We start from the raw sequence: 72,089 nt of genomic DNA, 5'->3' as shown, positions 1-72,089 counted from the left end.
AAGCAGGACTTTTAAATTGGCCTTGGTGTTTTTGTGCCAACCTGTCCTTTGGGTAACTGGAAAGATTTATTTGCTTTGCTGTGGGTCCAGTGGTGGTGTGTTGTCTGGTCCACTAAAAAGAAGCAGGACCTTTAAATTGGCCTTGGTGTTTTTGTGTGAGCGTTTCCCTTGGGTACTTAGAAAGTTTTATTTGCTTTGCTGTGCGCGACTGTCTCCTACGACTGGCTGCAGCTGTCAGCTCTGACGTAGAAATGTGACTGTAACGTGATGCGATGCCTTGGACCAACAGTGCGGGGCAGACGGTGTTCAACTGGGCGCAAGCATGTCATTTGTCCCATACTTCAGTTAAAAATCTAGCTTCAATATCTACATTTATATTCTTTTCAGAAACACAACCGAAAGCACATGCATCAAGATATAGTCTGGATTCTTTTAACTTGTCGCCCATATACATCTCTCTTAAAAAAGTATTTACTATCAAAATTGCCTTTTATTATAGAAACGTATCACCACAAACTCTACACATTGGCATGTTGGGACTTCCATGCTATTGTATCTAAAATACAGTCAGGATATTTTTTCTTGTTCATGGTGGTTAAAACTCCATAAGCTTTATTTCCACACAAACATTGCCCTTGGATGACGTCATAGTTCATCAACACAAACCAATGGTATGCTGGACTGTGGGGGTGGAAATTATTTTCTGTTACAGGTGCACCAACGTGAGGCTAATGTGACATGATCGCCCAAAATTTTGATTTTTAAAACAAATTCTGAGTGCGACGTCTTAACGAGGCTCGTTCATAAACTAAATCACGCGCGTTGAAATAAAAGCTATTCATTGAGTATGTAGCCTGTACGAGCACGAGGGGCGTCCTGCCTTTATTCGAATTCAACACCAAGAGGAAAGGCCAATTTTGCCTCATTAACATTCAATTGGAAGGGCCCAAAGCATATGAGCAGCGCTCGGGAAGTTCCAAATGATACCAACTTTCGATCAGTCGACGAACTCGGATAATTTCGAATATCGATACACATTGAGACATGCATAGTACAGCAGCTTAAATAGCATTGAGAAAAGGGTTGCGAATAATCTTCTCATAAAACTAATAGTCAGAAACCTGGTCTATTCGAAGTTTTAACACCCCCGTCCACAACGACAACAACATTTGCACCCACCTATCAAGCAGTATTTCTGCGGCATCTTCACGCTTCGTGAGACCCTTTTCTTTCTTCAGTGTACTCAACCGTTCAAACTGATCACCAATTACAACTCTAGACTTGCTTGTCAACCAGTAAAGCTCTTTTTTACGCCTCTTTTTGGTCGTAAGTCCTTCTTTTACGCGTGTATTCAGCTCTGTTTGTTTATATATGAAGCTTACTGAGCGCTGTGCGCAATGCTCCATTTCCTCTGATTTGACAGCGCCCCATTTAAATATTCTGGCAGAATTTTCAGTTTTCATTTTTTGTTATTTTTAAACATTCACTTAACGTACAGTGCTGGGGGTGGGATTAACGAAAACCTTGTCTCTTTCACTTCTTGAGAAAAAATACGCGATACTTACATCATTCGGTAGTAACGCAAAATAACCTAATATGTGGACCACCATGTCACATTAAAAGAAACTAACTATAATGTCGTTCATCAAATAAAACACTACAAAGGGTATATAGTTGTTATATAAACGGAAAGAAAAAAGAAAACCGGATGTTAAGGTCTTCCACCAGACGTCGCATAAATCACATCCGTTAACGTTAGGCGTTACACTTGACTCGTGACCCTGCCAAAACCAATCAACCTGACAAGGGCCATTAAAGGAAAAGCGAAATGTCCTCTGGCAGGCAGAATAAATTTGACCAGCGACAGTCAGAGAGAGCAGACTGTGACTAAAATAATTCCTTCATTTAAAACACATAAACTGTACTTTGGTCTTGAAAAGAAATATTCTTGCAAATTATTGAAAGCACCACTGCAACTGACTTTGGCCAAACATAGCGAAATTAACACCACGTGGATAATGTTTCTTTTGTGTACGCTCTGATACTTGTCTACATTTACATACCGTATATCTGTTCCTTGTTATATATTTTATCATTTATAGTTCCTATAAATAAGTGTATTTTAGTTTGCCAATAAATATTGACAAAAATTGCTATATATATGGCTGTCTTATTTCACGTTTTCTCACAAGTGTAAAATGTTCAGTAAAATGAGTGCGATAGTTATCATTACAGTAAATTGTGAATTATGAATTGTCGCAACACTGTTAAGTGTGATATCTCCAAATGCATTTTAAAAACATAACTTTTAACATACTGGGAGTCTGATATTCGGGACGGTAAAATTTATCAAGTAACATGCCCCTGTATTGTATTTTCAAACGCTAAACTTCATAAATTACAGCATATATATCTAAAGGTGATGTTTCAATTCCCACCACAGTAAAATACATGTATACCGGTATACTCTTGAAATATTACAGCATTGAGAGTAAAACGAGAGCAGCAACGATAAAGTGATAGCTGACACGTGGTCATGTATTGATATACATGTCGTTGCCTTCTATGTCGTTGCATAGAGAGTAAAATCAGAACAGCGACGACAGTGTGATGGTAAAGGGTCACAATTTAACCTTAAAATACGGCCTTTGTCAATTTACCTCGGCTAGGAATGTCATGTGGTTTCATAACATGTCTTCTTGTTAGTAAATAAATTAATTTAAATGCCTGGCAGAATGGAAAGGAATCAAACAGAGTATCATCAGCTTTTATTATCTTCGTTAGTGTTTACCAAGTCAGGTCAACTGATTTTATTTTGTTTTGTTTTGTTCCTATATGTATCTATCATGATGGATTTTAATAGCCTGTATAGACATTGATTTTGTTTGTTTTTCTTGTTTCTATGATCGCATGTACACAGTGCACTACAACTACGTCATGATTTTACTGATAAATATGTATTTAGATATGTTAAACCTGCACTTCCTAACCCCTTATATATATGTCGTTGCTGCCCATTTTATATTACTCCTGATGATGCTGAAATATTGAGTCAAATGAAGCTTTCGTTTTTCGGAGTTACACTACTTGTCTGTTATCAGTTTGGTAGCTATTATGAGACGTCCAATTATGAATTCGCAGGGAGATGACAGTTGTTCAACAGCGCCATGAAATCAAGTCTTACACTTACGACCTGGACAACGTTTGCCATACCAGTACTTGGAGAGGTACAGGTGCTGATATTTTGGCGGTAATGAACCAGGCCTGCTAATGAATCTTTGTCAGGTCCTGTCGTTTAATATTTATCAGTCGATTTCCGACACGTGTGAATAATGCAGAAAGCACATAAAATGCCTGGAGAACACTATAGAGGAAATTAGCGGGAAATGTGGGAATTGACTAAAAATTAGTTCACCGAAGCCTGGGGCGTCAGCTTACAGATTTTAAGCCTCCCTAACGTTTATGTTCAGTTAACAAATGTAGCCGATTTCATTGTTTAGTATCAACGTGTGTAACAAGATATGTTACGTTAACAGCTAGACCCATATATTCGCTAATATCTGCCTTTCTCCACGCGGACATTCAAAATACGTAGAATTTGACACTTTGGTGGATCATTCCAATTACAGCAACAACAGCGGCATGTCATTCGACATTGTAAGCCATTGGATTTGGGCCTCTAGGAGTTAATTACACCCGAGTCACCATCGGCCAAAGCGTCGGCGCTGTGGGAGGTTTGGTGATGAATTGCTACAGCAGCTATATCAATTGCCTTAATTTCTCGCTAATTCCATCTCTCAATCTCCGATGCCAAAGGCCGCCATTTTTCTTCCAGCTGCGATACTTCCGTTTCGGCGCAAGACAATTACCGCTCGCTATACATGTGGCTTTTCTAACTTTCCGCGACAGCGGAACAATCCTTGTAAATTAGAGACCACAGAAAACATGCTACGGTTTTTCTCTCTTGAAACAGCGTTGTCTGCTGGGGTTATCTTTAAGATAATCAGACAGAAAACAGAAGTTGCTGAGGGCTTTTGAAATGTACACCAGTCGTTGGTGTACAAGAGTCTGCTTTCCATCGCGTAATTTGCCAGTGCCGTAGGTGGGCTGACGACGTGTTGACAAGCCCGTCTACAACGTCGCAGAAAAATATAAATTTTCGCTATATTGGCGCCATTCGGTCTTTTCTACAAAGTTGCTATTTTTTTGTTCTGTGTGATATTCTCTTACGCTGCAATTTTACTAATAATAATTTCAAAACTTGAAATAGAAATGGATAGATATTATCAGTCTATATGTATGGTAAAATTATACTATTGATAGAAAAATCATCATTGAGAATGGATTATCTTTGTTGGAGAGTTTAAGGCTGCTTCATATAGCAGAAGTGTATAATATACATATAATTAAACATTGTTGCTCACCGATTTTATTTCTAACAAGAGTTAAAACAGTTTCAATGTAAATGTTGCCATGCAAGAGTTTCATAGAAAAAAGTACACGGATTTAAAGTTACGGTGAATGTATTTTTTTTTCTAAATTAATTCTATAATTTTTTTTTACAAAATGTAGCTAAACAAACCAACACTTCCCAAACAGTAAAACGCTACTGGTCGGGAAACGAGAAGTTTAACCTAATTTAGAAATATGAAGAATCATGTTTGTTTCAGAATAACGTGGAATTGTCATTGAAAGCGCAAATATCTTTGTGTGGGTGAGATGAAAGTGGGGAGTGGGATGAAAGTGGGGGAGGGGGTGGGGGTGGTGCAGGGGTGTGTTGAGATGTGCTCCCTGGCCGAGTAATTAACATGCAGAATAGGGGGTCAGAAACCTCTCACCAATGCAGCTCATGCTGGCTTCCTAGTAGGTCGCACCAAGGAAGATATGGAAGCATCCTGCTGATGGTCGTGGGTTTTGCTAGGCTCTGCTCGATTTCTTCCACCCACAATGTTGATCTTCATCGTATAAGTGAAGATAAATAGATAAATAAATAAATACATTTGTATTTAGAATATCATTTACTCGGTTTCAAGTACGTCATAAACCTTATGCCGTCTTAAGACTTGGAGGTTAACAAGACAATAACCTCATCAACACAAGTCATGTTATGTGAGACCGTTATGATGACAGAATACAAAGACCGTTTAGTTGTACTTTCTTAGAGGGAACAAAATTACTAATATCCAGTCTTACAGGCAATTTTTTTTCAGAGGGAGTATGGTACTCCCGACTTTGAAAGAGAGGGAGTGCGGTACTTCCCACTATTCAAGTAGGCCTTCCTTCCCACTGCAGAACATATTTTTTCAAACGCTCAACACTGCACTCTATTGGGTCACAAGTAATTGATACGTGTACCTGTAAAGTGTGAAAGTGATCGAGTGAAGGGGACTTTAGAAAAGACATGACCTGCGTATACGTGTATACATGTACATAGACTGACATGTACAGAGATAATTCTTCCTTTGTAGTTATCCAGGACTATACAAGTAGATGTAGGACTATACAAGTAGATGTAGGACTATACAAGTAGGTGTAGGACTATACAAGTAGGTGTAAGACTATACAAGTAGATGTAGGACTATACAAGTAGATGTAGGCCTACATGTAAATTGCCCAAAATTTATGTCATAGCAATCTAGAATAAAGTAAGTATATTAGCTATTCCGCAAGACGAATGGATTTGAATGAAGTTAATACATTTATTTATTTCGGATCAGCCTGTGTGAGGTTTATTTCAACAACTCACTCATTGACAATTTTATTCTGTACTTTTCATTCCTTGTGTTTGTTAGCAGGGGCTGCAGTATTATTTTTTCCATGGTAACCTGTCTGATGCTACAGCTAAATTTTGATTTACCTGTCTAAACATTTCTTGGTCCGTACAACTTGTTAACAACTGCCGTCTTTGGGCCGAAGCATGATAAACGGTTGGGGATATAAGCTGAATTCAAATGTACATTAGAAGACAACAATTTATTATTTTGTACTTTAATTATTGGCAGTATATAGTACAAATTTGAAGTGTTTTTGTGAATATATTGTCGCTGTTCTCATGGTATTTTTTATTTCACTGCATAACCTTCTCTCTTTACGCAATGTTACATGTATATGTCAAAAGCTGGACCCTCGGTGATACTTTAACATTACAGACTTTACTGACGTGGGGAATTGAAATCAGGCATTTGGGAGCGATATTAGGTTAATTTTGTGCAGTACAGTAACCCAAAAGACCATTTTTAACCCTTTTCTACATCTTATTCATGGCAAACACTCGAGAATGTCACAAAGACAAACATCGCGGTAATAATTCTCTACGGCTGTGGATGGTGACACAGGGGCGTTTGTTGTAGCATTCGGTATCTGAAAACTAACATATGGTGGAGCACATCGAGATTTACTTTTGATTTTGACTGGACTGTCTGCTTTAAATCTCGCATGTGCGTCAGCTTTCGGGAACTCAGGAGTACACATAAATCTTCGGGCGTATATCGTACGCCCCTTATCTGCAGCACGGATTATCATATTTTTTATCATAAAAATCAGTCTAACCTCGTCAAAGTCTACTCTGTCATGCAGATTACTTACATGGATTGACAAAAAAATTAACATAAGAATCTGGCTTCTTGTTTTTTTAATTGGCTTTCGTCGATGGGGCTCAGTTTCACAAAGATGTCGTAGGCCTACATGTACGACAATCGCTCATATGGTACGGAAATTGTACGGTGATAGGCCTACTGACATACAAAATATCGTACGAGAAATGAAAATGTAAGAGAAATGCTGTACGCCACTTTGTGAAACTGGGGGAAACAGGTGTAAACCGGCTCTCTCTGCTAGGTGTATACCTCCCTCTGCCAGGTGCAAACCAGCCCCTTCCGCTAGGTGTAAACCAGTCTCTTCTGTCAGGTATAAACCAGCTCTCTCTGCTAGGTGTTTTACCTCATTTTGCCACGTGTTAACCAGCTCCTTCTGCTAGGTGTACATCTCCCGATGCCAGGCGTAAATCACCTCCCTCCGCCAGGTGTAAACCAGCTCCCTCTGCCAAGTGCAAACCACTTCCCACTACCAGGTGTGAGCCTCGTCCCTCTACCAGGTGTAAACTACCTCACTCTGCTAAGTGTTAACCAGCTCCCTCTGCCAGGTGTGAGCCACCTCACTCAGCCAGGTGTAAACTACCTCCCTTTGTCAGGTTCAAAGCAGGTGCCTCTGTCAGTTGTAAACTTTCTCCCAACTCCCCCTGGCAGGTGCAAACTATCCCACCCCCCCCGCTTCTGCCAGGTGTAAACTATCTCTCTCTGCCAGGTATAAACCATTCCACTACTAGGTGTAAACCAGCCTCATCTGCCAGGTGCAAACCAGCCCTGTCTGCCAGGTGTAGCCACCTCCCTCTGCCAGGTATAAACCATTCCACTACTAGGTGTAAACCAGCCTCATCTGCCAGGTGTAAACCATCTCCCTCTGCCAGGTGCAAACAAGCCCGTTCTGCCAGGTGTATCCACCTCCCTCTGCCAGGTGCATACCACCTCCCTCTGCCAGGTGCATACCACCTCCCTCTGCCAGGTGCATACCACCTCCCTCTGCCAGGTATAAACCACCTCCGCTTGCCAGGTGCAAACCATCTCGCTCTGCCAGGTGCAAACCAGTCTCATCTGCCAGGTGTAAATCACCTTCCTCAGCCAGGTGCAAACCACTGTGCTCTGCTAGATGCAATCCAGCCTCAATTGCCAGTTGCGTCCAGCTCATGCTGGCTTCCTCTCCGGCCGTATGTGGGAAGGTCTGTCAGCAACGTGCGGATAGTCGTGGTTTTCCCCCGGGCTGTGCCCGGTTTCCACTCACCATAATGCTGGCCACCGTCGTATAAGTGAAATATTCTGGAGTACGGCGTAAATCAAATAAATAAATAATAAATAAATAAATAATATCTGCCAGTTACAAACCACCTCTTTCTGCCAGGTCTAAATCACCTCCCTCTGCCAGGTGCATACCACCTCCCTCTGCCAGGTATAAACCACCTCCGCTTGCCAGGTGCAAACCATCTCGCTCTGCCAGGTGCAAACCAGTCTCATCTGCCAGGTGTAAATCACCTTCCTCAGCCAGGTGCAAACCACTGTGCTCTGCTAGATGCAATCCAGCCTCAATTGCCAGTTGCGTCCAGCTCATGCTGGCTTCCTCTCCGGCCGTATGTGGGAAGGTCTGTCAGCAACGTGCGGATAGTCGTGGTTTTCCCCCGGGCTGTGCCCGGTTTCCACTCACCATAATGCTGGCCACCGTCGTATAAGTGAAATATTCTGGAGTACGGCGTAAATCAAATAAATAAATAATAAATAAATAAATAATATCTGCCAGTTACAAACCACCTCTTTCTGCCAGGTCTAAATCACCTCCCTCAGCCAGGTGCAAACCATCGTGCTCTGCTAGATGCAAACCAGCCACATCTGCCAGGTGTAAATCCCTTCCCTCAGCCAGGTGCAAACCATCGTGCTCTGCTAGATGCAAACCAGCCTCATCTGCCAGGTGCAAACCACCTCTGTCTGCCAGGTGCAAACCACCTTCCTCTGCCAAGTGTGAACCACCTCCCTCATCCAGGTGTAAACCACTTCTCTCCGCCAAGTGCTTGAGAAATACCTCCTAACCAAAAGCAGCAGGAGATTTAACTGGAAGAAGAAAACGGATCACCCCAGTGAATTGCTCCTTAACCAGTCCATCTATCGCGTCGATCTCTTGTTTTCTTAAAACAAATTCTTCCTATACTTTTCCTGTATTCAAAGAAGTCTTGAAATGTTTTTGTATATCAGTTAGGCCCCGTTTCTTAAAGAAATAAAACTTTGCCATTACTTATAGTATGGTATTTGTTGCCATTATTCTAGTGAGAAGCCGCTACAGTCATTGGTACGGTTTGATGACCCAACCTGTGATAATACGACCAGCAAACCTCAAATAACGGCAACAATTACAGTTCGTACAGTGTAATATCACTTTTGCTATTACATCCTGTTATTACACTAATGCTCTTATGATATATTTTTTATTAGACCTCTCCCGAGCTAAATAAAAAATATACTCCTGGTTATACGGCCAAAACACGTGAGAAGGGGAACAACTCTGGTTGCCTATACAAAGATTTCCTTCATTACGAAACGAGATTATTTATTTATTTGACTGGTGTTTAGGCCGTACTCAAGAATATTTCACTTAATGCGGCCAGCATTACGGTAGGTGGAAACCGGGCAGAGCCCGGGGAAAACCCACGTCCATCCGCTGGCTGCTGACAGACCTTCCCACGTACGGCCGGCGCAGGGTTGAAGTTATTTTACTCAATCTTAGAACAGCATTGTTGTATATGGCGGTACATAATACATATAAAATCGGTGGCATAACGAGATAACCATACAAAGATAAACGGTTGTCATCGTTAATTGACAAAGGACAATGAATAATTGGTTAAATGAGATCGGGCCCTGAGGTCAAGACGATGTCCATTGATCAAGTGAGACACAGTCTAACCGGGTTCAAATTCGTTAAAACAACTTTCATGTCAAAGTTAAAAATCAAAATTTAAATTCAAATGTAAAGCTAAGGATACATGCACAAGTGAACATTAAGCCTGAGCTCAGTGAAAGACATGTTCATGCCTTCGGAGGTAGTTTTACACGAGTGGTCGTAAGGCACACAATTAAGTGGACATGAACTTCGGAGGTAGTTTTACACGATGGTCGTAAGACACACAATTAAGTGGACATGAACTTCGGAGGTAGTTTTACACGAGTGGTCGTAAGACACACAATTAAGTGGACATGATGATCGGAGGTAGTTTTACACGAGTCGTCGTAAGGCACACAATTAAGTGGACATGATGTTCGGAGGCAGTTTTACACGAGTGGTCGTAAGACACACAATTAAGTGGACATGAACTTCGGAGGTAGTTTTGCACGATGGTCGTAAGACACACAATTAAGTGGAAATGAACTTCGGAGGCAGTTTTACACGAGTGGTCGTAAGACACACAATTAAGTGGACATGATGTTCGGAGGCAGTTTTACCCGAGTGGTCGTAAGACACACAATTAAATGGACATGAAATTCGGAGGCAGTTTTACACGAGTGGTCGTAAGACACACAATTAAGTGGACATGATGTTCGGAGGCAGTTTTACACGAGTGGTCGTAAGACACACAATTAAGTGGACATGATGTTCGGAGGTAGTTTTACCCGAGTGGTCGTAAGACACACAATTAAGTGGACCTGAATTTCGGAGGCAGTTTTACACGAGTGGTCGTAAGACACACAATTAAGTGGACATGATGTTCGGAGGCAGTTTTACACGAGTGGTCGTAAGACACACAATTAAGTGGACATGATGTTCGGAGGCAGTTTTACACGAGTGGTCGTAAGACATACAATTAAGTGGACATGAAGTTGGGGGCTTAAGGTATATACAAAACAAGTGCAAAAGTCAAAATGTACCTTACTTGCGCTTTATTGAATTTAAATGAATAATACAACCATTCAATTTGTCGATGAAGAGAAAAATGTCACTCAGCGCACATATTCCATTTGATCATAAGGATAAAAACAGTCACATAATTTTCATTTGATAATATGAATTAAGTCAATCAACGCGAATGTTTCATATGATGTTAAGAATAGTCAGTCAATATACATGTACATTTTGAGATCACAATATTTTTTGAAAGAATTCATCTCTCTGTCAGTTCAGCTAGTAAGAAAAATATCAGCTTTCTAGCCTGTAAACCTATGTTTCTGCCTGTGACCCAGTGTTCTAGCCTGTAAACCTATGTTTCTGCCTGTGACCCAGTGTTCTAGCCAGTGAACCTATGTTTTTGCCTGACCCAGTTTCCTAACCTTTGAACCTATGTTTCTGCCTGTGGCCCAGTGTTCTAACCTGTGAACCTACGTTTATGCCTGTGGCCAACTGTTCTAGCCAGTGAACCTATGTTTCAGTGTGGCTCTGTGGCTCTGTTTTTCAGAGAGTGGCCTCGTGTTCAGCCAATCGCATGGTTTAGCCTGCAACCACATATTTCCACCTATGTCTCTCTCTCTTTCAGTCTAGGACCCTATGTTTCAACTTTTAATCGTATGTTTCAGCCTGTAACCGTCTGCATCGTTAGGTTTTATAACCTAGACGAGCCGAGATCCATCGGAGTGCTGCATTGCTTAGATACTCTCTGGATTGCCACAAACGCCGCAGCTTTAAACACATGTCTGGATGATTATATTTACGAACTACAAATTTTGTGAAAGGTTTGATGTCATAATATGTGCGACATAAGTCACTGTGGAACAAATGCTTTATATTTTGCGGATAAGCACGGATCGACTCTCTGCTGTGTATGCTTTATCTCCTTGGCAGTGTCAGGGTATCCAATATTTAAACGCGAACAGCTTTATTTGGAGGGTGTGCGAATGGGCGACATAGTACAATAAGACACCATATAATATAATAAAAGACTTACAGACCAGAGAGATAAACCAGAGCAGCGGCAACAGTGGGACAACTGGCATCTGAACACATGTAACCGGTGAAATACAGCCTCGTCAGTTGACCTGAGTTTGGGTTTTATTGTAACTGTTCAAGTAAATGTTTAAATAATGGCAAACGGGACACCCTTTAGCACTATGGCTTAAACAGAATGATGTAAAAAATGCAGCAATGTTAACTGCAATTTATTAGACGTCTCTGGCCTATAAATACGCAAAATGCTGTGTTGTCATCACATTTAACATACAATAACATTAAAACAAGGCAAAGGCACCAGGCCTCAGGGATGTTTAGTCCATTAGCAGAATCCTGGTTTGTGCAGGAATACAATATAATTACGGACAGCATAGAGAGTAAAAACCAGAGCAGAGACGACAGTGTGGTAAGAAATACCTTTTTAAGGTTTATTACTTTTTGCATCGAAGTTTACATGAAAATAAGTCATTTGAAGGATATAATGAAGAATAGGATTCCAGACATCAAAATGTTTAGTTGTCAAAAGTCAATTTCGTGTTGCTAACTAAACGGGAAGACTTTTCAAACTGTCTTTTATTTTCAAAGAAGGGGAATAACTCCAGTTTTTGGGCGTCCTCTGGTCAGAAGAACAAAAAATTCCATGGTTTGGTTTGGTAAAGTGAAAATCACTTCCAAAGTAACCTGTGTATGGAAACCCCATAGACATGGAAGTATCTTTAATTCCAAGACGACCGTGCCCTGTGAACGGAGCCAGAAAGTGTTGCCATGCCAACGCGTTGTAAGCATTATAAGACCCGGATGTTGTTGACATGCGTGACCACAGAGGCCATGTGATTGATGGCCGGAAGGCAGCTTCCGAGCTGGTCCCCTGTCTAGCCAACGGACTCAGACCACGATTAGAAGTTAATGTCCCGTTCCTGCTTGACAAAGGTGTGTGAAGAGTAAACGTGTTTGATCCCAGAGGCCATAGAGGAGATGCATCGAGTTGCAGCCCTCCCGGTGCACAGCAATGTTGACTGGAAGACGGCCTTCTGGGAAGAAAATGGCCTGGGTGGAGATCTCCCTCCGCTCTTTCCTTTTTGCGCCATTTCGCTCGTCGGTTTTGAAACCAAACCTGAAAAAGTAAAGGAGTGAAAACGTGAATCTCATTTTTAAGAAACAGTAACCATATTGAAATTATACATATTTAATTATAAAATTTTACGCTGAAATTATCAAATTATCTATATAGATCCAATTGTTTATCTTTTAGTAATTATAATCCCCAAACACAACAAGTGATGTCCATGTTCAATTTCCATATTTTGTTTAAAACCCACAAATTCAAATGTCTCTGAAAGCCCCTGAAAACAAAAGGTTCCTTTATTTGTGTAGGACTTTTTACGCTTGTTTCGAAACTTCCTTTTCATTCATAAATTAATAAAACGTGAAATCGTTTGTTTTTCAAAAATGTACATGAATGTACTGGTTGACCACAACGTGTGTGTTGGCAGCAAGTACACAACAAAGACAATATTTTTGGGGGCAGACACATAACATATTCTACCCGTTTATTACATGTATCTTGTTAAAAGAAAACATACACAACGCCTTTACCTGCAAAGTGGAAATTCCCAAACCAAACTGAGTGATGGGAAAACGTGACGAGAAAACAGAACCAGCACGGATCAAAAGTTTACCATAAAGTGTCTTTGAAAAATATAAGAAAACATACACAACGCCTTTACCTGCAAAGGGGACATTCCCAAACCAAACTGAGTGATGGGAAAACGTGACGAGAAAACAGAACCAGCACGGATCAAAAGTTTACAATAAAGTGTCTTTGAAAAATATGCAAAATTAGTTGTTTACACAAAACACTGTTTTAAGTATGGGTTGACTGGATTAACGCATGCATACTACAGAAACTACGTAACCACTGAATGAGAATGAACAATTCCATTGTTTTTACGTATGCAATATTGGACGTATACAGTAGTGTAGTCCAGAATAAAACAATGAACGAATGAATGAAAGGCAAAGCTCTGAGCATTTCCAGACACGAAATAAATTATTTAAAAAAGAACTTTTCGATCCCAAGCCACGACATTTTCTTAAGTAAGATGCTCGGAGGCTAATTTATTCATCATAGCCCACGTGAGACGTGTTGTGCGTCGTTTTGGGAATTGGCCTTGCGATTATTGACTTAGAGCCTCCTTATTTTTCAGGCCGCATATATCATACCTTCTTCTAGAATCATGCACGAGACATTCATTAACATTAGTGATAGTGATCTAGGAAGTCCCATGACTATTTGTACTGGATAACAGTAAATACCTCCACCGAGTTCTCTATAATATACTTCACACCTTAATGTAGTACATATACATAGATATACACACATATACAAACAGCGCCTAGCGGCGAGAGATACCGGCGTAACTGTATCCAGATATTTATTGATGACATTTCAGTTTTTTGACACCCGCAGTTATTGCTGGCTTTTCATCGTTAAACAAATACAAACATTAATCTTGGTTTACCTAGCATGATTTTTGTGACGCTATAGACCGGGGCAATTATATTTTTATTTTAACCGCGGGACTAAGGGCTCTCCTTACCGCACTCCGCCGCTGAAAGACTTTTTTGCTAACTGTTTTGTTTCACTATTTACCAGCCCCTACATCTGTCACTTGGCCCAGTAGTTTGGTTTTTATTATCGGCCTGTCAGAGTATTTGCTTACTAGGTTTACAGAAGAAAGCCTGTTCTTTAGGTCTAATTGCCTTTGCACGTAACATACTCCTGCCAGTTTTCTTTCAAGAACTCTTGACGTTTGCATGACATCGATGTTCTTTCTATAGTTCAATAGTCATCAGCTGCCTTTCGGAAATATAATAACCTGGTCTAAATGACCAACTGTCAAAGTTGCTGAGGGTACACAAATGTAAACAGCAGTACATGAATCGGCGTACGCATAATGCACCTATGTACGGGCAGAGGTGGCATATGCGATGAAACACATGCAGGAACAAAACGCTGTTTTAAGTATGGGTTAACTGGATTAACGCATGCATACGACAGAAAGTACGTAACCACTGAATGAGGATGAACAATTCCATTGTTTTTACGTATGCAATATTGGACTATGCAATAGTGTAGTCCAGAATAAAACGATGAATAAATGAATGAAAAGCAAAGTTCTAATCATTTCCAGATACCAAATAAATTATTTTAAAAAGAATTGTCCGATCAAATACAGATAAACCAACGTGTAGACGACCAACTGGTCAGTTCTTAATACAAGCTATAAAAGGGTCATGAATTTCTCTATTCTACATACTTTCTCCTGTGGGGTTATATACAAATCCGATACAGGCATAGAGGAAACCTCTTCCTGTGCAGTGTTGACATATAAAAATGCGTCCAGCGAAGTCAGGGCGATGGCGGCGACAGTGTTACTGTTGACAAGATGGTCACAAGTAACGGATGAAATGCGTCACTTGTCAGCTTACCACGGTTAGGACTTTTTAAAAACGTTTCATGTAAACGCTTATATGGTAGCAAATAACACGCCCCTCGGGACCATGGCTTAAGCAGAATTAGGTAGAAAAAATAAAGTGGTGTCAATTACAATTCATTAGTCGTCACTGGTCAAGACTTACTCCGTCCGAGATGAAATGTACATTGTTCTGTTGCAATAAATGAAAAATGTGTTTCATTTAGCCCACAAAACGTAATCGGAAAGGTAGGAAAGAACAGGGAAAGATGTTACAAATCCAGGTTACGCCCGAATTGCTCTGAGAAGGAGAAGCGATTAGTCACTTTTGAAAGTTCGTTCTTTCGTTGAGGACCTTTATATGAATGTGAAATCTGTATTTGATTGAGGTTCATGATTTTTGTGACCCCGCTCAGGATAATTGACGGAGCAAACTGGGGAACTCAAAGAAAACTTCATGCAGACTCCCTGACATAGCCAGTAAATGGTGGATTTGAAGCGGGACCTCACTGTTCAATAGCTGATTGAATGAAGTTAAAAGCAATATGTATATGTGAGGATGGAATATGCGCTACAGACTCGGTACCCAATTATATAGTCAGCGACAGTTAGCGCAGTATAAAAGTAGAAAGAAAGACAGTGTGTGTAGTGGAATGTATCTGTAAAGCTAATCTGTCAATAATTTCCGTCCATGGAAACAAAAATTTCATCACAATTAAAACTTTGAAATAAATTTAAATTTTCTCATTTAATGGTTTGATTGATGTTTACACCCTACCAAAGACTGTTTTACATAAGCGGCTAAATTTATGAACCGAGAAAACCTAGTTTGAAGAAAAAAAATACCACAAAAAATGGCACCGCACAATATGATATACCCTTGATTTACTTATTTTTATTTATTTATTTATTTGATTGTTAACGACTTATACTCAAGAAATCATTTATACAACAGCGGTTAGCGGTGGGGAAAACCACAGTGTTCTTGGTAAACCACCGATCTTTTGCGAGCCACTGACGCACGTGCGCATTTAGCTGTGATGCACAGATGTGCATGCCACCGGCCTTCAGATGTGCATGCCACCGGCCTTCAGATGTGCATGCCACCGGCCTTCAGATGTGCATGCCACCGGCCTACAGATGTGCATGCCACCGGCCTACAGATGTGCATGCCACCGGCCTACAGATGGAAAAAAACGAAGTGCACTAACAGGCATATGAATGCTTTCGAACACTTATTGTCACCAAGGCCCCACAAGCAATGAGAGAAGGGGAATTCATAAATTCCCTGCCCGAAGCCGGGATTGAACCCGAATTTCAAAACTAGGCAGACTCAGCTGCAAGAAAATCCAAACTCGTAACCTCATATGTCAGGGAAAAGCCGCGCAGCGCGCACTCTGTGTTTGAACGTAACTGTTTACCAGTAGTACGAATGGGCTCTCTCCTGGCATCGATTTGTTTGACAAACTTTAACAGCTACTGTATTTTGATAGTGGAAGAAATAATTAATGATATTACGTTGACATGTGTAACTCGGTATGGCTCTTCTGCCCAAGTTTGGGTTAGCAGGGTTATACGACACATCATGGGACAAAGCCTCGTCGTGTGTGTGCCTCGCTGGCAGTTCTGCCGGAGCGCCTCAAGGAGAGCTAGCCAATTAGTTGCAATAAATACTCCAGCCGTCGTGACTCCTTTCATCGCGGTACGTTCCTCCAATTAACCGGTATTCAGGAGGGGTTAGCGTCAAATGGGGGTTGAAACGACAAGCAGCGAGCTAACAGACAGCTTGACACGGGGGAGGGAAACCCGAGCCCCCCAGCCTACCCTCGCCTTTTGTCAGAAGGGCATGGCTTCTGGGGGGTGGAGTGACTGAGAACGTGGAGGGCAGGGACAAACATCGTCTTAGCAAGCCTACCCTCCCATCTGACGCCGTTTACCTGGAAGAGCACCCTGATAGCTTCGTGTTTTCTTTTCGCCAGTATCGGATTTCAGCCCTCCATTGATATTGTCATTCGTACATTTAGTGTCCCATTCAATTACACCTTTCTAAACAGCTTTTCAGCCATGTATTACCATGCTCTTTAAAACGGACCAATTTGGTAAATAGTTTAGTCAACACAACCCCCCCCCCCCACACACACACACGTTCGTCTGTCTAACGCATTCTCCGTATACTATATGAGTTAACCTGCCGTTAGTTTTGCGTATACTGAGACCGTTGCACCAAGAAAAATCGTCTTCTATCAATAGATGTAACAAAAATCGTCTTTCATCAACAGACGTAACAAAAATCGTCTTTTATCAATAGATGGAACAAAAATCGTCTTTTATCAACAGATGTAAAAAAAAATAGTCTTTTATCAACAGATGTAACAAAAATCGTCTTTTATCACCAGATGTAACAAAAATCACTTAATAATTCACAAATCTTGAAAAACTTGCATCTGCTAAATTTTCTTTTATGTTGTTTGAAATCATTTTACAAGTGTTGAAAGCTTCACTTTTGTGCAGCTTGAAATCATTTTTCGTCAATTCTGAGTTTCCTATCCAGCTATGTGTGACAGAAAAGTAAACAGTATGTACATAAGCTGTTAAGTTTGAAAAAGTAATCTTTTTTTCGCCGATTCAGCTCCATTGCTGTGTTACAAAATCAAGAGCAAGAATCACTGGATCTGCTGTAATTGTGAGCGGAGCGTGGTTCATTGAACAGTTAGAATAAAACCCTAACTGTTAATAGACGAGATGCAGAATTTCACCAGTTGAAAACTATCATACTGTCGTAACTGCTCTGGTTTTCGAGCAGACACGAGTGTGGGTAGGTTTCGCAATGCTAGTGATAAACAAAACGCCAAAAACACTTTGTATTAGATGAAATTTACAGTCATTTCACTTGACACTTCACATGATTATGAGAAGTCTCTTCCGAAAGCTTGTGATTAAGTCAGCATGTTCAAAGTGGTTTTTGTCGTTTTTTTTAAAATTGACGTAAACTACTAACCGCCGGCAAACAATTCCACTACCCATAAAACTGGCCACCAATATTTATAAGTGAAAGATTGTTCAGTATGCTGTTAAACAACAATGAAATCAATAAATACACAGAAATACCTCTAAATTCCTCTCCTACAACCAACAAGGACTGTTTTCACAACTCAGTATATGTGAAGATTTAGCTAGATCTCTTACAAACATAATATCAAAACCCGGTATACGAATGAACATTTTGTAATAAAACCCGAATGTAAAAACAAATGAAGTTTCCAGATAATGCCACATTAGTCTATTATATGTAAACTACTTGTTAGGAATCACACTGGAAAGCGAATTTCCCCTAAACACAAAACGTGTGCTCTCGGGTTGTCTTGTGACCGATTGTATCCACACAGTTTTGTCTTTCTCAGATTTACCGGAGATATTAGATTAATAAAATGGTTGGATAGTCCACGCTGAAATGACGAGGCGAGGGAATCTCCACTGATCAAGCGCATTCAAATTACTGACATCTAGGGGGAGTTAGCCTAATTTAGATACATATACAAAAGCAGTTATTTTGGGGCTTTTCATGGTCTACATGTCTTTTTATGCTCTTTTTTCTGGGGTATTTTTTCATCTATTTTAAAAATTTTCTGTCATTTTGATCGCAATAATTTTGTAGGACACATTCTGAAGCTTTTCACCATGTGAATTGCCGTGGGTATTAAATGAAACTTGAGCGGATGATTACACTTGAAAAATGGCCAAAAAGCCTGCTACCCTATAAGTCAAGAAAGAACCCCAAAACCATGTTGCGTTTGAGAGATTAGGCCATTGTTTCTACCGAAATTTCATGTCTGCAGCCATGACCCTGTGGCCCGTGAACAACATAGGTTATAAAACGGCTTGGACATCCAAGTAAATAGAAAATGACTTCCTGTCTGATGTGATATAGAATCCTGCGAGGGTATACCATAACAAAACACTATGGGAACATAGTGATCCATTATCCCTGTCTGATACGATGTAGAGTCACGCGAGGGTATACCATAACAAAACACTATGGGAACATAGTGATCCATTTTCCCTGTCTGATGCGATATAGAATCCTGCGAGGGTATACCATAACAAAACACTATGGGAACATAGTGATCCATTTTCCCTGTCTGATGCGATATAGAATCCTGCGAGGGTATACCATAACAAAACACTATGGGAACATAGTGATCCATTTTCCCTGTCTGATGCGATATAGAATCCTGCGAGGGTATACCATAACAAAACACTATGGGAACATAGTGATCCATTTTCCCTGTCTGATGCGATATAGAATCCTGCGAGGGTATACCATAACAAAACACCAAGGGAATCAAACGATCCAACCAAAATTATATTTTTCATTCTTCACATATGGATTCCTTGATGAAGAGAGTGAAGAGAGATGTTTTTGGTTTTGATTATAGATTATTTGAAGAAGAAGACAAACATACTGAAAATAGAGAGTAAATGTATAGGATCGTCCGATGTGAAAGTATAAGATACCCACCAGCAGCAAAACTGTCAATGACGTCACATGCATGGAACAGTATATACTGCTACTGAGATTGGTGGAGTAAGCCTTCTCCCTTCATATGTCGAGCTAATAAATACGCCAATCAAGTGTTTGCTTGACACATTTAAGCATGTGGAGAAGCCCTATGGCTCTGTCGTTAAGTGCTCGCCTATTATAACATAGTCGGGACTCGTATGTTTCATGTATTGATTTATTTCATTGGTGTTTTAAGCCGTACTCAAGAATATTTCTCTTATACGACGGCGGCCAACATTACGGTGGGATTAAACCGGGCAGAGCCGGAGGGAAACCCTCGACCATCCGCAGGTTGCTTGAAGACTTGAGAACGTACGGCAGGAGAGGAGTGTGGCATGAACTCACATCGACCGCTTTGTTGAGACGTTCCTTGGTCATTGCGCCGTGCCGGCGTGCTAACGCCCTCGGTCGTGGAGGTTGCCCTCTACAGGTATACAGTGTACATACCGTGCGCTCAATTGCCGGAGAGACAAAAACCTTCGTAGTCAACCAGACACCTTTAACGAACCAGGAAATGGGGGAAAAAATATTTTGCGAGCTCGTTCGCAGCTTTATAAGCTAAGGCTGTTCCTATGAGTTCTAAAAAACCATGAATTTCTGATTTAATTCAAAATTAAAACCTTGTCACAATACATAGTTTTTGGTTATGGAAAATTTACATTTGTATTAAGAGAACAAGGATGGGGTGATTTAAATAACCCTGTTTAAAAGTTTGTTAAAAATGGATTTGTGTCATCGGCCGCAGTTTGGATCAACTGTAGATCAAGCTGTAGCGAAAAAAGTGGTAGAATCGGATCCACAACAGGCAATTAATTAATAAAAAATAAATGAAATAAAGTACGAAAAATAAACGCACCTGAACACGAGCTTCTGTTAGATCAATTCTCATAGCCAACTCCTCTCTGAAAGCAAAATATAAATATTTATGTTTAAATAGTCTTAAAATATTTTCACTTATTGGTTACATTTATCTGCATATTTCAATGGGGTTTCAACGCCATACTCAATAATTTTTCATTTAAATATATTGTGCCGTGAGGGTGTGTGAGGAAGAAACCAGAGTAAGCATCCACTTTTATGGATGTCTAGCGAAAGCCGGGGTCCGATGATGTTGCGGGTAAGCCAGCGAGAGTTCCATGTATAATGCATATTTCTGATGAAAAAAGTAAAACATAAACATAAATTTTGCCTTGGAATTTTTTAAATGGATTTTCCCTGCAGATTCTAAACATGTTGATTAGCTTATATTATATTTGTTTATCTATTCAAAAGGTGTTTTACAGCGCACAAAAGTATATTTCACTTACACAACGGCAGCCAGCATTGTGGTGGGAGGGGACCATGCTGAATCCGGTGGATGCTCACGAAGCCTACTTTTTGAGCCTTCTGGTAAAACACACATGTATGAAATCAACGAGATCGTTTTAATATTTGTGTTTATTAACTTACCTAGTGTAGACGTCTGGATAATGGGTGGTGTGAAATACCCGTTCTAATTCCTGAAGCTGAATGTTGCTAAAAGTCGTTCTGTATCGTCGGGGCTTACGATTTCCTATATCTCTGAATGCTGGATCTGTTTCCAAAAAATCGCTGCCTTCAAAATCCAAAACATCCTTAGACATATTCACTTTTCCTATGTTTCCTATGTCCTTGTTATCCGAAAGCATTATGTCTGGTTATGAAATTAACTTTCCCGAAGAAAATGAAGTCCGAAGTTCCGAATTATTTCAGGCTATAAGTTATACAGGGCTACAGAGCCAGCGGGCTCCACAGGCAAGACTAATACACGGCTTCCTTTTCTCGAGAGATCCCGAAGTGTAATCGTAGCCGGTTGTCGCGGACTATCAGATAAACTGATCCGTGTTATCTGATAGAGGTCTTACTGTTGGCACGTGCCCCGAATCCACCTCACGACAATTCTGTCCTCGGGTGTTTCCGGATGTGTTCGCTTTAGGTGTTCATTGTGTGTGTCATGAAGGCCATTGGTGCTGACATATATATAGCTTTGCTCAACTTTAACTGTTTTGACCAATGTTTTTGCTGTACGATATCGATTTTGCTGACAAACAATTCGATTAGGCCTCCATCAGATGGATATGCCTCGATAAACAGGATGATTGTGACGATTTTCACGCATAATCTGATTGCTCCACAATGTTATACTGTGAGTTCAAGTCCAGCTCATGCTGGCTTCCTGTACGGCGTGCTTGGGAAGGTCATCCGCAGCCTGCGGATAGTGATGGGTTTCCCCCGGCTTTGCCTGGGTTCCTCCCACCATAATGGCTGGCCGCAGTCGTATAAGTGAAATATTCCTGAATACGGCGTAAAACACCAATCAGATGAATAAATAAATCGTGTTCACCACAAAATGATTCTGCGCACCACGGATAGCCGAATCCGTGGATGTTATAGCGGAATTGGTGATTTTATAGCGGAATTGGTGGTTGTTATAGCCGAATTGGTGGTTGTTATAGCCGAATTGGTGGTTGTTATAGCCAGATTGGTGACTTTATAGCCGAACTGGTGATTGTTATAGCCAAATTGGTGGTTGTTAGAATAAAATACACCTCACGCAATATTTTATCTATGTCTTCTTTTATTTCTTCTTTTCAAACTATGGTCTCAACCCTTTGCATTTTTAATCCCAAAGATTTGTTTTTGGAAATGGACTGACGAATTTAGACAGTGCATATGTGCATGTGTACGTAACCGAATATTAGATATTAGTATTTCAGTTTAATTTTGAACATTTGAAATGTTTAATATTCGAACATATTTAATGTCAGTTTTATTGGTGAGTGAAACCGGAATGCAAAGGAAATCAGTTTTAAGGAAAACCGTTGGCAAGTTAATGGCTATCTTTCAAACGAGTGACGTAAACACTTGCGACGAAAGCAAGCGACCATGTGCAAAAGGCCACATGACAGTCGATTGTTACCAAGGCTAAATGAACAAGGAGAGCGGTGGAATCTTGTCCTATCCATGCCCGGGACTGAACCCACGCCTTGTGTGAAAGCCGTTGGGATTCGCCGCCATCGTTGATCTGTAAATCTAATACGGTTGCATATGCAAAATATGTGAATCAACGCAATGTTGCCGCGTCTCAAGAATGACTCCGATACAAAATGAGTATTGGTAGATTCGAACTTCGTACTGGACTGACGACTATAAAATATTTGAACCTTGAACACTTTGAATTAATTTGGTCAAAATTGGTTTCCATATAAAGTACTGTATCCATATTGAGGTATTTCATAGTTCTTGAAGAGAGAGGCTAAAAGCAATTAACTGTAAGACACATCTACAATTGATTCTTTATTCAAATCATGCACAGGCAAATTGCGGCTTCAAGTCCGAGAGTTGACTGACACTAACTAGCTTTGGGTTTTTTTTACTCAACACGTTAAGTCATTAACGTTTAGGGTGTCTTATCAACTCTTGTCGCCACATACTTTCCCGTAACTCTTAACTCTTTCACTTGATCGGTCTGCTTAATTGATACTGGGTGTAAGTCGCCTTCACTTAAAATGACAGCCATGTAGTTGAGTGGATTAGCGCTGATCAGACAGTTCGTAAAGCACTGGTCCCTTGTTGACGCATGGTGGTCACGGAGTGGTAGGTTCCCCCGCGTACCCTCGCCTCTCCCGCCCGGGAGCGTTGTCACCTATCGCCGTTAGCCTGTCCCTGACAACTTCTCCGTGTAGTGTGGCTACTTAGCGAGCACCTGATAAGTAACACAATGACGAGCTGTAAATATACGGGGAGAAAATCTGCGTACAAGTCAAACATTTCCCACGACACGGAGAATCCCGCATCATGCATCTAAACCACTGTGTACCTAAATCAAATGAAAACTTCAACATCTGGTTCCTCAGTTGGTGTGAAGGGTAAAAATTTCCTTTACATATTACAATTATTTACTCCTATCATATGCATATGTGTATATCATATGTGTATATTACTTATATTAATTAACTTGACAACTACCACAACCCAGAGATAATATTTCAGGCTGGTTTCCACATATTTCCGTCACAGCATGCTTCGGATGAATACATGTATTACCTTGTAGCAAGATTATCACATGACCATCAATCTGCAGTGCGTGCCGCCTCACTAAAGCACCACATCGAAGACACCAAACATGACATCCCGGGGGGGGGGGGATTTAGGCTATTAATCCACCGTAGCATGCAGTTACCAATTGTGTAAACCCATACTCTTACGACGTTGTTACACAGTTACCAGTTGTGTAAACCCATACTCATACGGCGTTGTCACACAGTTACCAGTTGTGTAAACCCGTACTCATACGGCGTTGTCACACAGTTACCGGTTTTGTAAACCCCTACTCTTACGGCGTTGTTACACAGTTACCAGTTGTGTAAACCCATACGGCGTTGTCACACTGTTACCAGTTGTGTAAACCCCTACTCTTACGGCGTTGTTACACAGTTACCAGTTGTGTAAACCCATACTCATACGGCGTTGTCACACAGTTACCAGTTGTGTAAACCCATACTCATACGGCGTTGTCACACAGTTACCAGTTGTGTAAACCCATACTCATACGGCGTTGTCACACAGTCACCGGTTGTGTAAACCCATACTCATACGGCGTTGTTACACAGTTACCGGTTGTGTAAAACCATACTCATACGGCGTTGTCAGGTAGTTACCAGTTTTACAAACCCACACCCAAACGGATTGTCACGCAGTTACCAGTTGTGTAACACCATATTGACACGGCGTTGTCACAGTTACCGCTTGCGTAAATGTACATTCATACGGCGTTGTCACAGTTACCGCTTGTGTAAATCTACTCTCATACGGCGTTGTCACACAGTTACCAGTTGTGTAAACCAATACTCATACGGCGTTGTCACACAGTTACCGCTTGTGTAAACCCATACTCATACGGCGTTGTCAGGTAGTTACCAGTTTTACATACCCACACCCACACGGATTGTCACACAGTTACCAGTTGTGTAAACCCATGCTTATACGGCGTTGTCACAGTTACCGCTTGTGTAAATCTACACTCATACGGCGTTGTCACACAGTTACCGCTTGTGTAAATCTACACTCATACGGCGTTGTCACGGTTACTGCTTGTGTAAATCTACATTCATACGGCGTTGTCACACAGTTACCGCTAGTGTAAATCTACACTCATACGGCGTTGTCAAACAGTTACCGGTTGTGTAAGCCCATACTCATACGGCGTTGTCACACAGTTACCGGTTGTGAAAACCCATACTCATACGGCGTTGTCACAGTTACCGCTTGTGTAAATCTACATTCATACGGCGTTGTCACACAGTTACCGCTAGTGTAAATCTACACTCATACGGCGTTGTCAAACAGTTACCAGTTGTGTAAACCCATGCTCATACGGCGTTGTCACAGTTACCGCTAGTGTAAATCTACACTCATACGGCGTTGTCACACAGTTACCGCTTGTGTAAATCTACACACATACGGCGTTGTCACAGTTACAGCTAGTGTAAATCTACACTCATACGGCGTTGTCACACAGTTACCGCTTGTGTAAATCTACACTCATACGGCGTTGTCACAGGTACCCCTTGTGTAAATCTACACTCATACGGCGTTGTCACAGTTACCGCTAGTGTAAACCCATGCTCATACAGCGTTGTCACAGTTACCCCTTGTGTAAATCTACACTCATACGGCGTTGTCACAGTTACCCCTTGTGTAAATCTACACTCATACGGCGTTGTCACAGTTACCGCTAGTGTAAACCCATGCTCATACAGCGTTGTCACAGTTACCGCTTGTGTAAATCTACACTCATACGGCGTTGTCACACAGTTACCGCTTGTGTAAATCTACATTCATACGGCGTTGTCACAGTTACCGCTTGTGTAAATCTACACTCATACGGCGTTGTCACAGTTACCGCTAGTGTAAACCCATGCTCATACAGCGTTGTCACAGTTACCGCTTGTGTAAATCTACACTCATACGGCGTTGTCACAGTTACCGCTTGTGTAAATCTACACTCATACGGCGTTGTCACACAAATTTCACACAACATATACTGCAGTTTTCCACTCTTTTTGATGTTAATCTATATCACTGAAAGTTGTGTACATCTTTATTGTGATATTGCATAAAACAAGTCAAGTTCTACACAGTTTCCAATGAAGCCATCAGAACCAAAAGATTATGTTTTCCGCAGTGATGTTCTGTTTCAATATCAAGTTTGAGACATTCGGAATATGCTCAGCTTCAAACCTTCAAGGAATACTAACAAGCGAAGGCAAATTAAATGCGTAAATTACTCTCTGAGGAACTCAAAGACAACGGAGCCAGCGAGTTGCCCTGTACCATGACTATCAAGTTTCTTATACATATTGGTTATTGATAGTTACCGAGCGCCATCCAGAAGAATTTCTCACTTCTACCAATGGAGGTCTGTTTCATGTGTGGAGAAATCGTACTGACGAACTTTTTCTCCCATACGACGTACAAAAATGCACATATTAGTCTTGTTCGAACCTTAGCTTATACTAACGGCCACACGAGTGTCGTCCACCGTGTAAGGCCCACACATGGAAGCAGTGAAGTCAACCAAGAAAATCCCTGTCCAAGACTGGAACAGAAGCCGCGTGACTCGTGTGTCCTCGCGATTGGAGGGCAAGTGTGTTATACCACTCGACCACAACCAACCCTTTGGGCGGTCGAACCAACCTGTAGCTTTATCGGAGCGTTTTGTTATCGTCTAGGCATCATGAAGTCAAAAGACGTTTGGCTCCAGCAAAGAAGCAGCATCTGAGGTGGATTATATCTGTGCAGTTTGTGGATTCTTCCCATGGCTCTGATAATGTACCTGATGCTCGTCTTAAGATTTTACGGTCTTAACATGTACAGTCTTAAAATGCCTGGTCTTTACATTTATGGTCTTAGCATGTATGGTCTTAGCATATATGGTCTTAACATGTATGGTCTTAACATTTATGGTCTTAACATTTATGATCTTAACATGTACAGTCTCAGCATGCATGGTCTTAGCATGTATGGTTTTAACATGTATGATCTTAGCGTGGAACATGTATGAACTTAACATGTATGGACTTCACATGTATGGTCTTAGCATGTCCAGTCTTCGCAGGCATGGCTTTAGCATGTATGGTCTTAACATGTATGGACTTAGCATGTATGGTCTTACCACGTATGGTCTTAGCTTGTGTGGTTTAACATGTATGGTCTTAACATGTATGGTTTTAGCATGTATTTCATCCCTGAAGTGACTTTTGTCATGACCTTGAAACTTTTACATGTATACTTCATGGCAAGAACTATAAATCTCACTTCCAGGTAGAGCCTTGATGGCCTACAACGTTGCTTTTGTTGCAGCCCATCTGGTAATGCTGCAGCCAAGTCACTTGGCAAAGAGCATGTAGGTACTCTTGTTCACTCCGCTTATGACCGGGGTGGTCATACAGACGAAACATTCCTCAAGTGCTGTTAAACATGAATCAAATAATTATACTGAGTTAAAACTCCGATGCCTCTTTACTGTTAAGACATAAGACTGAGGTTTGAATATTTCATCAGACTTTTTCATCCATAAGTTCTGAGACGTTTTATTTAGAGGATCAAATGCTGAAGCAGGAAAATATCAGAATTGTACAATCGAATCCGATCCATCATTTACCTTTACAACTTCTCAGGCAACGTGTTGGTTTTCAATGTTCACTGTTGACACACAGACGTACAGAAGGGTATTTGCATGTGGTATTCAATTTAATAATTTTAGTCATTTGTTATTTAGTCCAGCCCTGCATTGTGCATTCTTCATTCTCAAAGAAGCTATCTAAAAACAACATCCGCTCTTCAGTCTTTCAGTTTTTTCATATCAATGAATATTCAATGTCATGATAGCATATCCCCTTCCAGTTTCTTTCTCCTCAAAGCTGTTAGTTTCTCTATCCACTGGCTCATCTTCTCTTGTGTGGTTTTTTGAAGCTGAAAGAAAAAGGGGATACAAGGCTTATTCAGTTTCTGATATCACCTCTTAGGTATATACCATGTATCAACGGTTATCACATTCTCAAGATGGTAGTTACAAACTACACAATACACAACTCCACTTAGGTATATACCATGTATCAACGGTTATCACATTCTCAAGATGGTAGTTAAAAACTACACAATACACAACTCCACTTAGGTATATACCCTGTATCAAGGGTTATAACATTCACAAGATGGTAATTAAAAACTACACTATACACAACTCCACTTAGGTATATACCATGTATCAATGGTGATCACAATACCACAAGACGATAGTTAAAAACTACACTATACACAACTCCACTTAGGTATATACCATGTATCAATGGTTATCACATTCTCAAGATGGTAGTTAAAAACTACACAATACACAACTCCACTTAGGTATATACCCTGTATCAAGGGTTATAACATTCACAAGATGGTAGTTAAAAACTACACAATACACAACTCTACTTATATATATACCATGTATCAACGGTTATCACATTCTCAACATGGTAGTTAAAAACTACACTATACACAACTCCACTTAGGTATATACCCTGCATCAAGGGTTATAACATTCACAAGATGGTAGTGAAAAACTACACTATACACAACTCCACTTAGGTAAATACCCTGAATCAATGGTTATCACATTCACAAAATGGTAGTTACAAACTACACAATACACAACTCCACTTAGGTATATACCCTGTATCAATGGTGATCACAATACCACAAGACGATAGTTAAAAACTACACTATACACAACTCTACTTAGGTAAATACCCTGAATCCACGGTTATCACATTTACAAGATAGTGGTTAGCAACTACACAATACACAACACAATTATGTCACCTGTAGGACTCTTACTGTGTACGGGCCACTGCCCTTGTTAGGTGTATGTCACCTGTAGGGGGCTTATTGGGTATGGACCACCGCCCTTGTCAGGAGTATGTCACTGGTAGGAGGCTTATTGGGCACGGACCACCGCCCTTGTCAGGTGTATGTCACTTGTAGAATATTTATTGGGTGCGGACCACTGCCTTTGTCAGGTGTATGTCAATGGTAAGAGGATTATTGGGTACATGTCAACGCCCTTGCCAGGTGTACGTCACTTGTAGGACATTTATTGGGTGCGGACCACCGCCTTTGTCAGGTGTATGTCACTTGTGGGAGGCTTATTGGGCACGGACCACTGCCCTTGCCAGGTGTATGTCACTGGTAGGAGGCTTATTGGGCACGGACCACGACCCTTGTCAGGTGTATGTCACTTGTAGGAGGCATATTGGGTACGGACCACGACCCTTGTCAGGTGTATGTCACTTGTAGGAGGCTTATTGGGTACGCACCACGGCACTTGTCAGATGTATGTCACTTGTAGGACATTTATTGGGCACGGACCACTGCCTTTGTCAGGTGTATGTCACTTGTAGGAGGCTTATTGGGCACAGACCACGGCCCTTGTCAGGTGTATGTCACCTGTAGGAGGCTTATTGGGTACGGACCACGACCCTTGTCAGGTGTATGTCACCTGTAGGAGGCTTATTGGGCACGGACCACAGCCCTTGTCAGGTGTATGTCACTTGTGGGAGGCTTATTGGGCACGGACCACTGCCGTTGTCAGGTGTATGTCACTGGTAAGAGGATTATTGGGTACAGGTCAACGCCCTTGCCAGGTGTACGTCACTTGTAGGAGGCTTATTGGGTACGGACCACCGCCCTTACCAGGTGTATGTCACCTGTAGGAGGCTTATTGGGTATGGACCACTGCCCTTGTCAGGTGTATGTCACGTGTAGGAGGCTTATTGGGCACAGACCACTGCCCTTGTCAGGTGTATGTCACCTGTAGGAGGCTTATTGGGCACGGACCACCGCCTTTGTCAGGTGTATGTCACTGGTAGGAGGCTTATTGGGCATGGACCACTGCCCTTGTCAGGTGTATGTCACCTGTAGGAGGCTTATTGGGCACGGACCACGGCCCTTGTCAGGTGTAGATCACCTGTAGGAGGCTTATTGGGCACGGACCACGGCCCTTGTCAGGTGTACCTCACTTGTAGGAGGCTTATTGGGCATGGACAACCGCCCTTGTCAGGTGTAGGTCACCTGTAGGAGGCTTATTGGGCACGGACCACGGCCCTTGTCAGGTGTATGTCACTTGTAGGAGGCTTATTGGGCACGGACAACCGCCCTTGTCAGGTGTACGTCACTTTTAGGAGGCTTATTGGGTACGGACCACGGCCCTTGTCAGGTGTATGTCACCTGTAGGAGGCTTATTGGGTACGGACCACGGCCCTTGTCAGGTGTAAGTCACTTGTAGGAGGCTTATTGGGCACGGACCACTGCCCTTGCCAGGTGTATGTCACTTGTAGGAGGCTTATTGGGTACAGACCACCGCCCTTACGAGGTGTATGTCACCTGTAGGAGGCTTATTGGATACGGACCAACGCCCTTGTCAGGTACCTATGTCTCACATATTTCATATACTGTCTACAAATCAGATTCAAGCCGCCAGGGCCTGAGAGGACACCCACTTATGTTCGCTCTGCCACTGGCCTACTTCAAGGAAAGACTGCCATGAAACATGACCCAATATCATTGACAGTAAGCCTAAATACAAAAAAAGCCTTCATGCATTGAAGAAAAAAAATAATACTCACATTAGGATGTGCCAGGGACATGGCCCCATTGTACACAACATTCGTTCTCTCTGACGGGTCGAGCTTGATGTCCAGTTTGGTGGAACCAAAGATGGCCGTGTCGTGATTCCTCTCCAAGCGGGATCTTCCCAACTCATCTTCCTACAACGACAACAAACTCGGTTTGGAATTCTATGCATGTGCGTTTCAGTGATGTCAAGAACAAAATACCTTTGGTAAATGACCCAAACTTTCACCCAAAGAGATTCAAGAAAATGGTATAAAATATTCATTTCTGCGCTGAAACTTTTTCAACAAAATATTGTCTTGTCTTCCACACAGACCTCAAAACACCTCTTTAAGCTACATGTAAACAGATCTCCTAAAACAGGGCAAAATCTGCAACACAGCTGTGGACAAAATTTTAGGCCATTTACTGCAACTAAAGAATAATTGCACATTTCAGATTATCAGTAGCATACCTCTTTAGTGGAAGGATCGTCTCTATTAGAGGTGAAAGCAGCAGGAGCAAAGCTTTCTTTCTCGATGGATTGCACTGCCTGATTGAACTTCCTCTGCTCTCCAGCGCTCATAGCAGCCTTAGGGTTTAATAATACTCCCTGTTCTTTCAGCTTCTCATCCGCAGCAGCTGGAAAAGTAGGGATTAAAAGGTTGTCACAAAACTGAAAACTTGTCGCTTGTCGTATACATACCAATAGGTGTGACTGATGACAGTATCATGACGCACACTGATGTATGAAACTGATGACAGTGTCATGATGCACACTGATGTATGAAACTGATGACAGTATCATGATGCACACCGATGTATGAAACTGATGACAGTATCATGATGCACACCGATGTATGAAACTGATGACAGTGTCATGACGCACACCGATGTATGAAACTGGTGACAGTATCATGACGCACACTGATGAAACTTATGACAGTGTCATGATGCACACCGATGTATGAAACTGATGACAGTGTCATGACGCACACCGATGTATGAAACTGATGACAGTATCATGATGCACACTGATGTATGAAACTGGTGACAGTATCATGACGCACACCGATGTATGAAACTGGTGACAGTATCATGACGCACACTGATTAAACTTATGACAGTGTCATGATGCACACTGATGTATGAAACTGATGACAGTATCATGATGCACACCGATGTATGAAACTGATGACAGTGTCATGACGCACACCGATGTATGAAACTGGTGACAGTATCATGACGCACACTGATTAAACTTATGACAGTGTCATGATGCACACTGATGTATGAAACTGGTGACAGTGTCATGACGCACACTGATGTATAAAGACTGATGCCAGTATCATGATGCACATCGATGTATGAAACTGGTGACAGTGTCATGACGCACAACGATGTATGAAACTGATGACAGTATCATGACGCACACCGATGTATGAAACTGGTGACAGTATCATGATGCACACCGATGTACGAAACTGATGACAGTATCATGACGCACACCGATGTATGAGACTGACGACAGTATCATGATGCACACTGATGTATGAAACTGATGACAGTATCATGATGCACAACAATGTATGAAACTGGTGACAGTATCATGACGCACACCGACGTATGAAACTGGTGACAGTATCATGACGCACACTGATGAAACTGTTATGATGCACACTGATGTATAAAGACTGATGCCAGTATCATGATGCACACTGATATATGAAACTGGTGACAGTGTCATGACGCACACCGATGTATGAAACTGATGACAGTATCATGATGCACACCGATGTATGAGACTGACGACAGTATCATGATGCACACTGATGTATGAAACTGACAACAGTATCATGACGCACACCGATGTATGAAACTGATAACAGTATCATGATGCACACCGATGTACGAAACTGATGACAGTATCATGACGCACACCGATGTATGAGACTGACGACAGTATCATGATGCACACTGATGTATGAAACTGATGACAGTATCATGATGAACAACGATGTATAAAACTGGTGACAGTATCATGACGCACACCGACGTATGAAACTGGTGACAGTATCATGACGCACACTGATGAAACTGTCATGATGCACACTGATGTATAAAGACTGATGCCAGTATCATGATGCACACTGATATATGAAACTGGTGACAGTGTCATGACGCACACCGATGTATGAAACTGATGACAGTATCATGACGCACACTGATGTATGAAACTGGTGACAGTGTCATGACGCACACCGATGTATGAAACTGATGAGTGTCATGACGCACACCGATGTATGAAACTGATGACAGTATCATGACGCACAACGATGTATGAAACTGATGACAGTATCATGATGCACACCGATGTATGAAACTGATGACAGTATCATGACGCACATTGATGTATGAAACTGGTGACAGTATCATGATGCACATCGATGTATGAAACTGACAACAGTATCATGACGCACACCGATGTATGAGACTGACGACAGTATCATGATGCACACTGATGTATGAAACTGATGACAGTATCATGATGCACAACGATGTATGAAACTGGTGACAGTATCATGACGCACACCGATGTATGAAACTGGTGACAGTATCATGACGCACAACGATGTATGAAACTGATGACAGTATCATGATGCACACCGATGTATGAAACTGATGACAGTATCATGATGCACACCGATGTATGAAACTGGTGACAGTGTCATGACGCACAAGGATGTATGAAACTGATGAGTGTCATGACGCACACCGATGTATGAAACTGATGACAGTATCATGATGCACACCGATGTATGAAACTGACGACAGTATCATGACGCACATTGATGTATGAAACTGATGACAGTATCATGACGCACAACGATGTATGAAACTGATGACAGTATCATGATGCACACCGATGTATGAAACTGACGACAGTATCATGACGCACACTGATGAAACTGATGACAGTGTCATGATGCACACTGATGTATAAAGACTGATGCCAGTATCGTGATGCACACTGATGTATGAAACTGGTGACAGTGTCATGACGCACACCGATGTATGAAACTGATGACAGTATCATGATGCACACCGATGTATGAAACTGGTGACAGTATCATGACGCACACTGATGAAACTGATGACAGTGTCATGATGCACACCAATGCATGAAACTGATGACAGTATCATGATGCACACCGATGTATGAAACTGATGACAGTATCATGATGCACACCGATGTATGAAACTAGTGACAGTATCATGATGCACACTGATGTATGAAACTGATGACAGTATCATGATGCACACTGATATATGAAACTGGTGACAGTGTCATGACGCACACCGATGTATGAAACTGATGACAGTATCATGACGCACACCGATGTATGAGACTGACGACAGTATCATGATGCACACTGATGTATGAAACTGACAACAGTATCATGACGCACACCGATGTATGAAACTGATAACAGTATCATGATGCACACCGATGTACGAAACTGATGACAGTATCATGATGCACACCGATGTATGAGACTGACGACAGTATCATGATGCACACTGATGTATGAAACTGATGACAGTATCATGATGCACAACGATGTATAAAACTGGTGACAGTATCATGACGCACACCGACGTATGAAACTGGTGACAGTATCATGACGCACACTGATGAAACTGTCATGATGCACACTGATGTATAAAGACTGATGCCAGTATCATGATGCACACTGATATATGAAACTGGTGACAGTGTCATGACGCACACCGATGTATGAAACTGATGACAGTATCATGACGCACACTGATGTATGAAACTGGTGACAGTGTCATGACGCACACCGATGTATGAAACTGATGAGTGTCATGACGCACACCGATGTATGAAACTGATGACAGTATCATGACGCACAACGATGTATGAAACTGATGACAGTATCATGATACACACCGATGTATGAAACTGGTGACAGTATCATGACGCACACTGATTAAACTGATGACAGTGTCATGATGCACACCGATGTATGAAACTGATGACAGTATCATGATGCACACCGATGTATGAAACTGGTGACAGTGTCATGACGCACAACGATGTATGAAACTGATGACAGTATCATGACGCACACCGATGTATGAAACTGGTGACAGTATCATGACGCACACTGATTAAACTTATGACAGTGTCATGATGCACACTGATGTATGAAACTGATGACAGTATCATGACGCACACCGATGTATGAAACTGATGACAGTGTCATGACGCACACCGATGTATGAAACTGGTGACAGTATCATGACGCACACCGATGTATGAAACTGATGACAGTATCATGATGCACACCGATGTATGAAACTGGTGACAGTATCATGACGCACACTGATGAAACTGATGACAGTGTCATGATGCACACCAATGCATGAAACTGATGACAGTATCATGATGCACACCGATGTATGAAACTGATGACAGTATCATGATGCACACCGATGTATGAAACTAGTGACAGTATCATGATGCACACTGATGTATGAAACTGATGACAGTATCATGATGCACATTGATGTATGAAACTGGTGACAGTGTCATGACGCACACCGATGTATGAAACTGATACCAGTATCATGATGCACACCGATGTATGAAACTGGTGACAGTATCATGACGCACACTGATGAAACTAATGACAGTGTCATGACGCACACTGATGTATGAAACTGGTGACAGTATCATGACGCACACCGATGTATGAAACTGGTGACAGTGTCATGACGCACAACGATGTATGAAACTGATGACAGTATCATGACGCACACCGATGTATGAAACTGGTGACAGTATCATGATGCACACCGATGTACGAAACTGATGACAGTATCATGACGCACACCGATGTATGAGACTGACGACAGTATCATGATGCACACTGATGTATGAAACTGATGACAGTATCATGATGCACAACAATGTATGAAACTGGTGACAGTATCATGACGCACACCGACGTATGAAACTGGTGACAGTATCATGACGCACACTGATGAAACTGTCATGATGCACACTGATGTATAAAGACTGATGCCAGTATCATGATGCACACTGATATATGAAACTGGTGACAGTGTCATGACGCACACCGATGTATGAAACTGATGACAGTATCATGACGCACACCGATGTATGAGACTGACGACAGTATCATGATGCACACTGATGTATGAAACTGACAACAGTATCATGACGCACACCGATGTATGAAACTGATAACAGTATCATGATGCACACCGATGTACGAAACTGATGACAGTATCATGATGCACACCGATGTATGAAACTGACGACAGTATCATGACGCACATTGATGTATGAAACTGATGACAGTATCATGACGCACAACGATGTATGAAACTGATGACAGTATCATGATGCACACCGACGTATGAAACTGGTGACAGTATCATGACGCACACTGATGAAACTGTCATGATGCACACTGATGTATAAAGACTGATGCCAGTATCATGATGCACACTGATATATGAAACTGGTGACAGTGTCATGACGCACACCGATGTATGAAACTGATGACAGTATCATGACGCACACTGATGTATGAAACTGATGACAGTATCATGATGCACACTGATGTATGAAACTGACGACAGTATCATGACACACACCGATGTATGAAACTGATGACAGTATCATGATGCACACCGATGTATGAAACTGACAACAGTATCATGACGCACACCGATGTATGAGACTGACGACAGTATCATGATGCACACTGATGTATGAAACTGATGACAGTATCATGATGCACAACGATGTATGAAACTGGTGACAGTATCATGACGCACACCGATGTATGAAACTGGTGACAGTATCATGACGCACAACGATGTATGAAACTGATGACAGTATCACGATGCACACCGATGTATGAAACTGATGACAGTATCATGATGCACACCGATGTATGAAACTGGTGACAGTGTCATGACGCACAAGGATGTATGAAACTGATGAGTGTCATGACGCACACCGATGTATGAAACTGATGACAGTATCATGATGCACACCGATGTATGAAACTGACGACAGTATCAGGACGCACATTGATGTATGAAACTGATGACAGTATCATGACGCACAACGATGTATGAAACTGATGACAGTATCATGATGCACACCGATGTATGAAACTGACGACAGTATCATGACGCACATTGATGTATGAAACTGGTGACAGTATCATGATGCACATCGATGTATGAAACTGACAACAGTATCATGACGCACACCGATGTATGAGACTGACGACAGTATCATGATGCACACTGATGTATGAAACTGATGACAGTATCATGATGCACAACGATGTATGAAACTGGTGACAGTATCATGACGCACACCGATGTATGAAACTGGTGACAGTATCATGACGCACAACGATGTATGAAACTGATGACAGTATCATGATGCACACTGATGTATGAAACTGATGACAGTATCATGATGCACACCGATGCATGAAACTGATGACAGTATCATGACGCACACTGATGTATGAAACTGGTGACAGTATCATGACGCACACCGATGTATGAAACTGATGACAGTATCATGATGCACACTGATGTATGAAACTGGTGACAGTATCATGACGCACACCGATGTATGAAACTGATGACAGTATCATGATGCACACTGATGTATGAAACTGATGACAGTATCATGACGCACACTGATGTATGAAACTGGTGACAGTATCATGACGCACACCGATGTATGAAACTGATGACAGTATCATGATGCACACTGATGTATGAAACTGGTGACAGTATCATGACGCACACTGATGAAACTGATGACAGTGTCATGATGCACACTGATGTATAAAGACTGATGCCAGTATCGTGATGCACACTGATGTATGAAACTGGTGACAGTGTCATGACGCACACCGATGTATGAAACTGATGACAGTATCATGATGCACACCGATGTATGAAACTGGTGACAGTATCATGACGCACACTGATGAAACTGATGACAGTGTCATGATGCACACCAATGCATGAAACTGATGACAGTATCATGATGCACACCGATGTATGAAACTGATGACAGTATCATGATGCACACCGATGTATGAAACTAGTGACAGTATCATGATGCACACTGATGTATGAAACTGATGACAGTATCATGATGCACACTGATGTATGAAACTGGTGACAGTGTCATGACGCACACCGATGTATGAAACTGATACCAGTATCATGATGCACACCGATGTATGAAACTGGTGACAGTATCATGACGCACACTGATGAAACTGTTATGATGCACACTGATGTATAAAGACTGATGCCAGTATCATGATGCATACTGATGTATGAAACTGGTGACAGTATCATGACGCACACTGATGAAACTGTTATGATGCACACTGATGTATAAAGACTGATGCCAGTATCATGACACACACTGATGTATGAAACTGGTGACAGTATCATGACGCACACTGATGAAACTGTTATGATGCACACTGATGTATAAAGACTGATGCCAGTATCATGATGCATACTGATGTATGAAACTGGTGACAGTATCATGACGCACACTGATGAAACTGTTATGATGCACACTGATGTATAAAGACTGATGCCAGTATCATGACACACACTGATGTATGAAACTGGTGACAGTATCATGACGCACACTGATGACAGTATCATGATGCACACTGATGTATAAAGACTGATGCCAGTATCATGATGCATACTGATGTATGAAACTGATGACAGTATCATGACGTACACTGATGTATGAAGCTGGTGACAGTATCATGATGCACACTGATGTATAAAGACTGATGCCAGTATCATGATGCATACTGATGTATGAAACTGGTGACAGTATCATGACACACACTGATGTATGAAGCTGGTGACAGTATCATGACACACACTGATGTATGAAACTGGTGACAGTATCATGACACACACTGATGTATGAAACTGATGCCAGTATCATAATGCATACTGATGTATGAAACTGGTGACAGTATCATGACACACACTGATGTATGAAACTGATGCCAGTATCATGATGCATACTGATGTATAAAGACTGATGACAGTATCATGATGCACACTGATGTATAAAGACTGGTGACAGTATCATGACACACACTGATGTATAAAGACTGATGACAGTGTCATGACACACACTGATGTATGAAACTGATGACAGTATCATGATGCACACTGATGTATGAAACTGGTGACAGTGTCATGACGCACACCGATGTATGAAACTGATACCAGTATCATGATGCACACCGATGTATGAAACTGGTGACAGTATCATGACGCACACTGATGAAACTGATGACAGTGTCATGACGCACACTGATGTATGAAACTGGTGACAGTATCATGACGCACACTGATGAAACTGTTATGATGCACACTGATGTATAAAGACTGATGCCAGTATCATGATGCATACTGATGTATGAAACTGGTGACAGTATCATGACACACACTGATGTATGAAACTGGTGACAGTATCATGACACACACTGATGTACAGACACACCCTGTTACATAAGCACAAGTGCATGTATTATGACCCTAACCCCCTTCACCACAAAAAGCCCTGCATCTTATCTAACTTAACAACCGTAAAACAAATTGCTATCAAAGGCTTGCAAAAATCATAAATTATATGACAGAATCACAGATTAATTTTATTGCCCTATTTTAATGTTAGTAACAATCTGCATGACTTTGAAACCTGCAATCTTGGTTCTTCCCATGGTCAAAATATTGCTAGACAATGTAAATTCTTCTTGGTACAACAAATCGTACAACAAATTTCAGCTAAAACAACAGGCCAAATTTAATGATTAACATTTTGACTAAAGTCTAAAATCACTTCGTGAGCCCAGGGCCAAAAGCTTCTCTTGCTAGGATGAGTTGATTACAGAGAAATCCACCCCATTTTACTTACTTAGTTATTTGACTGGTGTTTACACCCACCCAAAAAGAAGGAGGACATGCTAAACAGGTAAAAAATCCAGCATCAGTAAATATAAAAAAAAAAGATCATTTGGCAACAAATGGAAGAAGAAGGCAATGTGTATATTTTGAAAGTGTGTGCAAAATCTATGATTTGCAGAAGCTCCCTTTGGGGAAAGTTGAGCAGACAATAGCTACGTTCAGGGTGGGATGGGCATTTACAAACCTTTTTGATAGGGGACAACAAGATTAAAAAATCATCAGATGCTAAAGTTCTCACCTGCAGCTCTTAAGGCCAACTGCATCCTCACTTTAGCCTGATCTGCTGGCGTCTGAAACAGAGTGAGGATTTATTAGGGTTATTTGTAATATTACAATGGTGGTCAGATGAAGGAAGTGCCCGGTTCACATCCCCAATTTGCTTCTACTCCCTTGCTCTCCTCAGACAGAGCCCTCTACTACCTCTGCTGAAAGATCCCACGAATCGGACACAAATGACTAATTACCGTAATCAAGAATGATCAACTGAAATGACTGTAGCATGGTTGTTGTTGTAAAAGTCACTGTAACTGAACGATATGGGGAGGTGAACAGAAATTTTACCAAATCCGTGGGCAGAGATCACATTTTGAGTGTGGAGTATATTTATGGTTTATCTGTGGGCCATTAATGATGCCAGGTTTTGCTGAAAAAGTTTTTATTTCGTTGGAGTCGGTAGTTGACACCTTACCTCCGTGTAAATTTTGTGAACATCAATGGAGACACATCTCCACTTTGATCAAAGAAAATTTGTATTCTTTTCCTGAGGTATTCTGCTGGTTTGTTGGCTTACACGGATTATGTCTATTTTCACACGTATCAGAACAGTAAGTATCTTGTGACAAAGTATTGAATAAATTCAAGAGAGTATTGAATAGATTCAAATTGAATTCCATGACACTGCTAACTGTCTGAAATCTACTCAATGAGTGCTACGAACATTGATAAGGAAAACATTAGTTCCAATTCCTTTTTTAAAAGGCTGGAGGGGGGACAACTTTTAGAACACGTCTACAGATCACAAACCACAGTTGCCTCCCTTGATCTAGTCCAAAAAAAGGATAGACAAAGACTTACCATGTCTGAAAACCCAGGAACTTGAGCACATGGGTCACTAAAAACAAATGAAATTCTTACGTAGATTTCAGGTCAAATTAAAAATTCAGACCTCTTGTAAATAAAATGACTGACTGAAAAGAATATTTAGAGCAGAATATAAATGCGATGAAAAAGACCACTGAATTGTCGAGAAAGGGCTACTGTAATTTTCTGATTCTTAATTTTAGTGATATAAAACTTACTCTTTGTCTTTCTTAAAAGCGTCCAATCGGCTATCTTGAGAAGAACTTCTAGAGCGCCTCCCCCTAGAAAAGAAATGACATTACCTATTTGTTAGCTAATACATGATACTGATCCTTAAATCTAATACAGTTACCTTTTGTACACAATTACTTTTGCACACACTCTCTTTTATGCACCCTCAATTTTGTATGTATTTATGTTTTTGTACAGACTTACTTCTGTAAGCACTTAGTGCATATTTTTAACCAAATCTCAAGTAGAGCTAGGAATGAGTTGGAGGAGTTTGAATAGTTGACAGGCAGTCATTTGAACTGTATCTAGAAATTTTTCAGCATTAAATTATTTATTTATTTATTTGATTGCTGTTTTACGCAACAAGAATATTTCACTTTTACACGGAAGCCAGCCTTATGTTCGGGTGAAAATGGGCAGAACCCAGGGGAAACTCACAACTATGTGTGAGGTTGTTCACAGCCCTTCACATGTCAAACTGGAGAGGTTTTAAATTATTAACAAAACTTTTTAATTACTGATGTAGAAACAAATAGGAATTCAAATCATGTTTTGAACACTGAATGCTGCTGTTGGATATAAACTTTTTACAAACAAAACTTAAAACAACTTAAATCCATGATCAATAAAACTCTGAAAATTGGACAAAAAATGAGCAACTTTGTCATGGATGAAAGTTTAGGTCAAACACAGTATTCAATGGGTTCCACTCTACATTAATACCTGTGCCTGGTAGAACCACGGGATCCTGATCTTCTGTCATGACTGTAGGACCTTTTTCTCGAAAAACTTCTTGACCTGGATCGCCTGTCTCTGCTTCGAGACCTACGGTATTTTCTCTCTCTGCTGTACGAACCACGTCCACGACTCCTGCTCCTTGAACGTCTGCGACCTCTATCATATGACCTTGATCTGGATCGTCTATCGTACCCTCTTGATCTTGACCTTGACCTTCTGTAGCCTCTGTCTCGACTCGGAGATCTAGATCTTCGTCTGCTGTATTTGGCATCAGGGGATCTGCTTCTGGATCGCTGTCGCTTCTTTTTCTTTGACTTGTGCTTTGCTGATTTTCGGCTACTGACTGACGAACCTACACTGGCTTCTCTGGATCTGTATATGAAAATTAGAAGATCTTGTTTTTGAACTCAAGAGGATATAATTTTACCTAATCAATTCATCCGAAACAAATGTGTTGTACAACAAAGATTATCTTGCCCTTTAACTGTGAAACCTTCCTCTTTATTTTATTATTATTTTTGTTTTTGAAGCTAATGTTCTGTTTAATGCCACCAGATCCATCCTTGCTCTGTCATGTATGCTATATTTATTATTATGCAAAACTGATTCAAGTAAATCACCGCCCTTGACAAGAGCTGGATTCGAGTGAGTGAGTGAGTGAGTGCTTGGGGTTTAACGTCGTACTCAACAATTTTTCAGTCATATGACGACAAAGGAATCATTAGGGTGCATGTACGTGTAATGTGCCTCTTTGTTGCAGGATGGATTTCCACCACTCTTTTATTTAGTGCTGCTTCACTGAGACGACTTACCGAAGACAAGTAAGCCGCCTCGCCCGAGCCATTATACTGATACGGGTCAACCAGTCGTTGCACTATCCCCTTCAGGCTGAAGAGAGCTGGATTCGAGCCACCTACCTTACTGGTCAGCTAGGTAAAGTGGCATGTGAGTTGTGACTGGAGACTAGGAATCTCATGTAATTGCATATTCTGTAAACTGAAAATGATTATGACTGCTTCCTACAGGAGTTGTAATAAATTGAGTTAGGTCTGCATTTATCCTTGAAGCGCCTCTCAGATGATTTAAGATACTTCAATGAATCGACATCAGCCTACCATGTGACTGCATACTATCAGATTGTGACAGTAACCAGTAATTTACCTCGACAAAGACCTCCTCTTTTTCTTCTTCCTTCGTCTTCGATCTTCATCACTACTGTCAGAGTAACCTCCCATTATGGAATGCTGTTATACTACAACAGCCCCCTTATCCTAAAACTGTCAAAAATTCAAACAGCGTAGGCCTATATTAATTCATTTATGAATTATCATATGCCATATCATAACACGGTACTCAACACATTTTCACTCCTGTCACTTTTCACCTTTCACAAAAGATTTCTTTTGAATTGTAACTGCCAGAGGATAATCTTTTCCCGGAAAGCAACATGGGAAACAAAGTAACACAAAAAGCACGGCATGGGAACAGAGCTGAGTAACATAAAAAGGTTTGGCGTAGAAATCAGAAATAAGGCAACCGACGGCGTCCCGACTGAGTGTTCACTTTTCGTTATGAAATGGGTTTAATCTCGTGCAGTTTCTGATAGTAAAAATTTCCAGTTCTAAACCTGAACAGTGAGACAAATTTTGATAAGCTTGGATGTAAGAATAATCCAATAAACACATTGCAGACACAGTTTAACTAAATATTACAATATTAATTGACAATATTACCCGGGTCATAAAAATTGTCACAAATGTTGAAGCGCGATGCAGGAGCATTTCTAATCACAAGACGGTAGACAATCAGTGTATAACAGTAATTGAATACACCTGATAAAAATACATTACCTTTCATGGAAGACACATCATAAGTCACTATTTCACTTGAAAATCAGTGTACAAAATTGGATGAAATCATCTGCATCAGCTGCGTAAATGGAAGGCAACACAGATACGGGAGGCTCCCTCCCCTCTGCGTGAGACAGATAGCACTTCCTGTAACTCGTCCTCTGTCGTTCACGATTTGTTTTGTTCTTGGATCAAAATCGACTGCAGTGGAATTGTGGTAAGTTGATAGCCCAACACATATTACTGATTTTTTGGGTATGTATTTTTCTTTGTTCAAGGTGTAAAGTTTCGATCTGTGAATGGGCCGCGAGCTTTTGATAGGCCGCATTACATAATTTCTCGAATCATGCTAACTTAGCTTGTACCGAGCCAGTCAAAGCCTAAGCAGCACTACATCTGTTCAGCTGTATTTATTTGGCCCCTGGATATCGTTCACATTCAAAGTAGACGTTTAAACCGAGTGGGTGACAGATATAGATTTTTAGCTCTCACTGTTTGTGGGACATTGGTGACAATAAGCGGTTGAGAATGTTCATATTAGCGCCTGCGCAGTAGACTTTCTTTCATTGAAGACAGCTTCTCTAAAATTTTCCCCAGTGTGGTAGTGTGGCCGTGTGCATGTGAGCACGGTTCTGGGTGAAAGGAATAGGGTCAGCTTCCGCTACCCATAAAACTGACTACCATGCTAGAAGTAATCATTTTGAAGTTTGGCGTCAGACAACAATCAAATACATATATTAAATGATACCTCTGACTGCTGCATGAAATCCGCTACTACATTTATATGTAGATAATGTTCAACGCTCATTCAGGGACATGGTAATACTGTAACACGTTATATAAGTTTTTCATCGTTTCCTCCCGGTTTCCTCCCATCATAATGCTGGCCACCTTTCAACATATATGCCTACGCGTAAGTAAAATATTCTTGTATGGCGTAAAACACCAATCAAATAAATAAATGACTTTCTTAACAATCCAAAAAGATTATAATCATATAAAGATCGTTACGATATTCAGATAGATAATAAGTAGGCCCTAAGCGTGAATAACATAATCTGAATGGGAGCTGTATGGCAATGTGCGATAGTTATTTGTTAGTGTGCTGTAAAACTAAAACATGTGTTTGTAACCGTTTGTGAAAACAAAAACCCACTGCGTTTATACTGGATAATAAAAGCGAAAATTCTTTATCAGTGTGCTATTTTTATTAGCTAACTAATTGTGTTGTGTAGCAGTTACACCATTTATTTCAAATCTGAAAACAGGCCCGGATAGCACAGTTGGTAGAGCGTCCGCTTCGGGACCGGTAGATCCAGGATCAATCCTTGATCGAGTCACACCTAAGACTTTAAAAGAGGAAGTTTTAACTTCCTCGCTTGGGGTTCAGCATGAAGGGGATAGTGCGACGACTGGTTGACCCGTATCAGTATAATGGCTCGGGCGGGGCGGCTTACTTGCCTTCGGTGAGTGAAGCAGCACTAAAGAAAAGAGCGGTGAAAATCCGTCCTGCAACAAGGAGGCACATTACACGTACATGCACCCTAATGATTCCTTTGTCGTCATATGACTGAAAAATTGTTGAGTACGACGTTAAACCCCAAGCACTCACTCAAATCTGAAATATCGTGGTATTGATTTATTTATTTGTTTAATTGATTGGTAACGCCGTACTCAAGACTATTTCACTTATACGACGGAAATCGGGTAGAGCTCGGGAGAAACCCACGACCATTCCGCAGGCTGCTGGAAGACCTTCTCACATACGGCCGGAGAGGAAGCCAGTATGATACTTGAACTCAGCGACCGCATTGGATAGAGGCTCCTGGGTCATTAAAGCGCTAACCAACTGAACCACGAAGACATCTCGGGGTATTGGATCAGGATTTTGTAAGATTGTATCCGTCGTGTCATTCATGTACAATTTTACTGATCTAACATTTAAATATTTAATGACAGGAAATGAAGAAAGCTTGACATGATGTCCAGATAAAACTGTCCGTTACTTCCTTAAAGACAAAGACGAATACACAGAGAAACGTAAAACATAAAATCGGCCGGATATGAACTCCTTGAACAGTCTATGGGAAGGTTGTACGTCCATCGTGAAAAGTCTACCCGAGTGTGTGGGCCTGATACCCCGAGACGACGTCAGTAAAGTTGTGGTGCAGGAAGTCCATATGATTACGGGATCGAGGGAGGGGCGGATGTTCGTCCGCTTGGCGGGAATTGCCGGCGCTACAGCTGTCATGATGGCGGCCTACGGGGCACATGGTGAGTCGGTGTATGTAAGATGTGTATACATGTGAGCAGCGCGATGATGGATTATTGCCTAACGCCACTTCGGCTATACTGCAACCATATCGTGACCAAAACTGCTATGAAACTCAGACGTTTTGTAGAAGATATCCACTATGAAGATGTGCACCATCAAGGTACATGTGTGCATCATCAAGACATGCACCATGGAAATGTGCACAGTATCCTCGATTTGTGCACCAAATCAATTTTTGTTCCTGTTTTTACTGATGTTGGATCAGTTTCTTAACGTTTTACATGTTGTTCTGATATCGCGTGCATTTCTGTATAATCTAAGTGTCAAAGTAGACACTCGTACATGTATTCCAACCGTTAACCAAGATGAAAGTCCATAGTACAGCAAGACCAGTTTACAGTACAACGATCAACAAGACTACCAAGGAACTGACAAAAGTATCTAAACTTACAAATTCTATGTGATTACATGTTCATGTAAAGGAAAGCATTCAACAAGGAAAGAGGCTAGAAATGTCCTACAGTCGTATAAATTCAATCGATATTCAAATCGTGTAGCATACTATAGTACGTTTATATATATGCTGTCGTTTGGGCATCTTGGACAGACTAGTTTTTTGAGGAAGAACTCGTGACGTTGAAAGAAATGTGACAGGACACTTCTTTGCACAAGTAAGATGTGTCTTCAATATGTCGTTTCCTTCAAATTCAGGTGAATGTGTTTCTCATTAGGCGAAGCGAACTTAATTTATGACTCTCCATGTTTAAGCGGTTATATATACAGCGTAATTTATAGTTATGTAAACCTTGTTAGGATCGGCTTACATAGCGTATTAGTCGAGTCTGAGCCGATGTGACGGGCGGCAGCTTACCGTTATATACGTCCGCCGTTTACGGATTTGTGAATTGCCGTATTTTTTTTTATACCTCTAGCAGATCTAATATATACAGAGTTCTATCTAAAAAGATACGATAACGAAGTTTGCTTGATATTTGTTTGCAATGTTCACGTAAATATTGTTTATAATCGCGCACTCTTTCACTCCAACCTTCTTTTTTGGAGATAAACTTTACTGCGACAAAGTGGCGTTATGGAGGCGCAGGGACAGGATTTTTGTTGGGGTATATACAGTGATCTCTTTTCCTTCCATCATTGTCCGCCCTGTTTATCTGCATTAGGCCATATTTCACTATTGGTTGGTGCTAGAAGTCTGAAATTTGATTTATTTTTTATTTAAATAAATGCATTTCTTTACTCAATTGTTGTTTTACCACGTACTCGAGAATATTTGAACTATACGACGGCAGCCAGCGTTATGGTGGAAGAAACTAAACAGGGCCAAGGAAAACCTACAACCACCCGTAGTTTGCTGCAGACCTTCCTATATACGACCAGAGTGGAAGCCGGTCGAAGTTGGTCTTGAACTCACAGCGACCGAATTGGAGGCTCTTTTGTCATTGCGCCGCGCTATCGCGCTCACCTCCTCGTCGGCTGAAATTCGAGTGACGTAGTCGTGTTGAGTGATGTATTACTTAATAAGACACCGCGGTTGTTTATGGTCAAATAACGACATCAGATATGTTAATATGTGGAATTGCATGTGAATATAGTGTGAGATTTTAAACGGTCTTGAATGAAAAAAGGAAAGAAACGAGCTAACTACAATTATCCCAAAATATGCCCCTGTATGCAACAGGTTGACATGTTAAGTAGTTAGTATTGTAGAAAAGACCGTGCAGAGAGGCTCTCCATTACTCTCCATTATACATACTTAGAGGTTAGATCCCTTACGCTCCGAGAAATCGCAAGGCTTAGGGATCTGTGACCAGTTATTAAGAGGGCTAACGTTCAAGTGAATTATTTTTAATTCATCAAAGAATTCGTGCGTTCATACGCGCAGATTCAAACATAGACCTGTAATTGCTCTTGTGGCCCAGATCATTGTCTTTGTGTGGAAATGTACCAGCATTCTGCATTGCCGGAACGATTGGTTGTAAATGACCTAATGTATGTATATACGTTTAGTAATGGTGTGTGGTACAGTTCATAGCCTAAAATGTTGTCGTTTGTTATCTTTGGTCCATCCTGAAAACAGACCGCCTTACTTTCGTGTAGGAAGTTTTCTGTGTATGGATCAAAGGCTTCAGTAATCTTTTCCATAGATCTTACATATCACGATGGGTGATGTGTGTTTCTCTTTGAGGCAACGGGTTGGTGCCCGCTAATTGACCCGTTTGGCTCTCTAAAATAAAGAGTTTTCATGATGCCATACTCTACGGCGCATGTCTCATCAGCCTTGGAAGAAACCTGTTCCGTGTGCTTACAGGATATTCGTATCAGAAGTAACCATCAGCCCTGAATGGTGTGCATTCTTCCCAAGATGTTATATAAATGTCTTGTCTCGAATATTGATTTTATGGAATTTGTTTTTCGATCCCGATTCTTTCCCCACTTTGACAGTTTTCATGCAGTGTAATGAGATTTCAAATGATATAACCGTGTACCTGAGAGACGTACAGCACTTACTGTGGCAGGTAAGGTGTCGCAGTTTTTAGTTTGTTAATTTATTACTTTATTTGTGTTATTGGTCTTTTATTCACCACTCATCATACAATAATGGACGAATACGATGGTCTCGTTGATGAGAAAAGAAACTAGGAAGAAAGTAAAGCACTTGAGCAGTCTTAGGCTGAATTCGAACACACGACCTCAGTGGTTGCAGACGTCTTGACGTCTCGACCGAGAATCCAGCAGACATAAGCCATGGAAGCTTTCAAACCAACTTTTACAGAATACAACCCAAGATGAAAGTTTATGGACTTGTTAGAGCCGTGAGCTCTATGTCGCCCCGTCTCTCTCATGAGTAGTTAATCTACTCCGTCTTCAAAGGTCTTCAAATGCATCAGGGTCCGTAAAATAACTGATGCTTAAAGATTGTTTTGTCTTTGCAGCTTTCAAGAAGAAGCCAAACGTCGAACCGTCACAGATATTGGTAGGTTTCCTGGCATTCGATAAATATTCAGTGAGCCTTAATAGTATTGACGTCAAAGCGTACGACTGCAAGTCGCTTTTGGTTTTAACCCATCCACCACCCTTTCTCCACGCCACCATGCACCACCCTACCCCAGTGTTATGTCAGAAACTCACAGGCTTCCACAACTAATACACATCCGTGTATCCATCCAGTAATTTACAATATCAGATTGAGGTACATGCAAATGAAAAAAAATGTAGATGTTGAGTTTAGTTTGCATCGTTCGGCGTTCGTTCCGAGATGCTAAAACATTGTGTCCATGTTATTTGCTTTGGGCAATGAGGCTTGAAGAAAACATTTCCTTGAATATGGTACAGTTTTGACTGCATGTCTTGTTGCGTAATTTAGACATTTCCTGAAGTGCTTCAATAAAGGAAGAGCTATCTGGGCAATTTTTTTGACGTGATTTACTTCCTATAGCTGTTCTGCTCGTTATCACGAGCACTTACACGTAACAACCTTCGCTGCTGTCAGATGTGGCCCTTATTATATACGTTTTGCCACGTGATCAGCTGCATTTTAGGTTTATTTATTCATTATTTGATTGGTGTTTTACGCCGTACTCAAGAATATTTCACTTATACGACGGCGGCCAGCATTATGGTGGGAGGAAACCGGGCACAGCCCGGGGGGAACCCACGACCATCCGCAGGTTGCCGGAAGACTTTCCCACTTACGACCGGAGAGGAAGCCAGCATGACATGAATAGCGACCGCATTGTTGAGAGGCTCCTGGGTCATTACGCTGCGCTAGCGCGCTAACCGACTGAGCCACGGAGGCCCCCTGCATTTTAGGGTTATATTACAAAGAAAGAACGAACGCTTGGGTACTAACGTCGTACGTTGCAGAGAAGACCGGGGTTAATTTGTTTTATCCTCCTCAGAACTGCTATAAACAAGCTGAATTTATCGTAATCGATTAATAGACCGTAACGTTTATGTCTGCACAGACTAGCGAAAACCTTTAGTCTGTGACCACACGTCACCAGACCAACTCTTTAGAGCAGCCAGTTTGGCGCGGAAGCCGGAACAAAAACGATGATACCCTAGTTTCCGGTGGTAACCTAATGTCAAAGTCAATAAAATGGATTGCTTTGTCTTTGACTCAATTTCCAACTGTTTAATTGCATTTTATTTTGCGTTTTATTGCAGCCAGTTTATTTCTGTCAGAGGGCTCTAATGAATTGTCAGTTATCAGCTGGAGATGTAGTTTTGTAGGTTTTAAGGAATACTGAAACCGTCGCTTAGGAATGTCGTTGAATGCACGGAATACACTACATAGAGGAAGGAAGGGAATCATCATGACGCTATTCCGCGACCTGGCAACACGTACTTGTACTTACACACCGTAATTCTGTTGAGCTACATTTACACGTGTAGATGTGGGCCATAAGAGAGATTTTGCACTCAGCTGAAGACTTTGGTTCTTGAGCATTGGCATCAGATCTCCCGAAAAGCATTTTGAAGACGATATTCATGACGACCGTTGCTTCGTAACGTACAGGAATGTTTAGGGTAGTGCCAGTAAATGGCCTGATGGTTATTAAAATCAACGATATATGTAGCAATAGTATAGTAGAATTTGAATTAACGCTCCTTACAGCTATGTACATTTATTACAATGAAATATTCGACGTCAAGGATAAAAGGAAACAAACATGATTATGTGCTTTTTCAACTGGAATATTTTACTTTGGACGACTGGTTTGGGAGCACAAATGAGCTGTTGATTGGTGTTCACTGTAGCGGCTATATGTTAATGGACTTCAGTTAGCCGAATAGTAAAGGTTAGGTAGAGAGTTCAGATCCAGCATCTGTTGACCGCTTTCGGCTCACCCACAAATCTGACCGCCTTCTTTAGACGTGAAATGTTTCCAGCTTATCTCAGCTTAAAGCACCAATCAGACCACAGAAATCAAATAATGCCCCATTCTTCCGGCAATGTATACAATTCTACGTTTCATGTTCCCAAATACCTGTTATTGCAGGCTAAACGCAAATCAATAGAAGCCTAGTAGTCCACTTTCGTTTTCTCCCAGGGTCTTGGAATCTTTTGAGCTTTTGTTTGTGGTCTTTTTGAGCAAATGTTTGCTCATCAGGATGCCCAGTTGTTGTTATTGTAATGGTGTTTCTATGGCTTCTTTTCACGCAGGCCTTTGACAATGCCAACCAAATGCATCTCGTGCATTCCGTGGCGTTGCTAGGTGTACCATTGACTAGAAGGCCTAGGCTGGTAAGTATATGTACAAGCATCCCTGGGATATTTATATATGCATGGGCCAATACTGCAGTATTATTTTTGAGAACTCTTGAAAATTGGAGTTAAGGATGAAATATAATGTTCACTTAAGGCAGAGATAACCTTGAGCGAAAGATTGCATTCACTGGTGAGGTAGGTCACTGACACAAATGATAACATTATCGGGAGAGCGGTGGAGAAGGGATACTCCGTGATGCTTGAGCAGGACAATGACCAAGGCGCTTTCATCATTGCGATCGCTGTTGGTTCCTCTTCGGTCTGATATCGCATTCCTGCCAGCAAGGTTGGCGCTGTGCTATAGGCTGCCATGGCCTTCCTGCCAGCAAGGTTGGCACTGTGCTATAGGCTGACATGGCCTTCCTGCCAACTAGGTTGGCACTGTGCTATAGGCTGACATGGCCTTCCTGCCAGCAAGGTTGGCACTGTGCTATAGGCTGACATGGCCTTCCTGCCAACTAGGTTGGCACTGTGCTATAGGCTGACATGGCCTTCCTGCCAGCTAGGTTGGCACTGTGCTATAGGCTGACATGGCCTTCCTGTCAGCTAGGTTGGCACTGTGCTATAGGCTGCCATGGCCTTCCTGCCAACTAGGTTGGCACTGTGCTATAGGCTGACATGGCCTTCCTGCCAGCTAGGTTGGCACTGTGCTATAGGCTGACATGGCCTTCCTGCCAGCAAGTTTGGCACTGTGCTATAGGCTTCTTAATCACCCTGGCTTTACTGCACAATTAAAACTCTCGTATTTCGATGGCCAATGACATTGCGGCCCACGTTCATGTACTTCCGCCAGGGTATTTGTTGGCAATAATAATGTATTTCCTCGTTTCAAAGCAAATGTATGTAACTTGGACATGATTCATTCCGTGACCCAACATTATACATCAGCAAAAAGCAGTGATCTGAACGTTGATGTGCCCTTATCGAAAGGAACATCCAGTGAAAAGTCACTGTACTATCAGACGAGTGATAGCGAAAGTGGTCAAACAGCCGATGCAGCCCGTGTTGTTACTGTGTCGCCACTAATTTCTGTCATGCTTAGTTTGCCTCAAGATGACCGTTCCCCGATAACCGTTAACAAGTCGGTGTGTAGGGAATTTGTTTTTCGCCAGCACTCCTTCTACGTGTACTGTGAAGTAAGTTTATTTCGGCCACTACAGCCACATCCCATGCTGTTTTGAACTTCTATCAGCGCCCGTAACTAAGGTGCCTGTCGTGGAATCTGATTGGGCTATGAATCATGTATATTTATCAAGGAAAGTTCAGGACTTGGAAGACTTAATAAGGCCCAGCAAATCAAGGTTGGACACCACTAGCTTGATTAAATGAAGATGGTCTTACATATACGTGGGAAGGGCTTCCAGCAATCTGCGGATGGGCCTGGTACCTTCCCCCTCCCCCCACCCCCCATGATGCTGGTCGTCGTATAAGTGAAATATTCTTGAATACAGCGTAAAACTCTCATCAAAGAAACAAGTAAATAAATAACAGTTTGTCGACAATTGTATTTTCTGTCACTTAGGCTAGGTATATGTGGTATACACTAAAAATGTTTGTGGGGTGAATAAAACAAACAAAATCTTATCATCGAGAAAGGTTTATTTAGTTCTTTTAATAGAATTTATGCCCGTTTTACCAGTATGTTGATTTACGATTTAATGTCGATGTTGCACCTCTGACGTTCACACAAAAGCATTTTCTCTCAATATTCTACTGGAAAATAAAAACTGTAGGTTTAGTAGGAATTCTGGTTGATCTTTGGTTATTGAGAGGTCCAGAGAGGTTATTGTTCTGGTCCAGAAAGGTTATTGTTTTGGTCCAGAGAGGTTATTGTTCTGGTCCAGAGAGGTTATTGTTCTGGTCCAGAAAGGTTATTGTTCTGGTCCGGAAAGGTTATTGTCCTGGTCCAGGAAGGTTATTGTCCTGGTCCAGAGAGGTTATTGTTCTGGTCCAGAGAGGTTATTGTCCTGGTCCAGGAAGGTTATTGTCCTGGTCCAGAGAGGTTATTGTTCTGGTCCAGAGAATCTTATTGGTTTCCCTTGGACGGTAGATAGATAGAAATAGTGGCAGTGGTTGTTTACGTTTTTCTTTTGTTACCTGACACAATCGATACATGATGAAGCTGACAATGGTTATGGATATTTCAAACGGACGCAATACGATTGGTCTAAATACGATATAGGCACAGAAGTGGCCGTCTACAGTGGCAACTAACTTTTGCTTACCTAAAACAGTTGAGAGTTTTTCCATATGCCAGATGAGACCATTTTAGCGCCAAATTACAGACAAAATGTCGTGTTTAAGCATTTAACAGCAGTGGAATCATTGTGCTTTTCTTGAAATATCAATCACTTAAATATATCTGTGCTTAAAATCGGAACATAAGCTGGAATGACAAGTTAATCAAGTATTTCTTATGATAAAGTTTAGGATTCATTGTGGCTGTTTGTTGCACACGCTGGCTGGTGCTTTGTTGATAGACTGTTTTTGGCAAACGCTAGCTGGTGTTTTGTTGATAAACTGTTTTTGGCACACGCTGGCAGGTGTGTTGTTGATAGACTGTTGGTTCGTGTATGATGTTGTTGTGTCATATTGGCGGTCTTCGTGTATAAACTTGGTTGTCGTTTTTTTTTTTTTTCAGGTCGGTACTTTGATGTGTATGGGAATTATCCTTTTCAGCGGAAGCTGCTATTGTCATGCGTTGTCAGGGAACACTCGAGTAAGAACGGTAACTCCGTACGGCGGAATGGCCTTAATCCTGGGATGGCTTGCCATGGTGTTTTGATCAATTTGCCTTTTGATGTACAATCACGTTAGCCTTAGAAAAATGAAAAAAATTGTGAAAAGGTGATAAATCTGCCGTTTAATAGAAGAGAATTATACAGTGGTATGTAAGGAGTCATTTAGAATTATGAATTTGATTTTTAAATGCTATAAATGTTTGTTTCTAATCGGCGAAACAACGGTAGAAAACAATCGAGGGTGACCCATATCCCGTCATAGGTCTGGATGTTTGAATTATTTTGTGAAAAAAAAGCTTTTGTGTGCTCAATAAAAGAGTGGAATCAGAGTTTCCTACTCATTGAGATAAGAGCATTGTAGACAGCTGCACTGTCTTTGATTCACTGTATCATTTTACCAGAAAAAAGTTTGGTTTTTATCATGAATTCATTGGGTTGTTTTTTGTTTGTTGGTTGTTGTTTAAAGCCATATTCAGGAACTTTTTACTTATTCAATACCTGTCAGTAAGTATAACAAGGGTAAACCGGAGTGTCTGGGATACACGTAAACCACGGACCTTTGGCATCTTACGCATGAAATTTCCCATATATAATTATGAACACCGTATAAAGTGATGGAAGTCATAAACGAAAGTAAAACTGTGCAAAAAGATGATCATTGAGAACATGTTCCCAAAACCTATTTTATTTGTATAACTTATTTATTATCGACCGTCCCCATAAATCGTTTGTATTCGTTTAGTTTTTTTTTTTTTGCCTCCGAAAAACCTACACCCTTCATTTGCCCATTCGGTTTAAACGATCGGTCAACCACTGCGTAGTGATACGCTTAAATATTGCATTGTAAACCCGGCGATCGATAAAGAGGCTTTTAACGCGAGTTTACACAAGAAACAACAACAACAGTGGTTCAACTGGTGAAACCTTTACAAAATAAAGCTCAAATATTTTCACGATATTCCCGGACATGCTGATACCTAATATACATGTCAGAAAGTCATACAGGTCTGGGCTACACCGTACAAGTACACTTGTGCCGAGTCATACAGGCCTAGGCGACATCATACAAGGACACGTGTGCCGAGTCATACAGGCCTTGGCTGCGTGATACACGTGTGCCGAGTCATACAGGCCTAGGCTGCACGGTACAAGTACATGTGTGCCGAGTCATACAGGCCTAGGCTGCACGGTACAAGTACACTTGTGCCAAGTCATACAGACCTAGGCGGCACCGTACAACTACACGTGCGCCGAGTCATACAGGCCTAGGCTACGTTGTACAAGTACACGTGTGCCGAGTCATACAGGCTTAGGTTACACAGTACAAGTAAGTGCATGTGTACCGAGTCATACCAGGTCCTGCAGGTTTCGTTCCAGCCGATGTCGAGTGCTGACAACTATATTGTGCGATGGGTGTTTGTCCAAATCTGTGCTTTAGATCTAATAAAGAATATTTAAATCATCTAATATGAACTGAACGTTATATCCAGCCTTGGGACTACTCACAGCGAGACTTGGTGAAACAAAACGTGCACATTTCTTCATTTCACAGCAGGATACATACAATCTGTCAACTTCAGCTTTTGTCGGAATTCTCAAACGATATTTTAATCATGCCTTTTGTTTTGTGTTTGTTATTTACTAATAATTTCTAAAGTAAATACCTGTACCAGTTGTAGTTCAATCTCTTGTAATCCATATACATTTTATAGTTTGTGTTGCTATCGTTCAACTGAAAAGTTTGTCAAGAAGATAGTTCGGCTCAATCTAAGTCTGGGTTGAGGCTTCCAAGGGATGGGAGAGGAGGTAACGTATTTACTGGAAATGGAATTTACTCCAAGCCATACTGCATCATTTGTATCTTCGAGCATACCTTTAGGGTAATTAGTTCATATATAAATACGGATATATGGATTGTGCAATTCTTCGGAATTCTAAATGTACTGCAGAAATTATCAGGATAGGCAATCGTGTTGTATCGCAAATTGAGTGATACCTTCCAGAACCTCACATCTTATAGGGATGCAGGTGCCACATGAAATGTACGTGGTTGTTTATGATGGGTGACCAGTATTCTCACATTTTACCTCTACAGATTTCACGTGAGTTCTGGTGAGCAGTCTGGGAATCAGGAAATGAGGCCTTTAATCTTTTCGATTAGGTCGAACCGCTGAACTTTGTTGTCAGTTTAGCGAACGTTGTTTGTACTTTTTGTCATACTGCTTACAGCCTTTCCCGGCATCAAAAACTCGCCACCCTACCCAAAGACTGAGAGATAGTTTAATAACAGTGGGCTTTGAAGTCATTAGGACAGAAATGTAGGTAGATGAATACAAATTCTACTGTAGATAAATTAGAAACAATCTTTCTTGACTTCTATTCGTTTTGTAAAATAGTTTGTAAAGATAAATAATATTCGACGAATTAATGCCCTCCCAGCGCGCTTCCTTACCCTTCTCATTCTTCACAACGAGCTGTCAGAGTGATGTCATTCATGTCAAGGTGGACACGTGGCCAGTAAAGGGAAGTCTCTTCCGTGACCGGGCACAATTGTTTTACCCTCGCACGCTCTATTCAAGAGCTTTATTCATATGACGGGCTGCATTATTCATTTATTTATTTATTTGACAGGTGTTTACGCCGTACTCAAGAATATTTCACTTGTACAACGGCGGCCAGCATTACGGTGGGAGGAAACCGAGCAGAGCCCGGGGAAAACCCACGACCATCCGCAGGTTGCTTGAAGACCTTCCCACGTACGGCAGGAGAGGAAGCCAACATGAGCTGGACATGAACTCACAGCGACCACATTGGTGAGAGGCCCCTGGGTCATTGCGCTGCTCTAGCGCGCTAACCAACTGAGCCACGCAGGCTCATCTGTGAAATGGCAATTTCACAGATGAGTTCCAATGACATGTGGACCCCCATACAAGAGAGGCTATGGAGACAAAATTTGAGACACGCTGGGTGGAGAGTTCCCTGTTTATCATGCTACATAACAACAAATGTCTATAGGTTGTGAAAGCTAAATTAAAACAAAAAAAAAACGAAAAAGATTCTTATACTAATTTTGTGTTTAATTTATTACGTTGTCAACGTGCCGTGTAGAAAAGATTTACGTGGTTAATACTGCTGGACGGTATCCTGACTCTTCTTATCTGTGAAGGGTGTCGTCGTAGTCGAGATTCGAAGAAAGGTAGCGAACTCGACACCCATCGATTGAGTGAGCGTTCGTTTCGTTCGTTTTAAGCGAACCCGAGGCAAACGATTTATGGGCACGTTCGCATAGTGATGGATTTGTTTTCCTCAAAACAAGTGGCCCAATTTCAAATGACCACGCACAGTGAGTTTACTCACAGGCTGAGTTAGTCATGAAAGATGACCATGTGGAGACCAGTCAGCCTGACCAGCACACGGACACTCCTTCTGCCACTTGTTAGCATGCCACAGATGTACCCAACTCACGAGCGTGCGTGCGACTGGCATGCTTAACGCCGGAATGTCAGTAACAGATTGATAGGCATTAACCATGAGACTTGTCCCCGCATGAATTGAATGGGGTAATTCTGTCATCAGTTTCATAGTATTGAGACTACGTGTACATGTAATGGTACAAGGCTTGCTGGACACTTGCCACTTGGCCACCTCTTCAGTAGAACAAGACGCATCACTTAAAAGACAATTTTGTGTTAATTTTTTTTACATATGTTTTTTTTTTTACATTGTGTAAAATGCAAATGAAGGTTGAGATTTTTAGCTGTCTCAAAAAAAGCTGAAAGTGACGCCATCGTTTCATTGATCTTCTAAATGTCATCTGCATAATTAGTGTACTCGTACTAGAAGCATATTCGTATTTAAAATGGAAATATACCAAGTATTCTCTTTATATCAGCAAGAAAAAAACTGAAACGTCACCCTACTTCAGCTCGTTCAATATCACCCCCAAAATCCATCGTGAAAAGCATATTTTGAATCTTCATGAAATTGCCTTTGACCTAATTTATACTTCATTTACAGGCTGTCTCTATCTAAAATATATGTAAAAAAAAATACCGAATCATGAAATTCTTTTTAATCCCTATGTCCATCTTATCGCTATTCTGGCAGTGAGTTCGCGCTTTTTAAAAAAATTGCCATCGCAAGCTGGAAAAACCAGTGTAGGTTTGCCAGCGCTATGAAATCACGTGACCTATTCAATTTCAACAATGGATATTTGTATAATGGAAAGTGTAAAGCAGTGATATGGAGTGAACTATAGCAGTGTGATAATGGGTAAAATGGTCAGTCATAACCAGTGGAGTCCGATTGTTTGTTAATCACCTGAGTTATGGTTTTATTGTACGTGTAAACTGTTAACGTAAAAGCTTAAACTATAGCAACTTACACGCCCAGTAGCACCAGCCCCCAAGCGGAGTTTGGTAGAGAGACGTCCATAGAAATGTAATAGATGTCACTGGTCTGGAATAACTACTGGTCTGGAATGTTGTGTTATCAAGACATTTAACACCACAATAACGAGAAAAACAATACAAAAGGGCCAGGCCCTGGGGATGCTTTGTCCACCAACAGGAATTTTCTAGTTCAGATGTAGCGAATTGGTGAACACTTGACAAACGGGTCTCCACTGAAGATTAAAGACGTTATCGACCGCGTAAAGAGCTGCGAGGCGCTTTCAGTGGCAAGCAGGTGTAGTAGTCTTTGTGAGTCATCTAAGCATATGCGGTATAGGAGAGAAGATTCGACGTAGAATATTCTGACTTTCTTTCAAGCGTACACGCAGACAAAACAGGGTTGCGGTATTTCACCATTCATTCATTCATTCAAAGTGTTTTGTTTTCATATTACGGCGGTGTTTAATGAATGTGATGGTAACACACAACAGTTCGAAAAATTCAATGCTAATTAGACGTGTGATAAATGGTTTATTAACATTGCTGTTGATTGATAGAAAGTTCCCGTTGAGCGTTTTGTATACCTATGTCTCATTGTGAATGATTAGGGGATCTAGAAGGCTGTTTAAGGTGTCATAGTGGTGAGCTGTTCGCTAGCTAGCTGTGTTTTTATAAACCGTACATGCTTTGGTGATACTGTCAGGTGTTAAGAACTGTGCCAAATACTATATGTTCATCGCTGTCAGGATCAGAGCGTTCATAGCTGTCAAGAATGTCAAGTGGCGACATACTTATCGGGTGAAGAGGTGCAATCATAATAATGTTCTATTATCACGTTGTCATCAGAACATTGTATCAACTCAAACCCATTTCGAGCTTCCATGTTCTGTTTCAGGAGGAAAATTGAGGAATTAATTCAAGTTTAACCCTAGACTGGACATTATGAGACTTCGTTTGATCTTTATGGATATTTTTAGAAAGGCTGGAACTCAACATACCCCTCTACCTGCAGATCAGCGGGCTATCGATCTGTGGACTTCATTACCCTAGGTACCTGGACGACACCTGAGCCGCTTATAGCGGCTAACCACACGCTTGAGTTCTGTTTACATTAGTAACGGTGATCAACAACAGTACCTTGTGTAGGAAATTTTATGCATTTCGGCATTGATTATCGTGGACATAATCAAGCTTTACAATCGTCTCTGTGCCACTTGATTGAGGTCAACCGTTCTATTATTCCACATTCCACGCGGAGTGAATATGTTTTTTTCTCACCACCTCCAGGACAACTCTAAAATAATTATTGACGTCAATGGTCATATTCAATTTTCTGTTGAAAACACCCATTCATTGTACTTGTGTAATTTTGTCGACAGTTTGTTATGGTGACAGTGATACAGTTATGTTCAGTTGTGGTAACAGTTATGTTCAGCTGTGGTAACAGCTATGTACAGTTGTGGTAACAGTTATGTTCAGCTGTGGTAACAGTTATGTTCAGCTGTGGTAACAGCTATGTACAGCTGTGGTAACAGTTATGTTCAGCTGTGGTAACAGCTGTCTATCTAATAAGCATCTGTGTGGTCCATGCTTTAACTGATTCTGATTCAGGATCAGTATAATTTTGTTAATGTTCACTGATAGCGAACTTTGGGACAATTCATCTTGCTAATACATTATTCTGTACATTATTCGGATTCTCGTCTGAGCTATGGTGGAGACAGTTGTCAGTTGACGGCGTCCTTGAATTCGTTGACCACCATCTTTCTTCCTTCACTATGGCGTGGGTATTTGTACGACACATGTTGGGTAGTTGTTCAGTTTTAAAAATTTAGTTTGATTGGTGCTCTCAAATAAGAAACAAATCATTTTCTAATACATTTTTTATTTATTTTTGTAATAATTTATTTTTTCCGGTGGTCTCAAGAAAGAAGCGAATCATCTTGTAATACATTTATTTATTTATTATTTTATAATTTATTTTGATAGGTGTTGTCAAGAAAGAAACAAATCATCTTCGAACTCACTGATTTATTTCTTATTATTATCATTTTTTTTTGATAATTGTTCCCAAGAAAATTTACGTGCACTAGCAACCGGATAAGGTTCGGATGTAAACCACCGGCCATGGTACCTGTAGATATACGTCACACCGATGCTGTTTGCACGAACATGGAGAAGCTATATCCTGTCTGCGGATATCGTTCAGGACTTTGTTTAATGAGGTATCACAAAACATGATTTCTAACCCAGCCGCTATGTTCTTGCGGTTTCATGCTGGACGCCGCATGAACGGAGTACGGTTAAATCGTGTACACAATGACCGCAGTGCTACAGGGGTGCAATATTCATACACAGTACATTTTTAAACGATGAAATGAAACCACATCCAACGAAACCGACTTGTTGTAGAAGTATAAGGCAAGTATTTGTTTCCTTGTTTCGGCTTTAACATGCAGATTTAATTGTATGATACACCGTCACATATCACGAGAGTATCGCCTTGCGTCTGTAGTGTTGCCCGACTGAAACTCCATGCATATCTAGTGCGGTTGGATCTGTTGTGGAATATTGGTAGCAATAAGCGGTCGTTTGACCGTTAGCGCAGTACAAAGTTCGCTTAAGATCACTTGTCTTCCACGAGTATGGTGTAGATACATATATCTGTGCATCAAGTGTGGGATAGCCCGTCAGAAAACCGTCAAAAGTTTACGTCCCTGTACCCCGGCTTCCTCCAGCCATAAAACTAACCGTGATGGTCTTTTTGAAATATTTTTGAGTGTTGGCTTAAAAACCATCCTCATCCACGAGACACGATGCCTCACTCACACAATTAGTGCAAGCTCTATACTACTGGCACCTGGCCGACAAGGGGATTGGACTATGGTATTCCCCAGAGCGATAACGGAGAGTGCGGTGTTAATATGTACTGTTTCTCCACTCTAGAATGAATAATCAGTCGATTCTAACAGAGTTCATTCAGAAATTAGCAGCCTTGTATAAATGTTTTTAATTATACAATTCTTTGTAAATTTTTGGAAGAGAATTAATGAAAATCTACTGAAAAAAACAACAAAATCCAAGAATACATCAAATTACAACGTACATTTATTGATAAAGATTGAAAACTTATCACAAAACATATGCGTAAATCTTACAACCGCCCATGAAAGCCAAAAAATCTACAAAAAAACTTTAAAAAATCAAAAAACAAAGCAAAAAATATAGGAAATGAGACATAATTTTCACCTGTACCACAGGTAACAACATGAAACCGACGCAGAAACGTAGCTAGTCATCAAGGAAAATTTACATTGCAAAAATTCTACTAAGAATACATTAACTACAGTTCTACGAAACAACCTTACAACGTTGTACCATAGTCCTGGTCATTATAGTCTCAAGGTCTAAATATACAGAACTGAAAATTACTGATGTACATTCGTATGGCACAATTATCGACATTTTTATTGAACTACGGAAGGACAACATCCATTGAACACTTATCGATGGGAAATCGAAAAAGACATAAGGTTATTAAACTTGCTGTGCTCATTTCAGATACAATGCACAAACCTCTGGGAGCGTGCTCTGGTGATATTTTGCTACGAATCTGAGATGATGGAGAAGGTATGAACTCAGCTGAGGACAAAAACGGGGGTTTGAGCATGATATTTTAATCTCTTACTCCAGCATGCTTTTGTAAGCGTGTTTACAGTTTTGCACCAAACAGAACCTACAAGTTTACGAATAGAAAGCAAGAAAATATTAATTTGCCACGGAATCGAAAAATTCATTGCCAACATAGTCGAGCCCATATTATCTATATACGGCTACCTTAATTCTTTGATTACTTAATATTGTGCCTTAACCATTGGCTGAATCAAAGTTTTATCGTGATTCAAATAGACATATATGTGATCGAATATCACTTCTTGTCATGCTGAAGTAAATCTCTCCCCTTTGTTTTCTCTATGAAAGCGACTTAGGTCTCCACCCTCACGGGTATCATTGTCAGTCGCCTACACAAATTCTCGTCGACAAATGCAGTGCAAGACTTTCAAGTTGGCACTAGAGAGTATATATGTGAACAGTCATAGGCACAACAAATGGTAAAGCCGCGTTCACACGATGTGAATGCCTTACCTACTTTTCGAGTTAGAGAAGTCGAATGAATGTAGGATAAACACCATTTGACACGATTTGTGGAATTCACCAAATCGTTATCTAATAAATGTCACGTGATCCTCCTCCATTCCCTGACCACAAACTTACAGTAAAGCTGTACATACCTGTCATCTCAACTTTATCGATGTACCACTCATTGTTAATGCTTCACCTGTGTCGTTGACGCCCATGCGCCTGCGTAATGTTTTCTTTCAGCGGCCATATACATGGCTAGATCATAAAAAACACAGTTAAATTCCCATTAGTGCCTATGACACTAGCACCCGCGTTAAGACTTGGTTTAATCAGTAACATTTAAATTTTAATGGCAACGAAGGCACTGGCCTGACTAGCATGGTTACATTGTAAGGAATCGTATAGTATAGCGATTCAAACCTGAACCTTGCAGAGCCATCGATGACTGTTAAGTTAACTGGCGCAATCTCCATGCTATGTGATGTGGAGGTAGATGGGGTAGTTTTGGTAACTCATTGTGAAGTCTGTCATCTGAGATAAAATCTAAAGTACGTGTCTGCCATATATCAGGGATACATCTTTGACAATATTATGCAATGATTCATTCATTTTTGGTTTTTTTAACGCTTTTGTCTTCAAATAAACATGAAAAGGAACCGAAATGAAACTTTGATCACGAATATGGGTACAGTCCCTTGAAAAAGCTTTGAGTTGCCATGCACAGGTAACAAGGTAAGCTCCTGGGAGTTGGTCAGTCTAATTTCAAGATCGTACATTGCCAAAAGGACAAGGACATTCCCCGTTTAGATGTCCTGTTATGGCTTGAGGACAAATCACTCAAGAATTGACTCATATTGAGGCATCATCCAAACAATGTAGCTGACTCCTATTGAGGCATCATCCAAACAATGTAGCTGACTCCTATTGAGGCATCATCCAAACAATGTAGCTGACTCCTACTGAGGCATCATCCAAACAATGTAGCTGACTCCTATTGAGGCATCATCCAAACAATGTAGCTGAGTGTTGGAGGTTGAAATAAAGAATTCAGAATGGCTGTACTTGATTCAGTGCATCTTCGAAGAACAACTTTTAGGATTTCCAACTTTAGTTTTAAAAACCAATTTTAGGGCCTTTTGACAAAGACTTCTAAACATGCACTGTACCTGGGGAAACAAAAGATGGAACTTTTAGGTCATTGCTATAATTCATTTTGGATATTTCCAAAAAGAACTCACACTGTTTTTCAGCAAAAGATAAAAATGACGTTCTCGGATCATGGTGCATCAGTCTCCACAACCTCTCCTTCCCTTTCCACAACACCCCCCACCCCCCTTCCTCCCGAGCGCGTGTCAAAACCACTCGGGCGAAATAGTCGTGTAAGTTACCCATTTCTTTTTTTTTCAGATTATACCGAGACGAAACTGTTGCATTGTAGAAGTGAGATTTTTGTTCCAACAGGCATCGATTCTGGTGTCTTGGAGTTTTAGAAAAAGGGTTTTGTAAGACTCATCATAAGAGCAGCCACGATCCAGGGAGCTAGGTACGCAGATCTAGGAGCACCTGAAACAGAAATTAAAAAACGGCTAATATTGCACTAGTAATGTAACAGGCTACAGCATGGAGAATAGTCCCATACGGTATGCCTGCATGAGGCTGTATATGGCTGGTGCACCAACCATTCTCGTGCCGTTGGCCTTATACAGTATTTTGACGTGATGACAGCACATGATTTTGAGTAACTGTAGACCAATGACGTATTATTGATTACAATTAACATCTCATCACTTCATTTCATTGTCTAATTTTACTCACGCGATGGTTCTAGGACAAGCGTAAGTTGCTACTACATATATATAAACATATGCAAAACCCTGGCTGAGATAAACTGACAGCTTAAATGTGGCTATTTGCCATGCATGATACTGCTGCTCCTCTGTCTTCCTCCATGCTGTTGTCTTTTAATAAAAACGAACGAGGGCCAAATTCTAACAATTGATGTGTATATATACATAACCCTTGATGGTTGGGTAATATGTCAAGCTTTATCCACTCGATCCCACAACCCAGGACGACCCCTCTACCTCTCCCCACCCCTTCTAGGTACAAGAAATCATACCTGAGTCAATCTTGACGCAGGTGGGGTAAGGGTTCTCTGTGCATGTGGCACATTTAAGCCCAAGAGCACACTTCGCCTCGAAAGTACAGTTCGATTTCTCGGCCACCTGACCATAGTCTGTGGACAAAAAGACGAAGATGCTGAGCTAAGGTAAACGAAATGAAATATATATGGGTAAACTGAAGAGTTGCTTTCCTGACTATACAACTGATAAATGATGCCCTTCAACATATGTCGTTCGTTTTATAAACATTTCCGAGCTGTCAGTCAAATACGCGCATTTGATCAATCATAATCAACGTTTGTTCAATCCTTCACAATTTTTTTTCACAGAGAACTGAATGAAAAGTAACGCTGTTAAAAGGGTTAGTGGGACATCTGGCATGTTCGGTTCATTCATTGTTTAGAATAACATGCCATTCCACGAGTGTTTCTGTTTTTCCGAAGACGATGGTGATACTTTTTTATTTAACTACTTTTTATTAAAATACTTAACTTCTACGTTTTCTTTCGACGTCCAAATTTCTCACCGATTGACATCTATGTTTTGCTTTTACGATGAACAATGGTGGAAGAATGCACCGATAAAGTAACGTACGTGTGCCTAAGATGAAGGTGGTGGTGGGGGGAGGTGTTTTCAAATTATATAGTACTTCAGGTATATTTCACTCAACCTACCTTCAGATCCAAAACAGTAATCCATAAAGATTTTCTGGCCGTTCTTACATACGCATTTGGCGTCGACACAGCTATGGGAAGCGGAGCACTGCAACGTTAAGCTACATGAGTCTGAGAACCGACCTGAGAAAACGAAACCGAAAGAGGGGCAACAGTGTAATGACAAGTACACATATACATAGATTTAGATGAGAAAAATGTCACACTGCATTTTTATAGACGGTTCCTGACAGTGGCTCGAAGTCTAACTTTATAAAAAACGCGATATCACAAATTAAAACAATATACCGCCTCTCCAACTGGATATTATTTATCATTTGTTTCATTACTTTTTACCTGCAAGCTCAAGAATTTTTGACCTGAAAATTGCCACGGGTAAACCACCCACGTTTGGCAAGTTACTGAATATGAACAATATGAACGTCATGGTGGAAGACGAGTACTAAACATGCGATAACTTATTGTCATTAATATCACTAATATAAGCAGTAAAAACTGGGCAATGTACAAATTCCTTCTCCTTGGGTCTAAACTCTCACCGTGTGTGTCATCGCGACTGAAAGGCGAGAGTCTTTAGCTACTACAGACATGGTTTTTTTTGCAGATTGGAGAGTTTCTCTCTTTTGTTTGATCACCTCCTATGTTGTAACCTGTATGCACTGCCAAACGCCACTTGTCGGATAACATATCCGCACCGACTAAGGTACTTTTTATCGCGCTTCATGATTGGCTAGCGATATTATATAACATATAGCTGGTTAATAAAGCTGGTAAAATACAAAAGAGAAGCATCAGTTTTAAGTGATGCACATGTAGGTAAAGGCAGGCGATGTTCAAGATATGACATCAAACGCGTAGTCGGTGGGTGGCTGTCCCAACGAATTCGAGTAGCAAGGATTCAAGCAGCCAGAATTTCAGCATCAAGGATTGAAGATGCAAGAATTCCTGCAGCAAAGACTCAAGACGCAAGGATTCACGCAGCAAGGATTCAAGAAGCAAAAATTCCAGCAGCAAGGATTCAAGAGGCAAGAATTCCAGCAGCAAGGATTCAAGAAGCAAAAATTCCTGCAGCAAGGATTCAAGCAACAAGAATTCCAGCAGCAAGTATTCAAGCAGCAAGGATACCATCAGCATGGATTCAAGCAGCAAGGATACCATCAGCAAGGATTCAAACAGCACGAATTCCAGCAGCACGAATTCCCGCAGCAAGGGTTCAAGCAGTAAGAATTCGAGGCGCATGGATTCAAGCAGCAGTGATTTCAGCAGCAAGAATTCGGGTAGCAAGGAGTCAAGCAGGAAAAATTCCAACAGCAAAGATTCAAGACGGAAGAATTCAAGCAGCAAGAATTCCAGCAGCAAAGATTCAAGAAGCAAGAATTCCAGCAGCAAGGATTCAAGCAGGAAAAATTCCAGCAGCAAGGATTCAAGACGCAAGAATTCCAGCAGTAAGGATTCAAGCAGCAAGAATTCCAGCAGCAAAGATTCAAGAAGCAAGAATTCCAGCAGCAAGGATTCAAGCAGCAAAAATTCTAGTAGCAAGAATTCCAGAAGCAAGAGTTCCAGCAGCAAGGATTCAAGAAGCAAGAATTGCAACAAGCAAGAATTCCAGCAGCAAGGATTCAAGCAACAAGTATTCCAGCAGCAAGGATTCAAACATCAAGGATTCAAGCCACAAGAATTCCAGCAGCAAGTGTTCAAGACGCAAAATTTTCAGCAGTAAGGATTCAAGAAGCAATAGTTCTAGCAGCATGCTTACGTGATCGACACGTAATGATACAGAAGACATACTTACGTGGTCGACATGTGGTCCCTTCCCAGATGGTGTTGACTGCGCAGCCGCAAACGCCTCCTGAGCACTGGGCCCGCTGCGCTAACTGGCCAGCTAATGGAAAAAATACACAAGTTCGAAATAATACAAGCAGAAATTCGTAACAACTCTGACATCCTCAGATAGGATTTCGTGTCCTAAAAAGGCTTAGTGAAATAGCTCAGACGGTTTAAAATGATAGTAAATCAAGAATTGTATTCATTAAGCAACATGTAAATTAGTAAGCCTAACTTAGAGCACGAAAGGTCCATGGTTGATACATTGTTCTGCAGCATAGAATCAATGTATAAATTTTAAACTGCCTAGAGTAAAACATTTGAATTGTATTTGTGTTTCAGTTCTTGACCTCAATCTTAATTTGCTACTATTTAAACATTTACAGGAAAAAATAGAGTTCACTGATGTATATTGAGTCCGTATTTCATTGCGCGTGACCATTTGCCAATCATCACAATATAGTCGCTGCTCTGGTTTTTCTCTGTGTGCTGTACGTCTGTCACAGTGCCGTCGCTGCTGTGGTTTTACCCTGTGTGCTGTACGTCTATCACAATGTCGTCCCTGCTCTGGTTTTACTTTTTGTGATGTATGTCTGTCACAATGCGTCGCTGCTCTGGTTTTACTTTTTGTGATGTATGTCTGTCACAATGTCGTCGCTGCTCTGGTTTACTCTGTGTGCTGTATGTCTGTCACACTGTCGTCGCTGCTCTGGTTTTACTCTGTGTGCTGTATGTCTGTCACAATGTCGTCGCTGCTCTGGTTTTACTCTGTGTGCTTTAGGTCTGTCACAATGTCGTCGCTGGTTTGGATTTATTCTGTGTGCTGTACGTCTGTCACAATGTCGTTGCTGCTCTGGTCTTACTCTGTGTGCTGTATGTCTGTCACTATGTTGTCGCCGTTATGGTTTTATTCTATGTGCTGTATGTCTGTTACAATGTCGTCGCTGCTCTGGGTTTACTCTGTGTTCTGTATGTCTATCACAGTGTTCTCTGTGTTCTGTATGTCTATCACAGTGTTGTCGCTGCTCTGGTTTTACTCTGTGTGCTGTATGTCTGTCACAATATCGTCGTTGCTCTGGTTTTACTCTGTGCTGTTCGTCTGTCACTCTGTCGTCGCCGCTCTGGTTTTACTCTGTGTGCTGTATGTCCATCACAATGTTGTCAACGTTATGGTTTTACTCTGTGTACTGTTTGTCTTTCACAATGTTGTCGCCGTTGTGGTTTTACTCTGTATGCTTTATGTCTGTCACACTGTCGTGAATGCTCAGGTTTTACTCTGTGTGCTGTATGTCATCGTCGTCATATGACTGAAAAATTGTTGAGTACGACGTTAAACCCCAAGCACTCACTCACTCACAATGTTGTCTGTCACACTGTCGTCGCTGCGCTGGTTTTACATAGTGTGCTGTATGTCAGTAATTGTGTCTGTACCAGACATTTTAATAGATATGAGTCCAGTGTTTTAGAGAAAAAAATACATTTCGGAGACTTATAACTACACCGAAACAGTTTTTGACATTTCTTTGGATTCCATAATGGGCTAATTATAGTGAAACAGTTTCTAATACAAAGACCTTTACAGTGGGCATGGCATTATAGACTTCTTAGTTTTTTGAGAATTTTCCTTGTGATTATTGATCTGCAACGACGTTCATTTTGGTTGACGGCTGGTATACGAATGTCTGTTTTGACGAGTAGACTGTTTCAAACCGTGGCAGCGGGCATTGCACTATCGTATGTACATGTACGACTCACGGAAGTAGCTATAGCACGAATCACCCGTTCCACACGCGTCACCAAGAAGTTTCTCATTGCTTCCAATGCAGATAGAGTTCCCGACATTTGTGGTTCCAGCTTCGCACTGGACCCTTTTTGTCTGAGCGTTACATTCGCCGTTGACCACTACAGTGCTGGTTTGACACACATCTCCCACCACGGAAAAGTTCTCGTCTACAAAACATAACATTAAAGAGAATTAAAGGCGAACAAAACGCAAAAGTGAAGTATATATCAGATGACATACATGCAATGAAAGACTTCCAGTATAGAGAGCAAGCCAGAGTACCTACCACAAGGTGATATTTATGTATTAAAACATTAACATAAAGCATATATCGGATGAAATATATTTAACAAAAGACTTAAGGCACGTAATATTTATGTACAAATAGTCGCACGTAACCGGTGAAATTCGGCCCCTTGTCACTTTACCTCAGTTTCTTTGTAACTGACCATGTAGTTGCTTAAATAGTAGCAAGTTACACGCCCCAGGCACTATGGCTTAAGCAGAGCTGTGGGAGGAAAATGCATTAATGTCAACTGCAAATTAACCAAAGCGCTACCTTAGTGAAATACTGATACGTGCTGATTTTTAGCCGATATCTTATAGTCGTAATCAAAGGACGACGTCTCGGCAGAAAGACCTAATGTCAAATCTAGAAACCCCCATAACGATATGAACATACCTGGGATACAGATGCCGTCAGAAGATTTGAATTTTGGCGAACACATGCAGACCCCTTCCATACAGGTACTGGAGACTTTTTGGCAAACATTCAGTTTCTTGGACTCATCACAGTCTGCCGCCGTTTTACATTTTTCCCCGTAACCGGCGGCTATTGGAGAAGAGACATCGATTGATTGCGCATATTTTGATTAACGACAAACGCTGGAATTACTATAGAACACTATTTGGATATAGCTCTACTTTATTCGCCTAAAACATTCCTCACCTCTTGCCGTCATTAAAGAAAACTGTTGACGGCAATGAGTCCGCTCTAATTTATAACTTTATATACGTTCTTAGTTCGTTACTGAATTGTATGGGACGTAGTCTTACAAAGTGGTCCGCGTGCATATGCCTGCCAGATGGTGTACGGATGGTTGCTGATTGTCGTTTCACGATTGTTCACTTATACGATATCGGACATGTTTGTGTGTGGAGGAATCCAGAGGGCACGGTGTAAACCACTGACCTTTGGCAGATTGTTGACGGCTTTTCCCGCCGTGACACATGGTTATCAACGAACGTTAGACTAGCAACAGTAGCACCTGTCACCAAGGCGTTAGGATTGTTGAGATACGGTGAAATAAAACGAATGGGCCAGCGAAGAAGTGTAGCTACATGACTGCTACGGGGCTGTTCACAAGAGGACTGAATTGAAGAATTGTGTTAAAAGATTGGAAGAATGGTACGTTTGAAATTAAAGAATCATCATGTATATGTAATAATTTACAAATCACAAGTTTCATCCTATCTGGAAATGTTCAAAAATACGAAAGTGTTTGACACAAACCGCTTTTCCGTTAGTAAGGAGAGTCACTTATTTAAACTTATTAGCCGGAGCGAACCGTGGCCTAGTGGTCAAGAGCGAAGTCTAAGTTTCACTGATGATCACTTATTTTCGGCAGTATGGTGTGAATATCTGTACGTCACACGTGGTAAGTTCGATGGTTAACCGAATCTATCCACCTTTGGCATGTAAATGATGAACCGAATCTATCCACCTTTGGCATGTAAATGATGAACTGAATCTGTCCACCTTTGGCATGTAAATGATGAACCGAATCTGTCCACCTTTGGCATGTAAATGATGAACTGAATCTGTCCACCTTTGGCATGTAAATGATGAACTGAATCTATCCACCTTTGGCATGTAAATTATGAACTGAATCTATCCACCCTGGCATGTAAATGATGAACTGAATCTATCCACCCTTGGCATGTAAATGATGAACTGAATCTATCCACCCTTGGCATGTAAATTATGAACTGAATCTATCCACCTTTGGCATGTAAATGATGAACTGAATCTATCCACCTTTGGCATGTAAATGATGAACTGAATATATCCACTTCTGGCATGTAAATGATGAACTGAATCTATCTACCTTTGGCACGTAAATGATGAACTGTTCATTGAGAAGCACAGATTGTCACCCAAAGAGCAATCTACAAAACTTCGTAACAGTTATTTGTAAGTGTTCTCGTTAACCACGACATCTAAAAGCACTTCACACGACATTGTCATTTACAAAGACCATTATCGGGAATGCGATTTACAAAGTTGTGTAAAGGTGTTCCAGGTTTTTAGTTTTGAAATAAATAAAAATGAAACCTACTTCCACAACGAACAACCCCGACTTGAATCAACGACAAGAGGATTAGGACGGTGGGCTGCATCTGAAATTAAACAAGGTTTAAGATGTTAGAAATAGACAGATATTGGGTTAAGAAAGAAAAAATGGAACAAGAAAACCAACAGCCACATGAATTAGCAAAGGGGAAGTGCGCGCGTGGAAAGAGAACAGGATTAACCAACCATTAAGACTACAAGCAATCATTGGTCTGAAATAAAGTCAACAGAAATCAACATTTACAGCATAGATTGACACAAAAAGACCCTTTTTTACGAACACATGCGTTCTTGCGTTCTTTCCAACAAAAGTCTTTTGTCACATTTGAACAACTGTATCACGTGCTGAATTAACACAACGTCTTGTGCGGAATAAAATGAAAACAAGATAAGATGAATATTATGCACGATACTTATTGCAAAATACAGAAGTTTATGTTGTCTTGCAAATATTACCTCATTTTAGTTCAACACAAGTTCGTGATTTTAAGTTGTGACATAAAAGTCTACTTCACTTTTATTTAACAGATGTTTGTGTTGGTGTAGCATATTTCTGTGTTGCTGTGTGAAGTTTTACACATGTTGTGTTGGTGTAACAGATTTCGGTGTTGCTGTGTGAAGTTTGACACATGTTGTGTTGGTGTAACAGATTTCAGTGTTGCTGTGTGAAGTTTAACACATGTTTGTGTTGGTGTAACAGATTTCGGTATTGCTGTGTGAAGTTTAACACATGTTTGTGTTGGTGTAACAGATTTCTGTGGCAAAATACGACCTGTTGTCAATTAACTTTAGTCAAGATTTTTATTAACTTATCATATAAGTCCTTAAATGGTAGCCCCAGCACCATAACTTCAGTAAAAACCCAGGAGAAGACATATAATTTAATGAATTCACCTGGAGTAAACAGGGGCAGTCAGTGATAAGATATGGAATCGGAGACGATCCGATTCGAGAGAGGTGAAAAATAGCGATATCCGCCCAGGGCTGCTGTGTTGTATCCTGTAGCAAGTGGTATATTGTAGTCATGAGCACTAGCATGCGTTGTGCCATCTAATATGTAATAGGATATCCGCACAGGACTCCAGTGTTGTATCCTGTAGCAGGCGGTATATAGTACCCATGAGCACTAACCTGGGTTGTGCCATCTAACATGTTCTAGGATATCCGCACAGGACTGTAGTGTTGTATCGTGTAGCATGTGGTATATTGTACTCATGAGCACTAGCCTGAGTTGTTCCACCTAACATGTTCTAGGATATCCGCACAGGACTCCAGTGTTGTATCCTGTAGCAT

The 72,089-nt window shown here is 41.0% G+C and overlaps 3 protein-coding genes across 4 annotated transcripts; 1 reads left to right on the top strand and 2 right to left on the bottom strand.

The window, feature by feature from the left end:
- Window positions 1-27,108: 27,108 nt before the first annotated feature.
- Window positions 27,109-43,316, bottom strand: LOC135479071 (serine/Arginine-related protein 53-like). Of its 2 annotated transcripts, none has more exons than XM_064758789.1 (9): window positions 43,200-43,316; window positions 42,511-42,626; window positions 41,335-41,721; window positions 40,599-40,661; window positions 40,375-40,411; window positions 39,539-39,590; window positions 30,668-30,834; window positions 30,207-30,347; window positions 27,109-27,507 (listed from the first exon to the last, which is right to left on the bottom strand). In XM_064758789.1, the coding sequence occupies exons 2-9, from the start codon at window positions 42,582-42,584 to the stop codon at window positions 27,415-27,417; spliced, it is 1,014 nt and encodes a 337-aa protein (XP_064614859.1). In that variant the 5' UTR covers window positions 42,585-42,626; window positions 43,200-43,316; the 3' UTR covers window positions 27,109-27,414. The 2 variants fall into 2 exon arrangements, with proteins under 2 accessions (XP_064614859.1, XP_064614860.1); XM_064758790.1 differs by lacking the exon at window positions 43,200-43,316 and adding an exon at window positions 43,083-43,102.
- A 15-nt stretch (window positions 43,317-43,331) lies between these two features.
- Window positions 43,332-53,949, top strand: LOC135479070 (transmembrane protein 256 homolog). Its single transcript, XM_064758788.1, has 5 exons — window positions 43,332-43,416; window positions 45,159-45,473; window positions 48,426-48,466; window positions 50,660-50,740; window positions 53,406-53,949. Exons 2-5 carry the CDS (start codon window positions 45,263-45,265, stop codon window positions 53,547-53,549), a joined length of 477 nt encoding a protein of 158 aa, XP_064614858.1. The 5' UTR covers window positions 43,332-43,416; window positions 45,159-45,262; the 3' UTR covers window positions 53,550-53,949.
- Window positions 53,950-60,986: 7,037 nt separating this feature from the next.
- Window positions 60,987-69,282, bottom strand: LOC135479497 (tenascin-X-like). Its single transcript, XM_064759359.1, has 6 exons — window positions 69,126-69,282; window positions 68,416-68,610; window positions 66,629-66,718; window positions 64,837-64,959; window positions 64,159-64,275; window positions 60,987-63,602 (listed from the first exon to the last, which is right to left on the bottom strand). Exons 1-6 carry the CDS (start codon window positions 69,184-69,186, stop codon window positions 63,526-63,528), a joined length of 663 nt encoding a protein of 220 aa, XP_064615429.1. The 5' UTR covers window positions 69,187-69,282; the 3' UTR covers window positions 60,987-63,525.
- Window positions 69,283-72,089: the final 2,807 nt, after the last annotated feature.

This window comes from Liolophura sinensis, chromosome 12, assembly GCF_032854445.1.
Source record: "Liolophura sinensis isolate JHLJ2023 chromosome 12, CUHK_Ljap_v2, whole genome shotgun sequence".
Classification (NCBI taxonomy): domain Eukaryota; kingdom Metazoa; phylum Mollusca; class Polyplacophora; order Chitonida; family Chitonidae; genus Liolophura; species Liolophura sinensis.
The sequence above is the reverse complement of the archived record's forward strand: the minus strand, read 5'-3'. Positions and strand labels throughout refer to the sequence as shown.

Coding starts and splice junctions, on each gene's coding strand:
- LOC135479071 (XM_064758789.1), bottom strand. CDS start 42,584: ATGGGAGGTTACTCTGACAGTAGTGATGAAGATCGAAGACGAAGGAAG. Junction 41,722..42,510: donor AAGAGGAGGTCTTTGTCGAG/GTAAATTACTGG, acceptor TTTCATATACAG/ATCCAGAGAAGCCAGTGTAG. Junction 39,591..40,374: donor TTCCTGGGTTTTCAGACATG/GTAAGTCTTTGT, acceptor ACTCTGTTTCAG/ACGCCAGCAGATCAGGCTAA.
- LOC135479497 (XM_064759359.1), bottom strand. CDS start 69,186: ATGGAAGGGGTCTGCATGTGTTCGCCAAAATTCAAATCTTCTGACGGC. Junction 64,960..66,628: donor AGGGACCACATGTCGACCAC/GTAAGTATGTCT, acceptor TCGTTTTCTCAG/GTCGGTTCTCAGACTCATGT. Junction 63,603..64,158: donor CTGCGTCAAGATTGACTCAG/GTATGATTTCTT, acceptor TTTCTGTTTCAG/GTGCTCCTAGATCTGCGTAC.
- LOC135479070 (XM_064758788.1), top strand. CDS start 45,263: ATGAACTCCTTGAACAGTCTATGGGAAGGTTGTACGTCCATCGTGAAA. Junction 45,474..48,425: donor GGCGGCCTACGGGGCACATG/GTGAGTCGGTGT, acceptor TTGTCTTTGCAG/CTTTCAAGAAGAAGCCAAAC. Junction 48,467..50,659: donor TCGAACCGTCACAGATATTG/GTAGGTTTCCTG, acceptor CTTTTCACGCAG/GCCTTTGACAATGCCAACCA.